Raw genomic sequence first — 72,089 nt, 5'->3', positions numbered from 1 at the left:
ATTTCTGTGAGTAAAAATGTGAAGTTTGTCTTTGAGGTGTCACCAGAAACACGGTCATGCGATCATTAGAATGCAAAGGATTTATCCTCTGGGGAGTCTGAATGTACATTTCATGCCAATGTAGGCATAACTAACAATAAGGACGGTTCTGTTATATTTAGGTGCCCCTGTAAGTCATGCCAGTTAGTTTACATCCAAAACATCTGGGACACAACTAAATCGAATGCAGCCATTATTATTGTTATTGGTCAAACCTGAGCTTTGTCCGGAAACATTTATTCAGGATGCAAGTTGTAAAACTTAGGACACTTTCCCATCTCTACCATTCACTCTATTTTATAGTGGTTCCCAACCTGGTGTCCAAGCTGCCACGAGGGCTCCAGGAAAAAACACATTTCTGCAAAATAACATATATATATTGTTCTGACTTTTTTCTAATCTTTTTTTCCTTGTATATCTTGTGATGTACTCAAAAGTTTTGCCTCTAAAAATTATTCAAGTGAAGCAGTCTGAGCAGGATAATCTCTCTCTCTCTCTCGTTGACATGCACCAAAGACAAAGCTTCACATTAGAGGGTCACAAGCACAAAAGATTTAGAACCGCTGCCTTATGACTTGAACGAGGGACGAGCCCCAGAACTATGTGAATCACGTACAAATTTTGCCCAGCAGGCCAGTAGTAAAGTAAAGGTCAGAGAGTCACAAAAATATTAACATCCTCTGGGAACCGTGGATATTCATACCAAGTTTTACAGCAATCTGGCCAGTACTTGTTGAGATGTCTCGCTTGGGATCAAAGTGATGGACGAACGACATCACCATCCTCAGGAGCGCCTCCAGCAAGGCAAAAAAGGTCCTGCATATCTCTGCACAGCTAAGACTCTGGCTCTCAGACTAAAGGGATCCCAGTATGAAGTACAGATTTATATCGCTTCCTCTGACAGGGGCCACTAGTCTTAAAACTGACGGACCTTAGATGACCCATTCTCTGCTTGCCCAGCATGCAACACCTCTCCCCTCCCTCCTTTTTTCCCATCTCCCTCTCTCTCCCTCTCTCTCTCTCTCTGGTCGTGGTGCATTCCCAGGAGACAGTTTTCCGGACGGTTTTCCGTGCGCAGGATGGGATGAACTCCACATCTCTCACCCGTAAAGAGACGGAGCGAAAAGCAGCTGCCTCAGCACCTGCCGGCCCCCAGTGAAAATCAAAATATCAATAAGCTCTTATAGCATTAAGGAAAATGCCTAAATCTGACACTTTCTCTCCCTCCATCCCCTCCTCTCTCCCTTTGCCAATATCACTCAACCACTTACACTTGGCATGGGCCCACTGGAGAGTTTTACATGTACATTAAGAGAAGCTTTCTGCCTCTATTTGTCCTCCTCTGCCTCTTCTTCCTCTCCACTATATCTATTAAAGTAAATATACACTGGCTGGGCGGTGACACATAGTCCATCCTCATTCATTTTTGAGCAGGTGATTGACAGGGCTTGAGTTATCGCTGCAGTTAAAGAAGACCGCAGACTAGAATTTCCCTGCCAGTCTAATAATAACGTTAATGTTTTATTACATGAGGGAAATCGTGGAAAAACAACACGACTGGTTGTTCCGTTAGAATAAGGTGGGAACCTGTCATGTTTAGATAATCCATAGCTGTAAAAGCACCGGCCGACCTCATGAAAAAGTGCCTTGCCAAGGGAAAAAGGATGAAGATATGATACACATAAAAGGGCTGGAAAAGTGGGCCGAATAAGCAAAAAGAGATATCACAGAGCGAGAGGAGTTTAAGTAGGGAATAAGGTGTGGAAGGGAAGAATGGCCTAGGGCAGGAAGTGGATAAAGAGAGGGATGAGGGACAGAGAGACAGAGAGAGAGGTGGTAAAGCTGAATGATTGCTCTGTGAGAATTATTATTGATGATTCAGGCAGTGTGAATTATTAATGGGGAACGAAAAGCATCTTTGAACGTGTCTCTGACATTCAATACTGACAGAGATCAATGAGCTGGCGTGGACACGAAGAGGAGAGACGAAGGGAGGAAGGAGGAGGGGAGTTAGGAAGAGAGGAAAAATAAAAAAAGGAGAGGAGAGGAGAAGGGGAGGAGTGGTGTGTTTGGACAAGAGGAGTCTTTCAGATGGGGGCTTGTCAGAAAGGCTTAGGAAGGAGGAAGGATGACAGGACGGCCAACTGCAAGGAGTCATGTGACAGTGTTGAAGGTGATTGGCTGTGACATTGTCTTGGGTCTAATGCTCCTCCTCAGACGCAGGAAATAGCAGAGCAGCTCCTCCCTCCCCCCCACATCTTGGAAACTGTCTCGTCTTCCTGTCTGCCACGCTGTTACAGTCATTCCTTGGCCGGTGTCATAGAGCGAGGTTTCTATCACATCCCACGCAGGGTAACAAATTAGCTCAGTGATTGGTCCTCTCCTTTTTATCCTCTACACTCTCCACCTCTGTAATGTCATCCGTCATAATTGCCTCCACTTCTACGCCGATGATGTCCAGCTCTACATATCAACTAAGTCACTGCAACGTGCTCCACCCTGACCAGCTGCATTACCAAAATTAAATCATGGATACAAGAAGCAAACATTGTCAAACTGAACTGTCAAAGTCCATCTACAGGTTTTGGGTAGTGCTACTGTACATGTGAAAAATGTTGTATAAAGTCTTTTGTGGCTCCAGAAGGAGCTGCACAAAGTCTGATAAATTGCCTCAAGTGACGTCACTTGAGTCAGCGTTGGTTGGGGCTGAAGACTACAAGTTTGAAAATGAAAAGAATCTGAGGATGTGGACGAAGAAGTGAGCTTACCAGAACGCTGTAGCCTGCTGCTCATCTCTCCTAGCAGCTGAAGGCTACATTAGCCGCTACTAGCATAACACATCCGAATCTCCAAACAAAATGTCGGCGGTTGAGTTGCATTGTGGATAATGTGGGCAACAGGTTTTGGCAAGGAAGAAGAATCTGTGGAATACAAAAGACGGCATCACTGGTACTGCTGCATCAATTCTTCAGGTTTTTGAGTGTCTTCTACTCCAGTCCTGTTGGTACGGCAGCTCAAGCTGTTTGATAACTGCCAAAACACCACAAGAAGAAAAACGAATGCACTTCAGTAGTTTAGTCACACCAATAAGAGTTTGGCTAGCTAACCCAAACCATAACCTTAGTGGCATCAGATCAGAAAACACCCTCTCCCTCTGATACAGGCCTCCATTACATCCAGCCTCAACTAGTGCAATAGCAGTCTTCATCATAGACCCTTCAGTATAACCAGTGTATCCAGAGCTCTGCAACCCGCCTGCTCACTTACTCCTCCACTGTGTGTGTGTGTGTGTGTGTAGGGGTCAGCAGGTCATACAGGAAAGACTGATCCTAAGGGACAGACTGCCAGGGCCACTCAGCTGCTACCCCAAAAACACAAACACACCCACACACACACACACACACACACACACTCATGCCGTTCATTTGGACTGACATGACATGGACGTCGCCAGCGCTGACACTAAAAGGGGACAGAGCTCAGCTCCTATCGTCACGGTAACAGGCTGATGGGGAGACAGACAAGCTCCAGCCGCCACACCTGATCATGTAGCGGGACCGGAGTTTCTCTGAAACGATCAGAGCCGCGCACCAAGCATTCACTTTCTCTCACTGTCATACACACATACTCAAATGCATACAGTGTGATGGGCCATGTTTGTGTGTGTGTTTCCAGGGACGTCGGACGGCCTCTGCAGCCTTTTCTGAGGTCGGATCAAATGTTGTAAGTAGTCAGGAAGTCAAACAAAAAAATCACACAAATACATAAATGCAGGTAATAAAGGGGATGAAGAACTCTCAACTAAATCAAAACTTCCCTAAAACCTGTTTTTAGGTCCCAAATGTTAATGATCTACAAATCAGGGAGCTAAAAACACCAAACTCATGCAACTAATTTGAATGAAGACACCTATACCTGACAGAGATTCAGTTGCAAGAGAGCCAGGAAACAACCACACAGCTCAAACAGGGATTTTTAGCGTCATGGCAGTGTAGGTTGGTCTGTCCACCCATTTGGTCCAGACTAAAGTTCAAAGAATCATCAAGTACATCAGCTTCATCAGATATGCTGAACTGCTTCAAGTGCTACATTTAGAAACAGCAAGAGATTAGTTTTGTTTTATGGGTTTAGAATTAAATACCTGCAAAACTAATGATATTCCCATCACCCTCAGCTGTACTTGTGTTTAGTGCTAATTAGCATTTTAAAGTTAGCATTTAGCTCAAAGAACGGCTGTGTTGAGGTGCAGCCTCACAGAGCCGCTAGCTTGGCTGTAGACTGTTGAAAATAAGGTTCCTTCACACTATTATATATATATATACTGTATATATATATATATAGACTGAAGAGAGGTTGATTGGTCTCTACTGTGGTCCAAGCAGGAGTCATAATACCTGAACAGACACGTTTACCTTGTGATGCACCATGTTGCAAGGTAAAGTCCAATTTCAGTGCAATTTTGAAGATAAAAAGATTGAAATTATACATAGATTTTATACATTCATTTGAGTTTAGGACATGGTCACTCTAGGACTTTAGGTTAGTAACAGTTTGTTTGTAAATGCCTAAAATGATGATGATGATGTGCATGTTTGTATAATGCTCCTGTGCATTACCAATAATGTTGTTTCTGCAGTGGTTTTTCCTGCTCTCCCTGTCGGTCTGGAGTGCGTCCAAGTTGTGCACAGTTCCCATCACAAGGTAAACCTGAACGCTGACATATCTGTTTTTTATGATCTCAGAGCAATGTGAGCAAAATCCAATGTTTTTGCATCCAGATACAGTATGTCATTTAATGCATCCTCATATGATAAAAACTGCATTGAGACGGCAACTATAACCGTAAGTGTAGACTTCACAGACATATCTATTTGTAGTTGTTGAGTCTGAAAATAGATAGATAAATATATATATATATATATATTTGTAGTTGCATGCAGTTGATAACGGAGGTGGGTGTTTTTGTTTTTTGTCAGGTCTCACTCTCATTGTTAGGATGTTGATCCACGTAAGTGTTTTTTGTACAATCAGTGATTATAATGACGTAGTATAATGTAACAGCTTTCTGTTGCACTGCACTGTTTTTAATTCAGGGAGGACTGAAGAGGGTTACAATTTCCTTTTATCAAAATGTTTGAACATCAAGAATGTTACTTATTGTGTGTTTTCTGGATTAGATTTACCCACAACAGAATTCATGAAAGCAACAACGTCCTGCAGCCAACTTTGATACCTTATATATATATATTTTGGAGCCTCTGAATGCACCACAAGTCTGCAGAGGAGTTTGCATCTGAGTCCAAAGTTTCAGCTACATTATCTTTGAAATGATATGGTGACTTTGACTAAGCTAAAAACAGATGTATTCACTTTAATGGATTACCCAACTCAAGCATGCTTCTCTGCAAAATGAATTTTATGCTACAATATAAAATAGGAAGTAGACATCCAGAAATCTGTCTGTATATACACTATATATCTTATTTTTCTGGATATCTCTAAGTATTTCCTGAGCTGTGTTAGTTGCGAGAGGGGACCTTGTTCACCTTGACCTTGTTAAAACTGTGGTCATTAGTGTTGCCATGGAGACAAAATTTGTGTTGAATGTTGAAAAGAATCTGGATATTTCTGTATGAATACTGGAAAAATGTATTTCTGAAGACGAATGAGTTTTACATAACACACATACTTACATAAACTCACAGAAGTAAATATCCCTCTGTAGTCTGGCTATACTTACGTAAGTGACTCTGGTCATCTAGTCACCTCAGCTGATGTTAAAGCAGCAGTAGTATTTGTTCTACCTATGACTGAAAACTAGAATACCCCCTGCCCTGTCTCCCCCTCACCTCCCCTCACCTCCCCCTCGCCCTTCTTCTCCTGCTGTCTGTCACCTCTGAGCTTTAATACAAAGGGACATGTACGATTGACCCGGCACTAAAGCACTAACAGACTGTCTGGGCCCTTTACGGCCAGTAAGGAGAGACGGACTATTAACCTCCATCACCCCCTCCTCCCTCACCCTCACGCCCCTGTCACTCTCCCCTCTGTCACCCCTTCCGCTCCACCATCACTACCTGGAATTAGCTGGGGGTGGGAGGGGGGCAAGAAGGTCGGCTGGGGCGAAAGAGAGGGGTTAAGAGCGGGGTCGGTGGCTTTATGTGACATGTCACCCTTGTGGGTTTATAGGCATGTACAGCAGTGATGATCGCTCTGCCTCAAAGTACTCAGTTATTGGATTGATGCAGCCGCTGATACAGGAGTGCAATCATGTTGTAGCTGGAGTTGTGTGAAATGGTGATGATGGGGAAAAGGGCAGAGGGTGGTTGGGGGGGAGACATGGTCATCATTGAATGATACTTTTGAGGAAAAACACAAAATACCAAATGTAGACTGTGATAGGGTTTTTTTTTTTTGCTGTATCTAAAATCCTTCCTAGTTGCTATTTTCTTGTGTAAAATAATTAGTTTACATCATTTTGTTTGACTGTCTCAATTCTAAGCATAAAACTTATAAAACCTATGCATGTAACAATACATGCAAAATTTAGGAATTATTTATTTTATCATAACGCTTCTCCATGTGCACGCAAACTAACGTACACAGGTGTCAGTCAGAGATGTCCACATTCAAGGCCTCTCGCGGCCGTAGTAGTGTTTATTATTGTAACCACGATGATGAGGGTCCCCTAACCTTAACTAAGCAGTGATTTTTACCCAAACCCACACGCTTTCCCTAAACCTAACATGTCCTTTTTGTCGTTATGACACACAAATGATAAAAACAAACATAAATATATACATTGCTTAAGCCGATAGCTTTCTTGGCAGGTCACAACCAGGAGATGGATTTAATAGTAGTTAAGCTTTTGAATTCATGCTAATCTACCATCACAAATGCTGAGGTCTGCTCTGCTTTCCCACCACAACCCCCTTTTCAATCAGACTGAGACCCTCCTTTTCAGGAGGTGTCAGTCTGATTGTCAAAGCGCGTTAACACGTTGGTCCAAAATTCAGTTTTTCCCTTTTACTGTTTCTATGTACAGGACGGTGAATGAACGAACAAGGGAGTCATTTTGGACACAGCCTTATCAGATGAATGGTGACACGACTGAAGTCGTATGTTTATAATATCTATCACATTTGACATCGTCATCTCATGTCAAACATATATTTGAGACTTGTCGCCATGGCTACTGCCCTCTGTGTTTGACTAACTGCCTCCAGTTTGAGGAGAGACAAATCGCTCCTCATTTGGAAGCAATTCTCAGACTCAACATGCATCATTTGCCCTGTTCATGGGGCATTCGCTAAGAGGAACCCTTCACACACACACACACACACACACACACACACACACACACAGAACAATCAAGAGAAAAGAGTCAGAGAGGCAAACAGGGACCTCAGACAGCGAGTGGCAGAGGAGTCCCCATAAAGCCAAGGTTAATTCCTCTGCCTCTCCATCCATCACTGAGCAGCTGAGAGAGGGGGGTGGGGGGTGATGGACCACTTTCAGCCAAATATATATATGTGAGGAAAGAGAGGGGGGGGGCGTGAAGAGAAATACAGTTGAGAGAGAGACGGGGGGAGGAGGGTTTGTATCGCCCCATTGTCTCCCCAAGCACCCATAAAGGGCGTAGGAGGCGAGGGATCATAAGCCTCATTTGCCAGGAGTTATGGCTGCCAACAGAAGGCGAGTCGGAGGCAGCAGGCTGGCAGGCCGGACCAATGACTGCTCGGGTGTAGTTGTCACGGTAACCTGCAGGTACTGATGCCGACGGGGTCAGGAGAGATCCTGGGTGCACGGCAGCCAGGACAAGTAGACAGTAGAGACGTCACTGTCATCATGGTCAGCAGAGAGGGGGAGGGAGGGGGGCAGCAGTCGTTAGACACCCACCCAGAGAAACAGGAGGAGTGACAGGTAGATGTTGTTGTTTTTTTTTTACTGAGGAAGTGCAGATGACGAGCACAAAAAGCAGGTAGATGGGCCCCCTCATTCATCTCAATAAGCCCACTGTGGGGAATCGGCAATGTGGAGAATCGTCCGTCAAAAAGGTTGAACCTGAATCAATGAGCCACGCTGCTGCACTGGGAGACATGTTCCTTCATTACCACTCACACTCACACTGTAGTTTATTCTGACTCAATCCCACATACACCGTCCTGCTGCCCTAAATGCTCACTAGAGCACCAAATGTGGATTAATCCGCCACTGAAAATAGTCCCAAACTAACACACTATTTCCCGTTTAAGAAGCATTTACTAGAAACTACAGTGCAGCAGCTGTTTAGGAAAATGAAACTTTATATTTCTTTAAAGGTTTACATCTGGAACCAATGAGTTGAGCTGAGACAGGAAGTCAGACAGTATTGAGAGACGCACTAACACATTGTTGGTTTTTGGTTTACGTAAATGTTTGTGTTGTTTTTGTATAAGACCGTGAACCGTGTATCTAGATATGTATGGCATCGTCGTCAGAGGGACAAATACACGCCTCTGTTGGTTATCCATCTCATTTTTTCTTGTGTCAGGCAGGTGGATGTTATTAAAACCATGCTGTCCTCATTCTCTCTCTCTCTCTCTCTCTCCCCCGTTTCCTTTCTTTCTGTCTCTCCCTCGCTCTCTCTTGCTCTGTATGTCTCATAGGGTCATTTGCCTGTTCAGATGAGATTGTAAGCTATAATGGAGGAGGTGTGGAGTGCTGAGACAAGGAGAAATGGCCCGCCGTGCAGATAGGAGATTTGATGGTTAGTCGATAGCTCTTCTCCATCGTCAGAGAGAGAAGGAGAGCATGGAGATGGGCATGCATGGACCTTGATATTATATAGGAAATGCATTATTTTTGAAGATTACCTGAAACGGTTTCAGAAAATCATTTTAGCATGAACTAACCTTGAACATTCCCATACTTATGTAAATGATCGCCATCAGTGGTAATCAATGGATGGAATAGCCTTGAGGGTCTTAAATGTTACTGGGAACGTTTTCGATTTAAACGACATTTCGTCGTCAGGTCGGTTATAACGGCCTTGTAAGACAAGACGAGGGGTCACATTGCCACCGAACCTTTTTTTTTTTTCCTTTCATAATGTCATTCAAAAAGGGTTTGTTCAATTGAATATGTCTCCTTTATGTAATATTGGAGCATTTAGCTTATTCATGTGGGTCTGCTCGTAGAAGCTGATGTGAAAGCTGTTATCTAGCTCTGGTGTGGACTAAACAATCAGATACTGCGGTCAACTTGCAGCCATGGATCCATCGTGAACCTTGGCACAGACCTTCTGACAGTCTGGATTTACTGGGTTTACAATAGTAAAGTTGCCCGAAATACAACAGTTCTGGAGCCCTTGTACGATTATCTGGTTTGCAGCTCTTGGCAACTTTGCACAATCAGTAGATACTTTGCACAAAACATTTTGAAGCTGCAGCTGGAGGAGGAGAGGTGAAAGATGCTCGTCCACATCTGGATCGTACTGTCACGTTGTGAGGTTTACCTTATGCCTGTCCTGATAAGTCTGCTGTCTGAGTGGAAGAAGGACATCGTGACATGAAACACCTGAGGGACGAGCTCGTCATCAACACTGACAGGAAGCATGAATGACACCTGACACACGGCTGAATTCAGAGTGCTGTCTGCTGCTAACAGCTGCCTGAAAGGACTCTGATTGACCAGACCTGACACACACACACACACACACACACACACACACAGGCATGACAATACAGCCAAGGGCAAAGGCTAGATGTGGCTCAATAACACGATTTCCTTTCTGATATAATATCGATACCACTACACCTGCAAATAACACATTTTCATTATTGATTCATCATTATAGTTTTAGTCAATCAGCCTATTGTATAGTCATAAAATGTGAGATATTAGCTTAATACCTCTCACTCATTCCCAGAGCCCACAGTGACATCTCCAAATGTCTTGTTTTATTTTTTTTAAAAAGTCCAAAACCAAATAATTGACTTGACTTGACTGATAATAAAATTCTAAAGTGAAGTGAAGTACAGACCTGTACATCGTCGTATACTGGATCATCCTCCATGAGCGCAGCTGTAATGATACTTCACGACAGAGCACACTTTTATGTCCCGTGTGTTCGCAGCAAATAATAACATGATTAAAAACCAGGTGCTGTCTCAGCGGCAGCGGCTGGTTATTTATCTGGGTGGGGCCACAGGCGCTGAAGTCACAGTCAAAGTTACATTACTGAACAATTGAAACTGAAAAACAAACACACATCCAACAATAATGTCTATGTTCAGGTCAAACATCCTGAGGACAGTGTATTGTCGTCTATCACTGTGTCTTTTTTGATACTACCACTGGGGTGGGGGGGGGGCATCAAAGATGTACATTTTCAAATTAGTGTCTTTAAGTTAGCGTGATAATCAGAACTGAATCAGAATTTCATTTAATTTAGTCTCTTTATTTTTGCCATCCTGAGTTTGCGAGGTGTTATTGTGTCTTGTTTTGCGCCGACCAATCAGCAGTCGGCGAGCTGCGAAGCATGTCGATTTAACAGTTAAAACTTTTGTAAGCCAACTTAAAACCTGCACAGCTGCCTTGATCTCTTTTGCCGCTACATAGCTGGCTTGCTAGCTCGGTTGATGGCGTCTCCGACAACTGAACACAGCCGTCAATGAGCAGCTCCAGACACGTTTGTGCCGCTGGATAAATTAGAGATGTGGGAGGTGATTCAGAGGTCTGGAAGCCGGCAGTAACACTTAAATTAATGAATTTTAATAAACTAAACATTGCAATATTTCTTTTTTTTACTTCAGTAAAAGAGCTGAATTCTTCCACCACTAATGTTGATGACACACTTACTGCTCACACATGAACTAAACTTCTCAGCCGAGATCTAATTCGCCCCTCGACCGGCCCCTCCTCTGAAGGCCGAAGAGCCCACCGTGTTGTGCGTGCGGAGTTGTTAGTAAAGTCCTATGTGAGAATGTGACTAAAATGCATGTGAATGTGTGCAGTGAGCTGAGTGAATATGCTTCGCCGCACCCACTTTAATGCATGAAGCCTATCTGCTGCTCATTCATATTTATCTGCAGCACATATATGCATCCGGACACACAGCTGTTCTACTGCGTGTAATCACACACTCGCGGTTTTCTAATGCGAAACAACCCACCGGTGCAGCGGCGTGTTTTGTTTACTTGGGTTGTTTCAAGTGTTTGCAAACAGTTTGACTTATTGTTGATGTTGTGTATGAAGCAGCTGTCGTTTAAGTGTGATTCAAGTGAAACCCCAAGAGACAGAAGCAATAAGAAACTGTCAAAGCTTTCAGTGTCAGGCTAATGTGCAGGGGATGCAAACACACACACACACACACACACACACACACACACACACACACACACACACACACACACACTCAGCTCCTGTCATTGAGGATATTGACTTGGTGATCAAGTGGAATCAAGGATTATCTTAACCTTCGCCCTGCTGCTCCTCAGACTCCACAAACATGCAGGAAGCTCCATGGAGGTTCCTGCATGGAAGATTAAACCTGACTTATTAGTGACTATGAAAGTTAATGAATAAATTAATACAATGCTCAAAGAAATCAGATCGTTTCAATTTGAATTTACAAATGTATAATATTAAAAGTCCACGTCCAATTTTGTTATTTTTAGCTGCCCAGATTCAGAATGACATCCTTAGTGGACGAGAGCGACTTCCCGTCACCGACTTGCTATTATCAGCCGTAGCCACCATCTTTCCCTGAGCTTAGCCATACTGTCGTTGCCATTAACGGATGTTGTACAAAGTGCAAATCTAAAAACTTTGTGGAAGGTTTTGCAGGATTATCAAATGCTGATACTCAAAATATAATTCAAAAGCTAAATACTTTTGGATGCAAAAAAAATATCCACACTTTCTTCTTCACTGCACTTTATTGTGTATTGTGCTTTTGGACATTTTGTTTTCCAATATATGTTGTTTTTTGCACCTCAGGGCCACCGTACTCTCGCACATTCATAACTACGTATTAAAAACATTTGTTTGTCCACTCTGTATCCGTCCATCAGTGTTGTCCTCTGCCTCTTTCAAGTTCTTTCTCTTTCTTGTCTCTCTCTATTACCCTGTTTATTACGCCTCCCTCGCTCCAAATACCCTTACATTGTGTCTCCCACCCTCTCGTCCTCTCCGACCATATCTCCCCCTCCCCATCTCTCCCTCTCTGTCTCACTCCGCCTCTGACACCCTGATCAATTCCCCATCAAATCCTAATGCTGCGGTTTAACTCAAGTGTGGCATCTTAATTAGAACGATAACTGCACACTGTCAGGGTCATCGACTGCGCCGGCCGCCAACCAATGCTTCTCATCGACAGGCTGCCAGCGCTCAGAGAGGCTCTGAAAGCAGGGGACAGATACACAGAGGGGGGGACAGAGAGGGATGGATGGACGGGGACACAGGCAGAGAGAAGGGAAGAGGAAGAGGAAACAGACAGACGGAGAGCAGGGGTGAGTAAAAAGAAGGGGGTGAGGTTTACTTTGGGGGGAGAGGACAGACTGAAGGTGAGTAAAAGAGAAGAGAGAGTCTGGAGGGAATAAAACAACCTGAAGACGTCTCATTGTTCTGTCAACCTCGTGTCCTCAGCAGCACATGACTGTCCCTGTCAACCTCTACTGCTCTGGGACTGAATGACGCTCCGTAGAGCTTCCTATAACGTCGAAAGAAGTGAGGGGCAGGAGGAAGGAGTGGGACACCGTCAAGGAAGGACGGGAGAAAATGTGGCAGTGGAGTCTGTAGCAGCGAGGAAGGGATTAGTGTTATTTGACTTGGTTTAAAAAGATCTAAAAAGACAAAAGAACAAAAGGAAGAAAAGCGAAAAGCACAGGACAGGAAAGAATGAAAGAATAAAAAAAGAAAGAAAGAGCAGGAGGGAAGGAAAGGAAGCAAGGAAGAACATGAAAAGACACAAGGAAGGAGGGAATGAAAACATAGTAAAGAATGAAAGAAGAAAGGAAGGAAAGGAAATGAAATGAGAGAAGGTAAGAAGGAAAGGAAAGAAACTGAGGGAAGGAATCAAGCAATGCAAGAAAGGAAACAAGGAAGACAATTAAGGGACACAAGAAAGAAGGCAAATGAAAGGAAAGGAGGAAGAAACAGGAAAAGAAAGAATGAAGGGAAGCAATGGAGGAAATGATAGGAACAGCAGGAAAGGAAACAAGAGGGAGGGAAATGAAAAGGAAAGAGGAAAGAAAGGAAAAAAGGGAGAAAAGAAAGGGAAGAAAAGACAGGAAAAAGGGAGGGAAGAAAATGGGACGAACTGGGGAAGGAGGGAAAGGAAGGAAACAACAGAGCAAAATGAAAGGAAAGAATGAAAACAATGAAGGAAAGGAAACAAGGAGGAAGGAGAAGGAAAAAAGGAAAAGAAACAGGGAACTGTATTTTAACCCAAATTTATTTCTTTGCTCTGACAACTAATGACAAGTTATAGTGTTATTAATAAGAAAGAAAGAAAGAAAATGAAATGACAAAGACAGTTAAACACACACACACACACACACACACACACACACACACACACACCCACACACACACACACACACACACACACACACACACACACACACTCACACACACTCACTCACACACACACTCACACACACACACACACACACACACTCACACACACACTCACACACACACACACAGGGAATTCCCTCTTGTTCAACCTGTCATGTGGCGATTTGTCCTCCCTCTCTTTTTCAGAGCAGAGATGACGGGAGGAAGAAGACGGGTGAGAAAGAGCGAAAAGAGAGAGACACGAGGAGCGAGTTTCCCTTTTTATGTGACAAATAAAGAAATCAATAAATCATTGTGGGCCTTTGACAGGTTGTGGTGAGGAGGGGCAGCCCGCTCCTCATGGACTATTTATGAAGCTGTCGCCGCCGCCGTCTCCCTCCCTCTCAGTGTGTGTGTGTGTGTGTGTGTGTGTGTGTGTGTGTGTGTGTGTGTGTGTGTGTGTGTGTGTGTGTGTGTTGGCTGGTTGGTGAGCAAGAGTACTGTCTGAAATATTTAAATGTTTGCGTGCATTTCACACCGGACCTGTGGCCTCACAGAGGGGACGGCGGCTGCATGAGGGGGAGGAGGAGGAGGAGGAGGAGGAGGAGGAAGAGGAGGATTGTTTGGTATTGTGAGAGTGAGATTCACAGTCCTGACCAGCAGCACTCGTCCTGATACAAACAGTCTACTGTAGTAGACTATGTGATGCTCATGCAGCTGAAACACCTTCAGAAGCATCGACAAACTGCTCGCAACATGAAATCCAATATTTAGTTTACTCTAATAGAATCAGTTTAGCTCATTTAACACTCCTGGTTTGTATCTTTGTTATATGTTATGTTATATGTATATCTCTGCAAATATGTAACGCAACAAAAGAAGCTAATTTAGGATATAATACTGCGCAAGAGTCAGAATAACTTGATTATAATAATGATAATAATAATAACAATAATGATAATAGGGCTTTCTTATTGGGCACTTTTAGAGAGGATCTTCACTAAAGTCAAAGGATGACGGCCCAGTTACACAAGCGGCACGGCGAGGCCTGGTGAACACAGGGACTACTCGCGGAGGTAGTTGGTGAACTCCTGTGGCTGGAAAGCTAACGGCTAACATTGCTAGCGCTCATCAGTCACAAAAGCGCTCCGAGTTTCTTTCTGTTCCCTCTGAACTGTAATGTTTCAGACTTTCTGTCAGTCAGTTAGCATGTTCACTATCTTGCTCACTAATGGGTCAATAACTTAAATTCAAGTTTATTCAAAAGGCATATTTATACCTACGACTCGTGTCCCATTACTGTCTGTTAACCATGCTGGTTTGACCCGGACCTGAACCTGAACCTGAACCTGCCTGTCTACCTGTACCTGTCTGCTTACTAGTAATCTCAGCTTCAGTAGCGTTTGCTAAAAACTGCGATGGCCAGCTGTTTCAGGAAACGACGGACGCTTTTCAGTAAAAAAAAAATGAAACTATATATTTTTAAACATTTTTAAAAGATTAACATCTTCAGTAAGAACCAATGAGCTTCGGGCTGAGGGGCACAGAGCGGGTAGGCAAGTCATAAAGTATCGAGAGACGGACAAACACACTGCTGATTAGGGTCTTTTCATGGGATTTGTTCACAATAAGACAAGAATAGAATAACACCAGCGTTACCCCTTAAAATAGACAATGCTGGTCTGTGTAATAACAGACCCAGCAGTGGGTTGAAGCCCCCTCTCTCAGAGCTCTGCTGAGTCCCTCTGCGTCTCTCAGCGGGCCTTGAATGGGCATTAGTTGATTAATGAATTAGAGTTTAGATCCAGAGGAGGGCTCTGCCAAAGAGTACAGTCTCCCTAACCTGCTGTAATCCAGCTATTACAGGCAGATTATCCTGATTAATACATCAGTACGGCCGGCGTGCGCTCACTAGGCCCAGAGCTCAAATTACTAAGAAGGGTTGGTTGAAAAAAGTTGTCAGTTTTTACTTTGGGATAATCCCTTAATGAGAGTCATTACCCTGTAAAACCTCCACTGCATGTGTTACCTGTCTGGTCACCCACACCTGGGCTGCAGTGCCGCACTTTTTTATTCATTTGAATTTAGTGGTGAGACGAGTAGTTGAACATGAGAGGATTTGCTGCTTTTCTCTGTTTTGTCTCATTGTGCATTGGACATCATTAGCTTTTGGATTGTTAGTTGGACAAAAACTAGCAACTTCAAAGGGTCACATTAGACTCTGGCATGAATGTGGGCAAAGATCCAGGACCGCTTCAGAATGAGCACTATGAACAGTCTGGGAGACGCCAACACCAGGCAACCTTCTCTGCAGAAGGTCCTGCCTTTCCATACTGAAGAGAGTGACTTAATATCTGTGGCCACTTGAGTCAGTTATTCTTTTTACCTTTTCTGACGGTAACCTAACTCTGATATGTTTTGGCCTTTAAGTCAATATAGAGTTTGGAAGAAGCGAAATGATGCTTGTGGTTGGCTTCTATACAGGAACATTATATATTTTTATTTTACAGATTAAAAGATGAATCAAGTTTGATGTGGAAGAACTTGACTGGTCTGCACAGAGCCCTGACCTCAACCCCATCCAAGACCTTTGGGATGAACTGGAACACCGAGCCAGACTATAACACCCGTCCAAAACCTGAGACCAGAAGTCACAGCAGCACATTGATGCCCGTGATTTCAGAACTCCAAAGCCATGAAAACCTTCTGTAAAATATCATGTTTTTCTTTCTTGATTTTGTGTTTTCTATTGTACCTCTCACTTATAGAGTGTGTGTGTGTTTGTGTACCTGTGAAGCCATTTGTGTGCAGTGTACAGTATGAGTGTGTGTGTGTGTGTGTGTGTGTGTGTGTGTGTGTGTGTGTGTGTTAGCGAGAGTGCAAACAGTAGATGAAGCAGTGTGAGAGCTTGCGGCGATGCTGAGATTTAAACTCATTCTGTCTGCGGCTCCATCAGATAACGAGCTGAATCAGCATGCACCGTGGATATGCACAGAGTGGGACGCTCACACACACACACACACACGAACACACACACACACACACACACAGTTAAAGTGAGCATGCATCTGACATTCATAGAGATACAGGAGGAAAGACAAAGACTGACACCAGCCGTTATAATGAGCAGGAGTCCTCATCCCTCCGTCGTTTCTTGCTACACTTTTTCCTCCTCTGTTTTCCCTCTATGTCTCTCTCTCATCCTCTCTCTAATGCAGTGGTTCACACTGGGGGGGGGGGGGGGGGGACACCACAAGGGGTCACAAGATGATTAAAGTCTAAAACCTTTACCAGCTGCAAGTGATGAACGCATTAATGCATTAGTGATTATAGTAATATAATATACATTATTCTGCATAATGAGTACTTTTATGTTTTGTACTTTAAGTATATTTTCATGCTAATACTTTTGTACTTAAGTAAAATTGTGAGTGCAGGACTTTTACTTGTAACAGAGTATTTCTACACTGTGCTACTTTTACTTCAGTAACAGATCTGAGTGCTTCCTCTCACCAGTCATTGAGGCAGGATGTATCCATTACTTTAAAAGCATTATTTGGTGTTCTTGAAAATTATTTTTCAGAAAGTGAAATCAATTTTTTGTTTTTTCTTTGTGAAATAATGAAGAATTTTGACCTCTTAAGAATCTAAAAACAAATACAAGTCAGCTCACAAGCCAAAAACTCCATATAAACTCTCCTCTTCCATCACTACTGCTCTCTGCGTCCTCCTTCTTGTTTTCTGCCTCTCTGTTAGCGTCGCTGCTGCTGCTGGATCACTTTCAGAGCCCTGCTGTCAGTGCTAACCACACTGTGACCCCGCTGACCCCTCTTATATCCGCTGCCTTATCTCTCCCAACCCACCACAGCACCCTGCACCTCAGCCCTCACCACGTACTCTGCTGCTACCTCTCCCCGAGGAGGAAGAGGAGGAGGAGGAGGAGGAGGTGGTCAGTGACGCGCTGAGCTTCAGGCCTGTCCCTGCTCATTTCAGGTTAGCCCGTCTGCATTAGCACCAGCCAAAGTGACAGCTGTCAGCGCCACTGAGCGCGCTCCAGATGCTCCCCCTCCATCCGTCCTTGGAGCGTCGCCAGGACGAAGGAGAGGAGAGGAAGGAGGAGAAGAGAGGAAGGAGAGGAGGAAACACTAAGAGATGGGGGGAAGCCAGATGTAATGAAATAAGAAAAAATAGGAAAGAATAGGAGAAAGAGGAGGAGATGAGAAATTAGGAAAGGAGAGGAGGAAGACAAGGAGTGAGAGAGAGGAAGAGGTGAGGAGGAGGAGGATAGAAGAGAAAATAAGACATAAACTAAGTGCTGAGACAAGAATTAAAACTGAAATAAAAACTGGTAGCAAAGTGACTGTAAGCCTTTTTATTAACACAATAAGAAGATTAATGAATAATAATAATTAAATGAGATGTAAAACTCTCCAGCTCTGAGTTTGTTTCTGTGTTTGTTTTTCAGGACAGTTCTGGCCTCTCCGTAGTGAGGGTCTGTTGTTGCGTGGACCTGCTGGTCTGCTTTGGCCCCTCCGTGGCCTCAGAGCCCCGCCGGGTTTGTGTGCGAGCAGCGCCGCCTGCTGGTCGAAAGAGGAGCCACAGCCCGGCGGCGGCGGCGGCAGCAGCAGCAGCCTGCCGCAGTGCTCTCTGCTCGGTGCTGATCTCAACATCACACCGGTCCGTGGACACCGACCGTGGAGGTCCGCGAGGAGAAAACCAAATGTGTAGGTGAGACAAACAAAGCGGGACTGTTTGTGGACTCTGAGTTTCTGTTTCTGGACTCTGACTTTCTGTTTCTGGACTCTGACTTTCTGTTTGTGGACTCTGAGTTTCTGTTTCTGGACTCTGAGTTTCTGTTTGTGGACTCTGAGTTTCTGTTTCTGGACTCTGAGTTTCTGTTTCTGGACTCTGAGTTTCTGCCTCTGCTTGAAATCTTTTCATTTGTCTATTTTGTTTTCATGAAAAAGATGCGACGAGAGTTTGAAAGACGACTCACAGTCAACATAACTGAAACTGTCTAATATCAACACAAGCGAATAAGTGCTGTTTATGGAGTTGATGTGCACAAATTCTAATATTTTCACGTGTGACAACAGAAAGAAGATTTATTGTTGTCTGATCCTGACTTCTTGTACAGTCTTGTACATTTGGTAAAATTACTTCTTTTATCTTTTAATAATATAAAATGGATTTTCAATTATGAATTTTTTTATTTTTGTTTATTTTTATTTTTATTTTTTACAATTTTTAGGTTGATTTAATAATAATAGATAAGCTACATGTTTCTTAAGATCTCATTTAATTTTCAAAACTTTAAGTGAACGATCTTACTTAAATCTTATTACTTACTTACTTAAGGTTCTGAAATCAAACAGAACCTCTTCTTAATTTACAACCTCAGTTTCATCATTTTGATGTTTCAGAATTTTTAGGGGGGCTAATGAGACTTTTAAAGCAAAGTAGGTGGATAGGTGGTCTATGTTCAACCGGTACAGAACACGTTCAGGACAAGAGTTACACATGAACCCGACAAAGACCTTCAAGGTTGAAATATTGCATAATTTAAACAAATCTTGCTTCTCTTTTTCCTTCATCTCACTTTTTTTCCCGTTGCATCCTCCAACATCTTCACTCATGTCTCTGCTTCTGTGTGAGCTGCTGGTTCAGTGTCAGATCTTGATGTCTTTTAATGTGAATGCAAAATGTTGAATTTCAGCTCCTGTAGCCCGACCAGAGAAGATCGATCAGAGGGTGCGTATATCCAGGGAGTGTCATTTCTTGTTTTTGTAGTTGAATATGATTTGAAGACGTAAAGATTGTTTGTTTGCAGGATGGTCACTGTGTAATCCAGGATCAGAGGTCGAGTTAATGATCCCTTGAAGACCCGAAAACCAAAACCTGGAAACAAAAGCTGCAAAACCTTCAGATTTCATTCAACCTTCTACAGCTCCTCAGTGAGTCCAGCATGAAGTGAGTGATGCCCGCCACAGGACGCCCTAATAACTCTGTGCATGAATAAATAACTCACACACACACACACACACACACATATACAGAGCTATCGGCTGAGCAGCAGAGCGGGTGTCTTGATTCCTAGACAGACACACTCATGCACTTTTAATGGGATCCCTCTCTAAAACGATGGGATTCCTCTGCCAAGCCCGACCCTTTTTCACTGAGTGTGTATTTGAGAAGTGAGTGCTTAACCGCGTGTGTGTGTGCAGGGGGTGTGGATAAGGGTCATCCACCGGCCCAGGGGTGCGATTTCAGCTTGCCAGAGGGAGGGTAAGTGAGTGGTCCCAAGACCCCAAAAACCCCAAGGCTTGAAATCAAACCTCATGGCACGCGTTACACACTCAGCCCGACGCCAACATGGGACTGAGACTGCACATGAAAATGTCTCTGAACACCTTTTAATATTTGGAGAAAAGGTCAGACATGTTGAGCTGTTTCACATGTGTCTGGCCTCCTTATGGTTCCTCAAATGAAAGGGAACCTCTGGTTTTCTACTCTGTAAAACAGCATCACAGATTCTGTATATTCTGGGTCTCCTTGTTCCGACACTGGCCGGTGATTATACAACCATGTTTTCATGGCTGCATCACTCCATCAGATAGATGTGCTGTGGATTATTTCCTAGGTTTAACCCCACTGATCTTCCGTCAGTCGTTATGCAGGTTGCAGCCAAACCCACAGAACTGAATTTTACATCAGAAAAGATCCCAAAGTTTCTAAAAAAATATCACATGTGTCAGGCTGAAAACATGTAGAATATTTCCTTCTGATGGTGCAGCTATAAAAAAAAACATGAATTCTTAGTTAAAACAATCTCACGACAACGTAACAGCTGTCTGACTGATGAGTTGTCGTGGAACTGTAGATGTTTAAATTGAATGCTTCACTCAGTATAAACAGGATTCAAATTCATGGAAGAGTTGGAACAAGCTTATACAGAAAATATTATATGATGCTTTCAGACTGATGTTTCCAACCTTAAAGATACTTAATGGGACATATGAAGGGATCAGAGGAGTTTTAGAGGATACGTTTAGGCAGATGTTAATATCTGGATTCTGGGCCGACTGTTCTGCAGAATACAGGTATTTAATTCTGTTTTCTACACTGATTTATTCTGAGCAAAATAGTAATTCTGCACACATATACCGTTTGCAGGTGCCCAGAGCCCAAGGTTACGTTCAAGATATTTGGTTTAGAGAGTTATGAAACAGAGAAAATCAGCAAATTCGAGATTTTTTTGATAAATGATTTATATTACGACGAATCAATCATCAAATACATTTTCTATCATTTGACCAATCATTTCAGCTGTACCTGGCTGCACAACAGGAGTTTGTGATGATGTCCCCAGATTTTAAAAGACTAAATATGTTAATTTCTGCTTTGTATTTGGTCAACATCTTCATTTTGTTTTTGTACCAAATATTTCAGCTTTGAAAAACTGTGGTTTTTACACATCTATTGTTCTGAAGCTAAAAAAAGGTTTGGCATTATATGTGTGTGTGATTTTGTGAAATACTTTGGGAGAAGCCGATTGAATAAAAAATGAAATGATAAAGCAGCTGTTCCATATTTATTACATGGAAGGCACTTAAAGGCTGAAGACGGAGGAAATCTGTGCGTGTGTGTCGGCTGTTACGTTACATGTCTGAGCACGCAGGAGCGGTGTACCAAATGTTTGTGGTTTTTGCTTTTGCTTTATTTATTTATTCATTTATTTATTTGTTCTCTGGTGAGCGGGATTACCTCTGAATTATGGAACAGTCCCCTTTCTCTCCTTAAGTAAAAAATAACATCTGTCCGGCAAATGGAGAGCTTAGTGTTTCTCTATAATTGATGGTAAAAGCCTCCAGAGCCGCACATAAAATATACATCCTCCATGCAGGACCCCCATAACAAAGAGAGCGAGAGAATGCAGAGAGAGAGAGGAGGAGGAGGAGGAGGAGGAGGAGGAGGAGGGCAGCAGGTCAGTGAGAGGAGAGGAAGAAAAAACAGAAGCAGAGAGTCGATTAAAGAAAGCGGTCAGACAGCACAGAGGAGAAAATCTGCAGTTGATTATTTGATTTTGTTGTTGATTCTATTTATTTTTGCTGTTTCTAGTTATTGCACTAATATTTACGGCCATTCATTTGTAGATTCTCCTTTGTTTTTTGGGGGGATTTCATGACAGATCTGATCTTACAAAAACATTCTTAAATAGATTCTTAAATAGTTTACTGAAAATAAAGAAATTTCACATTTTTTTCTTCTTATTTCACCCGATTTCATCGTGTTACTGGTAAAGTTACCAACATTAAAGCTGACTCTGAGATTCTCAGCCACTGTTTAAGAAGTTTAGTGAAGTTTAGTTCGAGACACAAGAACATTTTCTCGCTCTGATTAACAGTTAACATAAAGGGTCAATAAGCCTGTAACATTAACACATCCACTCACCTACAAATGATGAATTATATATTTACATTTTCAGATACACACTGTGCTTTAACATGTACACATCATCCATCACTGTCACGTATAAATCCTGCAGGCTGTGTATAGACATGTATACATGCCGTACATCTACATATACATATACATACACTGTGTATAACCACCCACTACATGTAAAGACAGTGATCTATTTCATTAATTATTTGTTTGCACCATTTGTATTTGTTTGTTTACAATCTACAGAAACATCTTGCATATATTCATATATACACCTATTTTTTCACCTACTTGTATGTCTGTAATACTTCTATTTGTATATTTTATTTATATGTTTTTATATTTATTTTTTACACGTCTTTGTTCAGCTTTGTCCTCCTTGTTTTTAGCTGTATGTCTGTTTCTGTCTTCCTGTAAATTGTTCTTGTAACTGTGCGTAACATAGTACACATATAAATATAGTAAACAAACAGTGAGAGCAAATAGTAATAATAATGTGTAATAATAATAGTATAATATAATAATAACAATAGAGCAAAAAATCATGGCAACCAAAAGAAAACAGAATTTGTGGTCAGTGTTGGACAAGTGAGGCTGAGACAGAGATGCACTTCCTCCTACAATGTAAAACATTCAATAAAATAATAATACAATGATTATGTACTATTATGAAAGTTATTTTGTGCTCATCTGTATTTCTAACAGCAAAATCACAATGCTTCTGTTTTTGTACATGTTTTTATTTCACACTTGCTTTGGTAACGTAAACATCTGTTTCCCGTGCCAGTAAAGCCCCTTTGAGATGAACTGAACTGAATTGTATGTGAACACGTACTCGACCAATGAAGCAGATTCTGATTCTGACTCTAAACTAAAATGATGAGTCCAGCGGCAGGTCAACATTTCTAATAAACCGCTGTGTGCTGCAACATCAACACTTCCTGTGAAGACTGAAAAGACAGCCATCATTGAACCTTCCCTTACTGTAAGTCCACACACACACACAAACATCATAGGTAGTCTGTGGGAAACAGCACCTCCATGTTGTTATGTGCTGCAAAGACCAACAGCAATAAGCTACTGTGCTGCTGCAGCACCAACAGTCCCTCTTAAACTGACTGACAGGTCGTTTACTATGGACTCACCAAACAACAACGGAATTTGGATTATTAATGTTTTCTGATGTTTGTAAAAAAAACGCTGTAAATTGCTTAATTTTATATTTTCCAAATATTGTAAAATATTATATTTATATTTGAAAAAGTTCAAAAATACTGTGAGGTCGCATCAGATCCTTGAGATGGAGACACACACCTCAAGCAGGCAGGAAACAACTAAAAACTTAAATGGGGAAAAATGAAATACTGTGTGTGTATATGTAACATGCAGTTACGTCGTTGTAATTATAAACTTGAATTGAGCCAAAAAAAACATCATCGAAGAAAAGGACATTAATATATTGTGTATTTCTGTGTAACACATTCAGTGATTGTAGCTATGATGAAGTGCAGAACAGCGGCCATGTATGCACACACAAACACACTCACATTAGCCACCATCATCATCATCACCGTCTGCTGGGACCCAGATGTACAGTGAACAGCTCCCAGCTGCTTTGTGTATTGATTAGTGATTGAAAAATGATTGGCCGTGGGAAGTAAACACAGAAGCACTCAGACGGTCATCAGGGAAACACACATTAAATTTACTGCCAGCATGGTGTCTGTTAGTGCACACACACACACACACACACACACACACACACACACTGAACACTTGCGTGGGTTTATACACACAGAGAAAAAGATGAGAACATCAGTGAGTGACTCAGGAGAATTGGAGCAGATTGTTTACTATATTTATAGGCTCATTTATTTGTTTGTCAATCAGAGCTGTGTTTGTGGAGGTAGATCGCTGCAATGATCCGGTGTTCACATACGAGTGAGGACTCAAACATGCATGTAGAGACATTCAGGCAGTTCTCAATGAAGACATATAGTGACCTCCAGTGGTCTCAACGTGTCAGGACATTCAAACAGCTGTGGCAGATTTGAAGTTGTTCATTTTATATTTTATGTATATATTGAAGAATGCTCTGAAAATCCCCCAAAAGTGTCATTAGAGATGGCAGATTATTTTGTTTTGAGTCTGTATTTCCTGGTTTGGGCTCTTTTGTTGCATTGACGGGAAGTCTTGATGCTACACCATACAATGAACCTTTTTGTTGGTCTATTTCCTGTTTCAACATGACATTTTGCCCGGGCACAAAGCCAGCTCCATAGATAAATAGGTTTCCTAGTTTGGTGTGGAAGAACTTGACTGGCCTGCACAGATCCCTGACCTCAGCCTGACAGTGATCCAGACCTCATCACCCAACATCGTTGTGCTGGACCTCACTAATGCTGAAATCTGGGAGCAAATCTCTGCAGCAGGTTCAACATCTGATGGAAAGTCTGAAACCAGAATGGTGGAGGCTGTCAGAGCAGCACATTAATGAACATGGTTTTGGAGTGAGATGTGATGGGTTTTTTTCTCATCACAAGACAGTTACTTATGATCAAAACAGAGAATAACAACTTAATTATCGTGAGTGATGATGATACTTAGTGATCTCAGTGTAACAGTGTGATCCCACATCATAAAACACTTTCATTGAACTCATCACAGGTCATTTCTTTTGTTCTGGCAGCGTCGGGCTTATTTACAAAACAGCACAAATGAAATGAAAATGAAATGAAATATAATTTATTTGAAGAAACTTTACATTCTTTTGTTATATTGCATATTACAGTATGTACTTTTATATAATGTTATTTTGTTTATCTTGTTTTTCATGCCATTATACTATGTTTTCATGACAAAACAGACCATTAAAAGATGGCGTCAGGTTTTACGGTGGCTTAACAAAAAAGTATAATAATAATAATAATAATAATAATTACAAGCATTTCTCATTTTAGTCGGAACCAATGTATGAAAACCGTTCCCCGCCGGAACATTATAGATGTTGGACGGGAGCGATGGAAAGATGGCGGCGGCCGTGGTACAAATGTCATGTTTGTACCGGGGGATGTTAGCGGTCAGGGCCACCGGCATCAGGACGCTCATCCCCGGGCTGGTCCCTTCGCATTTCCGAGCCTTCTCGGTGCGGAAGGAGCCGGAGCTGGAGGAGAACCCGTACTTCAGCAAGTACCAGGACAAGATCCAGAAGCTGCGCAGGTCAGCGGGCTAACTTAGCTAGCAGCGACACAACGCGATAACCGAATCTCCGTTTGAAAATTCTGTTATTTGTTTTTCGACACGCGTAAATACTATTTAGACTATCGCAAAAGATGTATTCGAAAATCTGATGAGCCAATGACATATTCGGTTTACATCTAAATGACCAAGAAGAGTAACTGTTGCTGTTAATGTTGGCGAGATGAGATGAGATGTAGTGCATGCCGAATTTAGTACTAGACTCTTGTTTCCTGTGGGAGGATGGAGGGATTCATCTGAGGTGTCATTTAATGCTACTCCCACCCCCTTGACACCCCCAATGTTTTTTTTTTTGTTTTTTTTCCAGTTTTGGAGAGAAAAAAGTGAGAGATGTACATTTGAGAAGATAGGAATGTATGGATCTTTGCTTGGTAAAGACTTTGATTGTCAGAAGCGTTTAGAAACAGGAGCTTTGTGAGAACTGTCCTGGTTGTTTGTAAAACACAGAGATTTAAGAGTCAGAGGCAGAACAGCTACAACAAACATCACATGACCTGGACACGTCAGGCCCTTTTTGTTGGATGAACCTCAAACTACCAACAGACACAATCAAGGAAAGTGACAAAGAAAACATTGAATAATATAACAAGTTGATTTTCATAGTGTACTGAAGTTATTGTAAATAAATAGTTGGCTGGAACTGATTATTTTTCTCTCTAAAAATGGTAAGCAGGCCCGTCTTGAGGCCTCTTCTCTGAGTTAGTCACAAGGTGTGGAAGTCACTCACTGAAGTAGGAGTGAAGGCAGGTTGAGGTCGCTGCACTGAAAAGGGATTCAGCCTTTTTGTAAGTTGCTCTCTTTGCTTGGTGTTTCACCGATTTGTCCGATTTGTTTTCAGCGGCAAACCACAGGAGTACAAGGCCCGACTGGAGAAACGGCACGAAGCAAAGAATGAAGTGCTCGGACACTCGAAGCAGGCGGAGTTCGTCAGGTTCATGGAGGAGGAGGTGGAGTATCAGCCGGGCAGAACACCATGAAAATGTTCACCAGAGTCCTGAAATAAACAAATGAAAGTCAGAAATTTAAACACATTTTTGAGCACTTACGTTTGTTTTTTTGGGCATCGTCTCATAAACTGTGAGATCTCTGTGAACCATTGAAACTCTTTCATCAACAATGTGTGTTGACGGCTCTCGAGCACCGCGGCGTGAATGTGATGTCACTTTTGTTGTGGGAATTTTTGCAGTTGGAGAAAAGAGACAAGATGGCCGCTGGCGATCAGGCATCAGAAGGTTTCACAAAGAACAAGGTGAGATGGGTGGATGTGTAATATTGCTTTTACTTTACTTTAAATGTTTTCTGTTTTCTGTTTTGTTTGTTTTTTTTCTACAATGAACAATACTCAATAAATCTCAAAGTAATTAAAAATGCCTCAACACAGCTGAAGTCTTGCTCATTTCTTCTGACTAATGGTCAAGAACACTAAGGTATTGACATAATAAGCACCAAATGTTCACATTTGAAAAACTCAAACCACCAGACTTTTACTCAAATGATTAATCAAATATCTGCATTGTCATTTCACTAATCAATTCAGTGTTTTGGTTTGATGTTTGTAGCTTATTAGTATTATTATTTCATCCTGTTTGTGCCTTTTTGATCACCTCAGCGTTTTGTCTGTTGTCCTTGGGGAAAGTGTGTACCAGTAACAGACTGTAACGTGTTGTTCTTCAGACGCTGGGCTCCATCCTCAACATGGAGATGATCAGGGACAAGACAGGGGAGGAAATAGCAGAGGTGAGTCTGTGGGGGGGGGCGACTTCAGCTTTACTCTTTTAACCACAGATGGCATCTTCGTTTCCTGTTGCATTTGAAAAGGTTCTTTGTTTTGACCTGTTTGTGTTCTTCTCTCAGCTTTGGATGAAATATTATTCGAACAAAGACACAATCAGCGCCGTCATCCCGGTGAGTTCAACAACATTTAATATTTACTTACGTCGTTTACATCTTTTAACTATTATTTTTCATGCTTGGATTGAATTAATGAAATTAGGTTCTTGACTTGAACAATAACTCCACATTTCATTTAGTTTCATTTTTGTGACTTTTACCTGTTGTTGCAGAAGAGCAGTTATATTTTGTTTATGTCTGTTTGTCTTTTTAGTTTATGTGATATCTTAAATGCACCATGAGTGTATAATATAATTATCTTTTCATTTTTTGCCTGAAAATCCTGAACCATGAGGTGTTGAAGCAAATTATCCTTCCTGGATTCCCAAGTTCAAAATTATTATTCCCCTCTTTTTTCCACATTGCATTAATGTTTTTTTTTGTTTTTTTTACCATCGAACATATATTAAGAAAGGTTATTTGGCTTTTGATATTCTGTGCTATGAAGCTTGTAAATAGAAAACGTTTTGATAAACAGACAGTTTTATAGATCCAACAATAATGAACGATGTTCACATCGGCACGTCCAGTAATGACTTATGTTATGTTGCAGACGCAGATCTACGAGGTGATTTTCAGCAGATCAAAGTCCTGCCAGATGGTGAGAAACTGAAACGTGTCGATAAAAAGCTGCAGAAACTAAACTGGAGTATTATTAGGATTATCAGCCTCATTGTAACCAAAAAGCAGCAGTTATTCAGATATTCTGCTGCACAAGACAAAAGTGTTCATAATCAGGGTTTTTGTCTGCAAAGTACCAGATCAGCAACACTTGATATCATCAGAGGAAGTTATTAATCATTTGATTAAATTGATTCTATGATGTGCATCATATTTTTCCTCTTTCTTTCATCCTTCTCATCACCATGGTGACCTCTCTCTGTGGTTTCCTTCTTCCTCAGTTCCTCTACGCTTTGCCTCAGAAGGAGGGTTACGAGTTCTTCGTGGGTCAGTGGTCCGGCCACGAGCTCCACTTCACCTCCCTCATCAACGTCCAGGTAAACCACCTTCACATGCCGCTGGGGAGGACTGACACTGTCGGGGCTTCTAGCAGCACTGCTGTCATGTGCAGGTCACCCTGAAACTATCAAACAGTTCTCAATGACAAAGTGACTTCATTTATTCTCTGAAGTCTGAAATTTTATGGAAAAGCAAAAGGATCATTTCCAGGTCTTGAGTTTGGAAACGACATGAAACCTGGACAAATAAAGGGAACGTATGGTGTCTAGATGTACAGGCAATCAAAACGACGTATTCTGAGGTAGAAATGAAGAGCTACTTCATGGTTTACCGTTCCAAACCTACAGTTACTGAGGTTTGAGGTGTGCTCAGTGGCCTGAAATGCTTGCGTTTGAAAGCTCATAAAAACTGCTGATATTTCGGGGTTCGAGGGAACTTCAGGGAACTCGTCATTAAATATGAAGCCTTTTGGCTCACGTTACCTGGAGGGGTTCATTACAGTTTCCATTACTCTTCCTGTTGGTGTCCAGATGCTAGGCGAGAACGCCCCCAGTCAGCTGATCCTCTACCACTACCCAGACCTGAAGGAGGAGAAGGGCGTGGTCCTCATGACGGCAGAGATGGACCCCAAGTTCATAGTAAGTCCTCTACCTGCTGTGTTTACCTGTATGGACTCACCTGGCTGCAGGCTGATGTCACCTCTTTTCCTATTATTTACAGATAACATGGCCAAAAGTATGTGGACACCTCTGGCCCTCTGCTGTAAATTCTTTGTGAAGGCAGCAGATTAATGTTTGTGGTTTTGGAATAACTTGTTTAAACCACATACAGGTGTAATGTTCAGGTGTCCACATACTGTTGACCACATAGTGTATCAGACCTGGACTGGTACGTTCAAAGACTCAAATATTGGCAGTATATTAAACCGTCCATCCCTCCTCTCCCCAGACCGTCCACCAGGCTCAGTGCTTGGCCAATCAGGTTCAGCTGTTCTACGGCACGCAGAGGGAGGAGACGTACCGATTGGTCGAGGCATTTAACCACCACCCCGCAGACTTCAAGCACATGTCGGTGATAGCGGAGTTGGAACAGAGCGGCTTGGGGTCGGCGTCCGCCCCCGTTGGATCGTAGGAAGACCAGATATGGACAGAAGTCGGATTCCCAGGAACTGTTGGTCCTCATTTAAAGTCACAGAGAGATATGTGCTTGTTTGCTCAGCACTTTCCACTGGGATACACCTGTTCTTCACACTGTATATAACCTTTACAGCAGTGGCTGTGATTTAGGCAAAAGAATTGAGAGGAGCATCAGCAGCTTCTCATGAACTCTTGATCTGATTGATCGTCTGACGTCTGCTACATCTTTTCATTGTGTACAAATTTGTGACCACGGGAGAATAATGTGGTGTTGATCAGCTCTATGATAAATGAATTCCACTGTATCCTACCCTGCATATTAGACTGGACCAGAAGGACTTTGTTAGCCCAGTACCTGTCCCTGAAAACACCATGACGTTTAATAAATCATCTTCAAAACCCCCCATTGTTAAATCTCATCGCTTTCATGCTGAAATATCTTATTCTTGTGCTTGAAAAAGCCTTTTGGTGTGACGTTTATCAAAAAGTCTCAGGCCAACAGGTGATAGTACAGTTTGGGTAAAAAGTTTTGGCAAATTTTACCTCCAAATAATTGTAATAATAATAATAACTGCTCGGCTCGATAGCAGAGGCAGAGTGTGGATGAGACCGTAAGGGTAAGAATGCATTATCAGAAAGTGCATTAGAGTAAATTCGACTGGATGAGCAGTTTCATGGAACAGCTCAGGGGATGTATGGGGGGCTGTGTATCTGTCAGCTTTTGTCGATGTTTTATTGCCCCCTTGTGGGCTAAGCTCTAAGTTACACTGCACTTATTTCCACTTCGGTGCAAAATCTTTGGCAGTTCTCTGATTAGCTTTGGTAAATGCAGTTTGGCAGCACTTCTGTCGTGCAGACTGTATGAACGGTGGTAAAAAGCTGAGTTTACTATGATGAAAACTATGACTTTCCACAAATTGAATTAAAGCGTCAGGTAACAGCTACTAACCAAAAACTAAAAAGCACTATGGTGAAATAACTGCATCTGAATAAATAGTGATTTAATGTGTTGTTTTAGTAGAATTTAAAAAAGAAAAGTGTGTAATTGACACTTCAGAGCTGTAAACTATGAAAGAATCGTATCGTCTGCTGTTGCATTTACTGTTTATACTATCGTGTGCTATAATTGCGAGAGCAGAGTGACCTCTACTTTTCACAACATGTCAAGAACATTAGCTGATAGTGGTTCATCAGTCACTTTTATTGTATTTATACATGAAAAAATACTGTGCAAATCCCCAAATGCAGTCATTAAGGGATGTCAGATAATCAGAGAGCGAAAAATGATTCCTCTTCACAACAAACGATTACTCACTCACACACACAGAGCACACAAGTACAGCGCTGACGAGATTTCACCAGCTTTTCTGCTACAACAAGAAAGTTGCTTCCTTAAAATCGGACAATAATTTCATGATTGAGGATAAAAAAAGATGCAAACGTGGTATAAATTGTCAACACTGCTTTTTGTTATCACTTAACTTTTTTAACCAAAAACACAAATATCACAGAGCAATTATGTAAAAACAAAACATGACAAATCATTGTTTGTCCCCTCTGGCTTTCCGTACTCATGACTCTGGACCACCATGGCACAAACACCGTACAGACAAAGCCGTTGTATCAAAATCTTACAAAAAGTTCAAACGATGTTAATTCAAACAAACGTTTTTCTCCACTAACATCCTCGTCTATTGTTCCTAATATTGGCGGACTGTAACATACAGTACAGTGGCTGGACTTCAACAACCGTTCACGTTCAACCATTAAGAGCACAACAGATATAAGACGAAACAAAACCACAGGATCTCTCAATATCACATTTCATTTCAAATACACACAACCTCTCAAGTGTCTCATGTTCATTATCCAAACATCAAGTCAGAACTACATCATTAACAAGAGAGCTGTCCTTTTCAATATTCACAGTGCATCAAAAATACTAAAACTACAAAACATTGGATCAAAACCTCGGAAGTGCTTTCAATCTTCTAAAAATGACAAAACTAAACACAAAAATATTTCTCACAGAACGCTGAATCCAACATTATACTTACTGGTAAAGTATCAGTGGATGAACTCATCCAAATCCATCAAACAGCTTCAGATGGTTTGAGAGCACTTCACTGGTTAAACAGGTGACTATTACACTATTCTGTAGCCTCAGAGACCTCTTAAGGAAAATATAAGACACAAGAAATATGGTGCTTGCTTGTTAAGTCTGCTTTGTTACAAAAATGTTACAATACACATTTTGTGTAAAGGAGCTTTCAGGAATGTTCTCCTTAATTTTCGCCGCAAAACCTGTCAGCCGCGTTGCTTAACGCTTAATTGTGTTGAGACGGGTCATTTAGTTTAGTAGTTTGATGTTAGAATGAAACTTGTTCGATGATACGTGTTCATCGAAACACACAAGGGGCTGCGTTGGTGTGGGCATGTTGCTACACATCATCAGTAAGAAGAACCAGGAAGTCCGGTGCTGGAACTCAGTGAAGTCGACTAAACTGCTTTTGAATTAGCTGCTGGTACAATAACATACCAAAGGGCAAATTTGCATCTATTTACGCCCACACGCGTCTTTCCATTGATTTTATATACCTGCATCTAAAACTTCCTGGCGTCATGTCTCAACACACCTTTAGACTCCAATGCAGTGCAGCAGACTCCTCTGGGGCAGGATTGTTTAACTCATCATGGCAGCAACAGTAAGCTCCTCCCTCTTCACTTTTGATGGTAAACAATTAGTAAAAAGCTACAAGGTGTTCTACCTATTTGATTGGCCAACAAAGTTTCCACATACATTGGACTGTGCTGTAGAAAAAAAAAGCCAGGAACACATTGTTTTACTGGACTTGTGCTTTTCTGTCAGAGCTCTCTGCAGCAGCACCCCCTGCTGGTGTTTCTTGGTGCAGCACTCGCTCCACTGCTGTGATTCCCTGAGTGGTTCCTCTGCAGTCCTGCCTCAGTACATGGCCTCCGTGTCTCGGATGCTTCCAAACGACAAACTGAAAGTGCTTCCTAGTCTCTTAGTGACCCCGTTGCCTTCTCTCTTCTTCTTCCTGTTCCAGTTCAACAGGGAGGCGGAGCTCTGGCCCTTAGCTCCACCCAGCAGACGCTGCCCAGTGTTTTCTTTATCGCTGCTGTGGGACAGCGTGATGGTCCTCCTCTCCGCCTGCTAACACACACAGGTAATGTACACAGGTGAGCACACATACATTGAAACAACAGCCATTGGCATCCCAAACACACACACACACACACACACACACACGCTGACCTGTGTGTCGTGTGAGTGTAATGTGACCACACTGAGCTCCACTCCTCTGTCGCTACAGCTCTTTAGCATGTGGACCACCTCGCCATGTTTGGCCCATTTACAGTCCAGTCCGTCCACTGCTACTATGTAGTCTCCTTCCCTTAGTCCGGCCTCCTGCGCAACACACAAGTATTAGGAAAGGAGTGAAAATACACATCATTTGTTAATCACAAAAAAGTGAGTGAAAGAGTGTAAACGTGGTATTTGTTGCGGTTTATACAGAGTTGAGAACTGAGCAATACATGTTCAATTACAAATTCTGCAACCAATCATCATTTACACATGCAGGCCAGCTACTATATGTTAGTTTGCAAGTTTGTATTGTTCACGTCCAGCCTGAAACTCCAGAAAGACTGTTTCCATCTTCACTCAGGGTCCTTTATTTTACCACCTCTAGTGGTCAGAAATGATCAAGCTGATTATAAGGTAGATTCAACATGAGGCTCATTGTTTCCAGATTTTACAGAGAAAAAAACATACTGTATATAGCATATTTATATTGATTGATTATATTTGATTTATTCCAGCAATAGAAAGAGAAGAAAAATAAAATTAAAACAAGCTGCGAATGATGTGTAGTCCCTCTAAAAACAAAAAGAAATAAATGATTGAAAAACAGCAGTAAAGAAATAAATAAATGAACAATAAACTGTGAATCAGGATCTAACCATCTCCTAGTTTTACAGACTGTCCTGCTGTACTAAAGGTCAGTTAGAGAGACTTACCGCTGCACAGCCCCCAGGCACCACTCCGGCCACCAGGACGGGGGAATCTCCTCTGAGCGTGAGTCCCAGTCCACCCTCTCTCCTCTGCAGGCAGATCACACGTACCGGACCCCAGCGAGCCCGTGCACAAAACACCGACAGAGGCCCCTGCAGCACAGAGAAGAGGCAGTTTTTTAGTGGGTATCTTAATCGGGTCTATGTTTTCAGTAAATGTGTGTATTTCCCTAAATGTCAGACTGTGCTCATGATGAATACGTCTTACCAGTCTTTGGAAGATATCAGTAACTTGGACAGTAGAGAAGTTGGGTGGAGTGACGTCTGGCTTCTGATGTGTTTGAGCTGACAACAGGAGAAACCTCAATCACTTACTGTCACTTAACCACACAGTCATATTAGTGATATGACTTGAAACAGATACTTACACTGTATCTCTGGAGCCTCTGCGGTCTCGTCAAAGTCGTCCTCTCTGTCCAGCTCGGAGTATTTGTCCAAAGAGCGTTTGTGTGTGAGGGACAGCACGTCCTGAAGGATGTCCATCTTCCTCAGGATCTTACACAGACTGTGGACACGCATGGCCTCCTCATGTCTGATGACTGCACGCCGCAGGTGAGCTTTACCTGCAGACATTATTTTAGTAAATGTGTGAATACAACTTTTTACCCAGAATAGAATACCTGCAGATGAAATTAACCCCCAAAAAACTGCAGCCACCTGGTGTCTGCTGTGTATTTGGACTAAATATATACATCATCCTTGCATACAAGAACTCACCAAGCTTTCTTCTTTTTTCAGGGTCTCTTAAAACCTGGCTGAGTGGTGGCCCTGCAGGAACGTTGACGTAGAACTGGAGGTAAGCCTTCTCTGCTTCCTCATCAGCCTCCTCCTCCTCAGCAGACACTACAGAACAAGACACTCCCAGTAAATGTGTGTAGATACAGTACACAAAGTTGTTTTAGGTAAGAATAATCGAAGGGTAAGCGCTGAATTCAATGAATATTAAGTGTGTACAGACAGAAATTAAAGTTTTCTCTTTCTTATTGCTGATATTTTTCATTATCTTTTAGTCAGTGAAGTTCATTCAAAACCTACCCTAAACTTTCTCAGGGTACTTTATCTTATTTCTAAGAGACTGCTGTCCCACCACAACAGGTTGTCATTTAATGATTTTAAAGGACCTGCGACCACCCTGCATGAAGCACATTAGTCTTTGCAAAATACTATACTACTACGAGTCTGCACTACAAAACCTGATCCATGTTATCCGGTCAAAGTGTTTCCTCCCTCATTATTTATAAGGACTGTACTTAGTTTATCTTGCTTTTAGTTTTTAGGATGGCTGTCAGTTTGCCACCTCTTCTGCTTTTACAGTATGTTTGCAGGTGTAAGCGTGTGTTTTTATATGTAAGTGAATGTCTTGAATGTATTTATCTCTGACTTTACTGCATCTTTTTAATGTGCAAACCAAGGTATTAGTTCCACTGCAATACAATAGTGTGAACACCCCCAAAATATATGAAATATTCTGAGTGGTTTGGTGTGACTTACACGTGTGGTCGCAGAGTGCAACAGCAGCGTAGTAGTGTGAGAGGGCGCGGAAGTGTTCAGATTTGACCTGAACCATGGACGCCCAAGAAAATGGCACGTAGTCCTTCATCAGAGGCTGCGTCATGGTCTGCTGCACTAACAAGTAGACGTCTGACACCTACAGGACACACGCGCACCAACAGTGTGAGAATCACGGGATATTAACAGTAATAACACAGCACAACCCGAGGTGTGTTAACTCACCCGTGCAGCCTCTTGTGCCAGGAGGAGATGGGAAGTGAAATGTGTGTCCTGTGTGGTGAGTGTGACACGCTCAAACACACACTCCTGCACCTGCGCAACCATCAGCCGGACCAGCATGCAGAGCGACGGACTACTCATGTCCAGACTAGGAGCGTTGGAGAAATTCTCCTTCAGGTAATTAAATGCACCTAAAGACAAGGAAATTGACATAAATAACATAATAAAAGCACAAATAAAAACAACAAACATTTTGTTCAACAAGTTAATTAATCAATTGGTCCAAGCTTCAGATATTTGAGGATTTGCTGCTTTTCTCTGTGTTCTTTCTTTGAATGTCTTAAGGTTTTGGACTGTTGGTCAGACAAAACACTGAAAAGAATTAATAATAAATAAGAAAATAATGGATAGATTAAACAATGATGAAAACAATAAATGTTAGTAATTGTCCTAGTAAATGCCCCAAGTAGAAAAATGATATATGAGTAAAATGTGGGTACAAATTGAACCATATTTTAGCAGATAAGGTGAACAGACTCAGCTGTTTTTGTGCAAAACAATGCTTCTAGTGGAACGTTCAGGTGAGTATGTGCTGTTTCAGTACCTGCAGCTCTCTGAAAGGCATCTATAGCTTTGTCTATGCCAGCTGTGGCAGAGCGGTCCTGCCGTGCTCCAATCTGAGTGTACAGAGCACCAATGTTGAACAGCACACTTCCTTTCTCAAAGGCCAACGTACGCTGACAGGACGGGACGCCTGTCAGAGAGTCGTACCTGTGGGACAAACAAGAAGGAAGAAAATGACTTGGTGCATCCTGTTCGTGTGTCATTAACTGTCTTAATTAATATTTTTAAATGTTTACTATGCAGTCCATATATACATTATTTGGACAGTTTTTAATTGTCTTTGGACTCGATCACATCAAATTTGAAAACGCATCCAGTTCAATCAGAGTTCTTCACAAAATACAGACGAGTAACTAATTAAACTAAGAAATAAAGTTTCACTTGTCATCTTTTCTCTACACAACCAGGATTTCAATAACCTCCAGGCTTTTATTTTTAAGAGTGCTACCAGTGGAAGTGCACGCCCAGGTTCCTGTGCAGAGGGAAGAAGCGCTGGTCCAGGTAGTACAGCTGGTTGTAGTACTCCATCAGTAGCTCCAGGCCGGCCTGGTTACGACTGGGTGTCCGCATGGCCTTTTCCAAACAACAACAACACACATAAAAATGCATCAGACAAGACCCCCTTAATAAAACACAGATTTAATGCTAAACTAGATCAAGGTTTGTTTTGTATGAGTGCATTTATTAACCTGTCTGAGCTCCATAAGCTCTTTGATCTCCTTGTCGTAGAGAGAGCTGTCCTCCCCGTAGTGCTCACAGATGAAGTCCTGTGAGGGGAGACAGATGGTCACATAATGACAAATCTGTTTCACAGCTGAGCTGAGTTTTAGTGCCCCCTAGTAGCCTTGCAACAAATACATAAGAAAGAAAAACTGTCAAATTAGGGAAAACGCATGTTTGCAAGTTTGTAAGTTGGAAATTCAAGCTCTGACACATATTTAAGTAATGTTTAAAGGCCAGCTTCTTCTCATGAGGAAAGAAATGCATAAACATCTTTGGATGTGAGGTTAGGTGAGGAGGTGAGGTCAGGCAGACCTGTACGTTTTTCTCTCAAAGAAAAAGGAAATTTGATAAATGGTATAAATCAAGGGGGTAAAATGTGAGTAGATGGATTTCATCTTTACCTGGATACAAACTGTGAAGTCCACCTCTTTGGTCTCTTTTAATCCGAGTGGGATCATGGGAACGTTGACAGCCTCACTGTGAAAAGAAATAAATACAGTGTGTGTGTGTGTGTGTGTGTAATCTTTCACAGGTTACAAACAGCAGTGCAGGTTATAGCCACAGTAAAGTCAGCACTGCCATCTGCTTGTCTTCAGACCCAGCAGACTAACTGCTCGGTGATTCATCCTGCTAATAAGCAAAGCTAAAGCCAAGTATTAACCCTTACCGCCCGACACCCCCCACAGTCACCCCCTCCATTCACGATGAACATAAACACGCACACACACCACGGGGTCATTAATGACACTCTAATCAGGGGATTTATCCTTCCCATGACCCGGGCAGCAGAGGGGAAAATCTCCTGGCTGTGAAGGACCGCACACACACACACACACACACACACACACACACACACACACACACACACACACTTCTATACTTGTGAGGACCCTCAGTGACATAATTATCTAGTCCCTTACCATAACCTTGACTGAAACCTAATTCTAACCCTATACTACGTCTTAACCCCCAAACAGCCCTTTGAGAATTGAGAATAAGACAAAATGTCCTCTCTTTACAAAAATGTCCTCATTCTCAAGGTCTAAAACATGAATTGGTCCCCACAAAGATAGAAGTGCAAGAGCACATTCACTCACACTGTGTGTACACAAAAATGCAATGGATGCTTGTTGTCAACAATTATAATTCTCAGACTAATGAGAGTGACCTGGAATTCACAGAACAAATAATAAATGGGCTCTGTGTGTGTGTGTGTGTGTGTGTGTGTGTGTGTGTGTGTTTACCTGTCTGTCTGGTAGACCTCCATGTTGCTGTTCAGCTCCTCCAGCTCCTCTTTGAGAAGCTGCAGGTTGGAGTTGACGAAGCTGAGCTCCAGAGCCACCGTCTCCTTCACCTTGTTGTTCGTTGTTGCCCTGCAGAAACACACACACACACACACACACACACACACACACACACACACACACACACACACACATCAGATCTCATCCTTCATTAGATTATAACAGATTTCCATTGTGACAGCAGAAAAGGAGTCTTATTTTGAATTTACTCCGAGTCAACATGTCAGTAACTGACTGAATGCCACTGAGCAGGAGAAGGTTCAGTCGCCAACATCACAAACACTCGCACCTCCTAAACTCTAAACTCCATAATTTAAAATGTCCTTAAATTAGACCAGACATCTATCATAACTGAGCTCTTTGCAGAACCTGAAGATTTGCTGCTTCCTTGGAATTCTATGGAATATCTTTGGGTTTTGGACTGTTGATCTGACGAAACAAGATATTGGAGGATGCCAACAATTGATAATAAAATAACCAGCAGCTGCAAGTTTTACATGATACATATTTTTCTAGAATTGGTGACATGATTCCAGTAACTGATAACTAACTTTATAAAGTATACTGTAACTGAATAATCACTTATGCATCTCCCTCCTTCGTGTGTTTGACACCTGCTGCTCATGTTACTGATCCCTGTCATTTGAGAATGAAAAACACGTACATCTGAATTTGACATTTCTATAGTCGGGCTGGTGCCTTAACTTACTCAAATTAGTCACCAATGTTAGCACTGGGATGTATAAAACAGTCTTACATGTCAGGGGATGTTGTGTTCCTGTGTGTCCTTGGCTGCTTCATCACAAATAACACAATCCACCTTGAAAACTGACCAGCAGGTGTAAATATGCACAAATATGACAAAAAGCCTGTCTTTAATTTATGCAACTATCTCTCCATCATCCTCTGTTCATTCACTTCAAGACTCTCCACACATCCTCCAAGCACTGAGTAAAGCCGGCTCACACTGCTGCGGGGGTCTGAGGTCAACGAGACACAACCTTCCAGGAAATCTGAGGCATCACTAGGTTGCCGTGGTAACTGCTGATATACACTTGTGCAGGCCAGGAAATCCCCCTACTTATGCAAACACTGAATTTCACTGGCTCAATGATAAAACATGTACAAGGACAAGATGACTACATTTTGTGACTAACAGACAGGTTGAGCACTGGCAAGAAGAGGGCTGCAAAACAGCACCGAATTCACAGGAAAATTTCACTTTCTGACAGACTTTTCAATAAATCTACACTTCAAAAGGGGAAATAAATAGGAAATACAGATAAAGAACAATGTTTTTGTCCGGAAGCCTTAATAAATTCTACATGTGAAAAACACTGACACTCAGCTTTATCAGCTAAAAAGATTAAAAAGATTAAAGTTCTTGGTGCTGGATGAGTCATTAGATGCATCATCAGGTGGAAGATTTGGGGACGAAAGACACATAAAATAAGCTGCCAAGGGGAAACTATGACAAATTCATAGAATCGGCCAGGTGTGCTTCTATTTTGGGTCACTGATAAACAATACACTAAAACTAAATATTAACACTCACAGTGCAAACAGGCTGAAGAGTAGGCTTTTTTCTCTTTTTTGATTGTAAATGTAACTCAAACCTGCTCTTTTTAATGTATCCAGTGTATATATATATATATCACTGATGTTAAATCACTAACAACATCAGTAACTGCTTATTCTCAGGTGCTGTAACTCCACTGCTTACACTTTTTTTAAAACTATTTCATTTAAATTCGCTCCTTGCCGACAGTTTTTCTGTTCGTCAGGGTTTTGAAGTATGCTGATCAACGCAGACGCTCATATGAATTCACAGAAAACTGGCAGTCAAAGCAAGACTTGCCCTAAGGGAACAAAATGGTGGGCTGATGCATTTTAAACATGATCGGTTTCTTGTAGGAAAAAGACTTAAACTGAATCGGGCCCTTCTAAAACAGATTTTAAAAAGGCTACTGCATGTATGTACAGTAAATATAACTGATTTAATATAACTGACACGATATATATAGATATATATATATATATATATATATGAAGCAGATGTCCTAAACACAGTGTTTTAGATTTGTTTTAATTAAATGTGACCGGTGGAGAAACTGAAAGTTGTGATTCTTTAACACATGACCAAACTCACCTTTGAGCTCCTGTAAATAATGTTAATCTGTCCAGTTAGACCACTTTACCTTCTCTTGTCTCCTCATCTGTCACTCCCTCCCTCAGTCACTCACACACACACACACAAACGTATATGTAGGATCAAGCCAAGGGCAATCTGATTAGTCAGCTTTAAATGGGCTGCCAAATATCCCCTTCACACACACTCACTTGCACGCACAACATAGTGCAGCTTTTGAGAGAAAAAAATAACTCTTTCTTACACCGATGGGAGGCACTGACTTAAACACATGAAGTATCGGAGACGCTGAAAACAAGTTTTATCAGAAACTTTTTGTAATAACTGAACTAACTGACATGAAGACGAGGATTTAACTAGTCGCTGAATTCCCACAGAGAAACACAGCCTGCAGCACACAACATGACGTCTTCATCAGCCAGTCACAAACCCTGATGAGTTACAACCTCTTTCATCTGTAATTAGCATCTTAACCACCCCCCACCCCCCCAACCAGCACTCATACCACGACCCAGTTCTTCAACAGTTTCAGTGAAAACGAAAGTGAGACGTTTTGTGTGTGTGCGGACTATTCCAGTTGACCGGAAAGGGGGAGGACAGACAAAAAAAAGTCTGGCTGTGCCAGACAAATAAGTGGGGGATGAGCTTGCCGGGGCTCTGTTGGGAATCTCTGCATGGGAACAGGACAGGAGGCGGACACAAAGCCAGCTGATTACAGGCCGGCAGGCTGTGTGGGGGTCCTCTTTGTCTCTGTGACCCATCGTCCCAATAGAAAGGGCAGGAGCGCTTGTTTTAGTTCCCCTAAACTGAGTCATCACCTTTTAGGATAACAGCCTGAATCAAGTCCAAAATGGTGTTGGGGAGAAAATCTGCCTATTAATGCTGATACAATTAGTTGATTAATCAATCAACAGAAAATTAAGTGACAACTTGGATAATGGAATAATCATTTAACTCATTTATCATGCAAAAACTGACAATGTTCCAGCTTCTCAAACATAAGGATTTGCTGCAACTAACAATTATTTTCATTCGATTATATTGATTGATTAGTTGTTTGGTCTGTAAAATGTCAGAAAGTAAAAAAAATTTCACAGTTTCCTGAAACCCAAGATAATGTCTTCAAATTGCTTGTTTTGTCTAACCAACAGTCCAAAGACAAAGAAAAGCAATAAATCATCATTTAAAAGACTAGAACAAGGTCATATTTGGGTGTTTTGCTTGAAAAATGACGATAAAATTGATTATCAGAAATGTTGTAAATTGTTGATTGACTGATGAATGAATCGACTCATCGTTTCAGCTCTAGTTTTATATGCTTGTTAACTGAATATCTTTTTTTGGTTCGCTAGTGTGGAAAAAGACATCCCTTTGGAATATATGGGGGCAGTAGATAAATAACAGTGCGACTACACAATAATGAATATAATTACAAGTAGTAGGCCTGCTCCCAATGATCCATCGATCCATGAAAAAGATCTTTGAGAAATTTAATTAGCTGTAGCCAAACAAGACCTGGGATAATAGTGAGGGGTGCCCTTGGTTGTCTTTTAATTAAAGACACTGTTGTTTTCTGCGTTGATCTAATTAGATTCTGACACGGCACCACTAAGGAGGAAGAAAGTAGCTCCTTGCTTTAATGAAGTGCCTCCTTCTCCTCCTCCTTCCACTCCCAAGTTGAATCTTTATGAGTAAAGGAGCGACAGTGATAGTTTTGCACAGTGGGCCTATTCATGTTATAAATGTTCCCAAAACTACCACAACAAAATTGTAGACCAAATGTATGCACATATATTAAATGTATATTTTCAGCCTCTGTAGTAATCTACCCGAGTGGATAATAAACACGCAGAGCCTGAGAAATAGTTGGAAAGAAAGAGGGAGAAAGCAAAGGCACAGAGAGATGAAGAGAAGCTGGAAGGGATAAAGATGACGCTAATGTTCTCAGAGAGAATACTTTGATGTCCTGCCACCATTTCTTTTTTTATTTCCTTCATTTCTTCACCAATAAAACTCTTGTGTGCTGTGTGAATGACAGCTAGCTGCTTCAAAAAACACAAAGCCAGCACAGTTCAGTCGGGTGACGAGCCTCGCTTGTGTTTATACTGAAGAGTCTGAAATGTTCAATTATACTTTTGTATGAGTACAAAAAAGTAATAATAGGAAAAAAGGAAGAGGAGACACAAACATACAAAACATGGAGAAGACACACAAGCAGACAGACACATAAATATGCGTGTTCACACACAGTGAACACAAACAGGATCATAAAACTGGGTGGTGCTGGTGTGTGTGTGTGTGTGTGTGTGTGTGTTTTGGAGGGGAGTGATCTCTGACCTTTTCCCATCACAGGACACCACCAATGTGACAGAGCCCACAAGCTGACAAAGAGCAACCAACACAGCGGAGACCAGAATAGCATTTATCATTACATCTTCGAGAGGAAAACCTGATCGACGAGAAGGTTTGCCCTTTCAAATCAAAATGGGCAACAATGGGAGCACCACCTTACTACATTAGACACTTTGAAACCACTGATAAAGCAGGCAAACACTTCACAAACACAAGCTTAACTGTTCTTTACCCTTGTGCTGTGTCTTGTAAACACAACTGCATAATTTCACTTTTTTCCAACAAAATTTAACTTATCTTAATTAATCAGGTGACATTGTCTTGACACTGTCCCCTGCAGGAAAAGTCCCTCAACAGATGAAACTGGGGAAATGTCAACATTTTCATGTCCCATTTCATCAGGGGAAAAACAATATACATCATCAGAGCAGCGAAGAGAAAAAGCAGCCATCTGACCCCTCCCAGCACCTCACCTGAACAGGTTCTCTGCTCCGGCTCTCATGCGCATCTCCTTGTTGATCTGCTGGTTGATGCGAGCTCGCCGGTGCTGCAGTTTACTGCGCTGAGTCTGGGCGAAAGGATCACATCCCTGCAGAGAAAAGAAAGAAAGAGAGAAGGCAAAAGAGTTGATGAACGGTGAATTACAGCAGCAAATCTGATCATTTTAAGTGCTGAGGAAGTGAAGTCTGTTTCTACATCAACAGTGGTGTGACAGCTGTCCCAACAGATACAAGACAACCCTGACTGCAAGACAACCAGTGACATCTTGTAAGTGTGTTGTTACATATAAAGTAGAGTTAATCAATACAAATAATCCCATTTTTAAATGTAGTTATTTAGATAAAATACAGAACATGTGTATTAATTAGCCAACCAGCATCAACCATGTTGGAAGAAGCTGCTGGAGTTACAGCCAGATAAGTTATAAACAAATTAATTCTCCTCTACACAAACAAAAGATGAAGAGAGGCCGTCCGAGAGAGAGCAACAATTAGGATGACGTCAATTATCTGAGAGACAGCAGCAATTAAAGAGAGAAAATGCGACAGTTTGGTAAATTACTTGGTCTAGTCTGGGTATCAAATGTAAAACAATCCCCATTTTTCAACGTAATTTCCAGAAAAAAAGACAACATTGTCTTATATTCATGCAAATAGCAATCATAGTAGTAATAATAGTAGTATAGTAGTTCATGGAAATATTTGTCTTTGAGGACATCCAAAAAGACAAGTCTCACAGATGACTTTGGCTTGGACAGCATGCCAGAGATGATGGGTGTGTCAAAGAGCGCATCAGGGATGTAGTGAAACTGAGAGCTGAGGAGGGGTAATAACCTGGCATGGCAACAAGGATAATATGTTTCATAGAAAAGGGATCTGGTAATATGTAAGAGCTGTGTATATGTCTGAAGATCTAAAGGCCTCTTAAATCTAGCTTCAAACTGCAATTTGCCAACAACACCAGAGCAGCTTCCCCACAGCTGAATGACTAAAATCAGCAATCTATCATACAATGCAGCACCGTTTCACACTTAAAAGGTAAACAGATGTACAGTAACGTGCCAGATGCATTAGCAGTACTGTAAACATGCTGCATACTCCCGTTCCTCATCCTTGTGGCTCCTTCCATCACCTTCTCTATCCCTCCCTCCTGCAGACAACTTGTACAGTTTCTCATTTTCTCACTCTTTCTGCCTCTATCTTTCTCGTTCCCTCTCACCCAGTTAAGGTGTTTGTTTAGCATGCGCACGTCAAGTAAGCCTCAGAGTGCCTGTGTGGATTAGACTTCTGGCCGAGCTCCCACCTCTGCTCTACCATCAGGGGGGCAGGAGGATGGAGGCTGCTCGACTTCTGTGAAGATAAAGTCTAAAAGCCTGTGTCAAAAAACCTGCGATGTCCAGGTGACTTTCTCTGAGCACATGTCTTACAGATAGTTTAAGTTTTCTCTGCTAAAGTTGTGAGATCTCCTCCTCTGCAATTTCCGCTGCCACCCTAAACATTGTCAAAGGACGTTAAATACTTCAGCAGTAATGTGTCTTTCCAAAAACTATTTCTCTGTTACTCATATAATCTACAGAACTATTTTCTACTGATGAAACAATCTCTATGAAAACAGTTAACAGCGAGGTCAGTGGATCATCCAGAGGCACCAGGCAAAATCAAGCGAATACTTTCAGCAAAAATCATACGGCAGTCTATCAAAGCTCATATTTGCCAATACAGACATCATCTCTTGGTTTACAGAGCTGAAGCCACATAGCTCTTGTTAAAGTGGCCTTATGTGGAAAGTTTTCTAGCTAACCCTTAATTTAATCCAGTGAGCTGTCTTCAGAGATAACAGAAAACGAGGACCTCCAGTATGGTGACAGGAGTTACTCTTGTACATGTGTGCTTTGGGATAGTCCACAGTCTGCAGCTACCTTACTATTGATTTTATGGGGCCATCCAGGACCGTTTTCAGACCCTTTCCTCAAGTTTACCACATAGCCTAATGTGTGTGTGTGTGTATGTTTGTCTGTCCAGGTGTCTCACCTTTCGGATGCTCCCACTGTGGCTGCCCTCTGAGGGTAACGTTAAGGGCATGTCGTCGTCCGAGGCACCGTCTGACAGGGACATCTCCAACTCTCTGCGGACAGTTACGTTAATGTCAATGGGGTTTTTTTTCTCGCCATACATCCCCCTGTATTTTAAACACAACTCCCAGCTTCGAAACATATTTGAATAAACATATTTAACGCCAGAAATACTGAACTACAAACGCTACGTTAAGTTAGCTAACTAACGTTGACGAGTCGCGGTTCTACCACTTGCCTTGTCGCAGGTTCATCCATCGTGAAGCAACGACAAACGCAGCCAAAACGTCCCTACATTTCTCCCAACTCTGTGTAATTCCAAGTGAACACAAAGGTCCAAGGGTCAGCCAACAGTAAATCAGAACTAGGAACTTTTTACTCCTCAAAACAACCCAGTTTCTACTCATCGCACGGTGAGGACACCTCCTCCGCTCGCTTTTTTTTTTTCTGACTTGCGTGCAGCTGCAAGAGCTTATTCACTGAGGCGGGAGGCGAGCGTAGAAACTAGCCAATCACATCGCAGTCTGTAAGAGCGACAGTACATGTAACAAATCAGAGGGAGGATTAGGGCCGAACGACAGCCTGATCTGACCAATTACAAGTCGCTCGTGGCGTCCCCCTACTCCGAGGGCCGTTGCTACGGCAACGTCAGGGCTGTGGCTTGTGTGTGGGCTCCGGAGAGATTGTAGAAGCTCCGCCTCCCCGTGGGACTGAAAACATGAAAATAAACCATCAGAACTTGTTTTATTCTATTTTTCTACGGAGCCTCTGAAGGGTCACGGTGGGAAGTTTCTATTCTCGACTACTTTTGCGAAATTTGCGTTTCCACGCGGTATTAAATGCATTCAATTTGTGGAACAATTTGTGTTGGTCCATTCCAGTTATGATATACTGCCAGTTTAGGAAAGGGGAGATGGTGTGACACTTTGCATTATGCATTTATTGCTTATTGCTCCATGTAAAAGTCCAATAGAGTTTTTCTAGTGGTTTTTCTATAGAGCTACATGGTTTGGGAATTCAATTATAAAAACAAAATCCCGAGATAAGGTTGCAGTGTGATCTGTTTCTTAAATTGAAAACTGATTGGACCCTGTGAGCGTACTTGTTAGGACTGCACATATGCAATATCCTACAGCACGTCTGTCCCACTGCATAGTAGGCCTATGAACCAGGAACATCCAGTCCAAGCAAGTATGGCCAGTGCAAGATGGATCCAGGAGCCAAGAACCATCCTGTTAGGCCCGGCTTAAGTCGTTTCACTTTCTCAGTTGTCTACAGATACGACTCCCATTTAATTATTGACATATTTTTGTACTAAAAGTTCTTATCTGCTTACAGATGTCTATACACAGAACACACTCTCAGATAATTGGCTGCAGGTTCTTCTACACAGCATAATTCATCCTGATCCAACGTATTTTAGTTTGGACAAAACTACATTGTTTCAGAGTGTTGTGGACATAATGAAATGACCTGACCTCATTTAGTCTTTCTATACATTGCTGCTGTCTGACAGAGGTTGGTGCTCATCCTCATTGCTTCTTAATTTGTCTGGCCACATCTCCATATGGTAGGTCCTCCTGTCCTGGTCCCCGGCCAACCAGTTAATTACAGCTCTTTCCCAGAAATGCATGATTTTGTCCACGCAGGCAGCTGGTCAGCTCTGAGGTGAAGCCTTCCTCCATTGAACTCTCGGTCCGCAACCTTGAACTAAGACCACTCGCCTACAGGGATTTTGTTGGGACAGAGGTCCCGTATTGCAGGAGATTAATTAGCAGTGGGTTGGAGACGAGTCGGTACACCAAAGTAGAGTTTTAGTGCATTGGTTCACATAAAATACATGGAAGATGAAAGTAAGATTATATATGTTCATTTTAGTTTTATCAACCTACCTTATGTCTGATGATTTGACAGCATATAGATTGCACTCTTAACAATTTGCCATTTCCAAAAAAACCAAAATGTCTGTTTTGTATACAGAATTGAATATTTATCATCAAATCTACTATCAGGAGAATATCAATCTTGTATTTTGCCAAATCAATTTTACTCACCCTCATGTCTCTCACCCTCTATATATTTGTTCTTTTATTTAACTAAAGGTAGTAATAATGCAATGTAAGAGCGTAATTAATGAATGAACACTGCTTTTGAGTTTATTACACATTTTGTTATTGAGCACCAAGTTGCTCTCTGCAGGTATTCTGTTGTTTGGCCACTTGAGGGCACTTTTATCCTTTTTATAACCCAGTAAACATCACATTATGTTCCTGTAATATGTTTAAACACATGTTTAATGTTTCAACATATTTTAATTATTACAATTACTCTGAAAGATGGGAAAAGTTATTTGGTTTAAGACACTTGAGAAATGCTTGGTTTCTAAGTCTAAACTGCAGCATAAGTAAAGATATCTGAACTCAACAAATTGCTCTCAGCAGACCGAAACTTTTATACTCATGAAGATGTTTGCTCTGGAGGTCACAGACTACAGCTACAGCAGAGTCAAAGCAAGATTTAATGGATGTGAATCAAAATGCTTCATGTTCACACCGGCGGCTGTGATGAAGCTCACTCATGTAAACCTGTAACCTGAAATGAAAATCAATATCAAACAAAGTCACGACATTTACTTCATTTGAATTTAGAGAGTTCATTTAGTGTGCTTTGCTCTCTTTCAGCACAAACAATGAGGAGGACCTGTTGTCACAGTGAAACATGTCTCTGTTTAGTTAAAACTCTTGCTCTCCACTAATATAATTAATTGTAATTGACATTATATGCATTTCTTATATTGCAGCCCCAAAATATGGAGTCATTTCTACCACCAGGATGTCAATAATCCATCAACACCAATAAGAAAATCCTATCAAGCTAATTTTATTTATGAGCAGCTTTCAGCCAGTGGCCCGAACCTTCATTTCTGTTTGTGTCCAGATTAAAGAAACAGGATACAACATGTTAATAAGTGAGCTTTGGAGGTGTTGGTAGGTGTATTTTTCAACTTTGGACAGAGCCAGACATGCTGTTTCCCTCTGCTTCCAGTTTTTGTGTTAAGCTAACCACCTCCTGGTTCCAGCTATGTTTTTAACACACAAATCTCATTTAACTGATTTCTCAAAAAAGCAAATATGTGTACTTCCCAGCAATGTTGAACTGATTGTCTTGTGAGATTTACTTTTTCAGGTACTTTATATTAGGTGAAAACAACTACTGACAAACACAGGGACAACCAATCAGTTGGAGGAAAGTTGACACAATGCATTAGGACGTATTTTCTAGACGATAAGCTTATAGTTGAAAGTTGGAAGGACAAAGCAAATAGGACTTTCTACACAACACTGTGGTGACTTTGGTGCCCATAACAATATGTGATATACTGTATGGAAGACCAAACTTGGTTTTCCTTAAGAAGTGCAACATTATATGAATGCTGAGTATAATGAACTGAATAGATGATAATATACATGCCCACAGTGAGGATGTACAGAGTGAGGCTGTTGGATGCTTGCTGAGGTTCTGTCTGGTGACTGTGGAGGCTGGAGGAACTCAGTGAGTAGCAGGACTAGTCAAGCAAGGTGACAGCTCTTGGGGCAAAGCTGCTGAGGTGACAGTAGGTCTCACTGAGCGAGTGGGGGGAAGGCTTTTGGAACAGATGGTTACCTGGGTGGGCAGGGTCACTGGCAATCCTTGCTGCTCCTTCATTAGCTCCTGTGTCATGCACTTCTTTAACGGAAGGGGAAGCTGACAGGTAACAACCACGCTCAGAAGTGTGGGTAACACGCTGGAGTTTGTCCTCAGAATATAGGGAGGCAGAAATACTTCAGACTCAGAGGGTGCTTTAAGGTGATGAACAATTCAGACTAGGGTTGGTTGTGATGTGTGTGCTGTCAAATTAAATACATCTTAACTAGGCATTCTCCGCTTTGCAGGGGGCGTCTTTTATTCATTTTGCTCATTTTGGTAATGTAGAGGTGAATGAACCTGTTGAAATCTGAGACGCTGATTTTCCCGAAGGGCTCTGTCAGAATCTGATCCTCATTGTTCCAGTTTTAGGTGTTAAAAACTGGAGCTATGTAGACAAGTGATAAACCATGTCTTTCAGATGACAATGCAATTACCAGAACTGTTTGTCTTATGCTGTCCTCTTTGTTTCTTAAAAACTAAAATGACTAAGAGTCTCTAGCCATCCTAGCGACTCTGTGAAGTTGTACTTAAGTACAGCTGCGCTTTGAGCTAAATGTTAAGGTCAGCATGCTAACATGCTGATGTTTAGCAGGTTTAATGTTAACTATGTTTACTATCTTAGTTTAGTGTAGTTTACTGTCTTAGTGTTAGCATGCTAACCTTTGTGGATTATCACTATAACAAAGTACAGCTGATGGGAACATCATTAGTTTTGCTGGTTTAACCAAAGAACCAAAGAAATGGGCAAATTGAAATTTTGACCTGATGATGGAAACGATAAAACATCTGAGGATCACCAAAGTGATGATAGTTAATCCTGAATTGGACGTGAATGTCTGTACGTCAATCCAAAGATATTTCATTATAAAACATGAATGGTGGCGCTAGAGGAAAACTCCCCGTGTTTAGTCAATTTTCAGGGAATAACTCTGCAAACTTGGGGATAACCCTGCTCCAGAGCCAGCAAGCCCTAGGCTAAAGTAGGGGTTAGCCCACTGTGGATTCATCCTCTGGGCACCATGGATACCTGAACTAATTCTCACAGCAATCCATCACGCAGTGATTAGTGGACTCCCACCAGCGTTGGCTCAAGATGTTCCAGATCCCTAAGCAGAATTTCATGACACAGATGTCCCTCTTCCCATTGATATAGTATTACACGTGTGAGCCGTGCGCTGTGCTCATTAGTATTTCCATTGCATCCTCACAGCAGTTGGTCACTGCGCTGAAGAACCTCTGAGACTGGAAGTTGTTGAGGGAGGGGTGGATATAGGAAAATCATACTGCAGCATGCATCCTCAAGGTCATGTTCCATCTATGGATTTTGTGGTCTTATAATAAAACTTCCAAGCTGTGCATCAGTGATTCTCCTCGGTTCTGTGGAATAAGGAAATGCTATTTAAATGCTTTACCGCTTCAGGAGGACACCACTGAAATAACATGTTGGTTCTGTTGACCCTTTGACCTTACAGAGACATTTTAGACTGCCCTTCACTGTTACTGTGAATTTTAATTTAAGAGATGAAAACTCTGACTATAAAGTCATGTCTAAATAGAAGTTTAAATAAACCACATTTATTATATCAACACCATTTTGTTTGTACATACAAGGTACATGAGCACTGGGGATGAAGCAGTTCAGCTTCAATGGATAAGGACGGCCAGATTCTACATTTTTCTTTCTTGTCAACAAATTCTATGAAAATATAAAATGAACTAATAACTGTAGTCTGTGTCAATCACAGCCCGATATATCTTCTTCCTGTGTGCCGTAGAGCTCCATTGTTGTCCAAAAACTATTAAACACCTCAATGAGCCACACTGTTGCACTGGTGACATGTTCCTTCATCACCATGAACACACACACACTGTAGTTTGTTTTGACTCAATCCCACACACACCGTCCTGCTGCCACAAATACTCACTAGAGCAAAAATGTGGATTCATCCGCCGCTGAAAATAGTCCCCAACAAATCCATTATGTCCTCCTGTTATAACAATAACAATGTATCTGCAACCGATGGGCTTGGAGCTGAGACGGTAGGGAAGTTAGAAGGTACTGAGAGACGGACTAAGACATTGTTGGATTTGGTCTTGAGATTTGTAGACGAAAAGAAAGACACAGAATATCACCAGCCTTGTCCTTTGTTTCTCTAACGATGACTGATGCTAAAAATGTTGATTTGGGGTTATATATAATGAAATATTGAGGCATGGCCTGGAGTTAATGTCCCTAATTTGTGTTTGGCCACCAACCTTTGTCATTAATTTATTCAATACTGACTTGTCGGCTCTATAGATTTCAATTAAAAATGTAAATTTACCGTAGTTGACAGTGTAGTTGTCTCCATGCCAACAGAAGATATGTGCACATACCCTGAGGTCAAAGTCGGTAATGGATTTGAAAATAATAAGTAATTGACACTTTTACCCATGAGTATTTATTAGATGACTTGAAGGAATACAGTGATTGACAACTGATCTTTTTTGCAGGTTCAGATATTGAGCCTTTACACATAACGTCTGGGAAATGATCTCTGCTGCAGAGTTAAACAGCATTTTATTATATTACCTTTAAAAAAGGTACCACCACCTTTCAAGTACCGCTTTACGTTATTTCACCCAATACGTGTGTAAAAATGTAGTTCATACATAAGTAACTTCAGGTAGAACAGATATCTTCCCAAATACACAGTTTACAGTAGCTGTGTGTGCGGACTACAATGATCACAACATGCACAGAAAAATAAGCCCCATTAGTTGTAGCTTTGAGTGGTGTCACAGACTCATCAGCAGCAGCACGTAGCCCTTAACAGTGAGGTAATAAAGGTAAACAAAGGCTTCGGCAAAAGCCATTTCACATGAAATATTAAACATTAGAAAGATGAACACACAATCAACACTTTTTGCCTCATAGCTTTAAAGGTGATGCCATGTTTAGACATTTAACCAGAAAGGTGAATACCAAGAAATCAGAAACCTTCGACAACTTAAATGACTCAGTTTGATTTTTTTTTTTTTTTTTTTACACATCAATGGCTTTGAATCTTTTATATTTCATATTAGATTTTTTGCAATCAGGTGTAACCAGAGCTCTTAAAGGTGATTTAGCACTTGTTCACATCAAGCTAATAACATGAAACTACAAAATACTTTTGTTGTTTATTTTGTCACTGTGTAGTGAACTTTTTTGCCCCCAGTAATTACAGCAATTTCACACAAAAAGGTGTTAACATTTGTAGCCTTCCTGTGTCACTTGAGCTGCTTGATACAAATTTTATGATAATTACAAAAAACTTAAGTGTCACACAGCATCAAAGAAAACAAAAAAATGTTTTTATGAAGGTGACGCGTTTAGCTTTGCTAGCAGCAATATTACCATAAGCACTGACCAGCGTGTATTGTATATTTAGAGTGATTACATACTGTTTGTGGTTACAGTGACAGCGTGTGTCACAATAACAGAGTGATATTTTCACACGGGGGTCACTTGAATAAAGGGTCAGTACAATGAGGACAAAAGGTAACAAAAAACTACTTTTTTTCTCAGACTGCTTGTCCACAAAAAGCTGCAGCCGTCCTCTCTCGCCATCTCCGCAGAAAGGAGTCCAATGTGATGCAAACATCAGCATCTGATGCCTCCAATGTTCCAGCACAGGTTGACAATTCAAAGTCCCCTCTGGCCCAACATTACACAGGTATTACAGCCCACCTGCAGGTGATAAAGCAGTGGATAGAGCTTCAATTCATGACAGACTTGCAAATCCACTTGAACAAGAAACGCAAACAAATACGCTGCTTTATTTCTCTCAGAGAAGATCAGAAGGACACAGTTAAGTCCCAGAGTGAGTGTCCGGAGGTTGCTGCTGTAACGTCTCATCTATGGTGACCACTGTCTCCTCCGCTCTGTTGGAGCTCAGGCAGTTGGTGTGGTTCAGGGATATGTAGCTCATTTCCACCAGCCGGGGCATCTCGCCCAACTCACTCATCTCGTTCATGTTGTTGGAGATGCAGTTTATCTCAATCTTGTTGCGGTTGGTAACTCGACGAGAGCCAAACACCCAGTCTGAAGAGAGACAAAATAATCAGTGGATTTTCTCTATGGATATGGATATATGTACTTCCTGATAGATCATTTTGTATTTGCATGTTTACAGCGTGCTTTACTGTCTTGTCTTTGATGGCTATTCAATTCTATAGCGTCTTTTTAGGAGTATATTAACTATAAAATAATAATAAAATATATATAGTTGGCCATTCAGCCCTGAGTAGTGTCTGAAGGTCTTCCTCTCAGGCTGCATAGAGCCCCAACAACCTTTATCATTACCTGACAACTGCGCCAGCTTTTTAGCCTCTTTCAGCAGATTGTTTTGGTTTTATAGCATATAGCATGCGTGGTTCAGTTTAGGGCCATAGACAGGATTTTAGATTGAAGAGATTGAATTGATGAATCTTGAATGACGCTTTTTTGGATTATTTCTCCTGATTTGGCTAGAAAAATGACCAGTGGGCTTTCGGTTTTAGTATTTGATCATTTCCAGATGCATTTCTTTATTACTGTTTCACTGTAATATAAATATCACACAAGATGTGTGCATACAAGCAAGGAATATTTTTTGTTTCATTTTTACTTTTAGGTAAAAACCTGAATGCAGGGACTTTTACAGGCTGGACTGTGGTATAACTGTTTCCACCACCACCATAGTTTATGACAAGCCTTCACAGATGCAGCCTTGGGGGCGTGGAGGTATAAAGCGTCACCACATACATGCTGGAACATTTGTGCACGGGGCAAAAACATTTAAGTATTTAATACGTGCACAGAACAAGACTGCAAACTTCATCTGACAGAAAGTTATGGTGGGTTCAGCCTCTGTAATTCCATTAGAGGCAAAGCACCATAAAATTGTTTCTGGGGGAGATGTCTGCCGCACAGCAGCCCCATCATGTGTGGTGGAGCCTTTTTGAATTGGGACACATCAATCATTGTTCTGTCAGATGAGGAGCTGAGATTAAGGCTGACAGTCACGAGTGTGAAGAACAGACAGAAGGCAGAACAGGATTCCTCAGACCCACAGAACTGATACATGACCACAAAGGCGTAATTTCCACTGGGGATGGAAAAGACTTTATAACCTAAAACTTTGTACTGAAGTGTCTCTGAAGTAATATTCATTCTAATCTATATTTCAATTTACAGTTAATATTGTCCTGAAACTACCCCAGAACTGAACATCAGTCAAAAATAAGTTGCACCATGTCACAAGAGTGAGACCAGTTACATGACGGTGTCTTTCCAACCTTCCTCTGGTGAGAAGGAAAACACACATCCTCCACATTTACACCTCAGCAAAATACCCAGGAGCCCAAACACTGCGTCACCTGTGTGTTAGTGTAAACGTGTATGTGTGAGTTTTCACATGAAGGTGGGAAGGTCAGGTGAGGTGAAGGTAGACAGACAGATCAGCTCTTACAGCTGACCAGTTGAAGGGGGGGTCAGCACGTCTCAGTGGCAAAGCTAAGTGCTGCAGACTGTGAGCCACGTGAGCTTTGTGTTTTTACCTGGTTCACTGGTTTCACCGCCGTCACCTTCAGCAACGATTGACCTGCCTCCACCTACATGCAGCGAGCAAGGAAACAGGCATGTTAGTGAGTCTGCACACACACTCCCTCTGTGTCTTATGAAATGATGAAGACAAAGCAAAAAGCGTGAGTGCTCAGTGATGTAGATGCCCCACTGCAGGTCTGGTTCAAGCCTTTCTCAGGCCCTATGCAAGATTTGGTACCTCTCGTGTATTTGCACAACAATTAACTACAATTCAAGTGACTTGAAAACCTGTCTTTGTAAAAGTTTAAACCCTGGCTAGAGTTAGGTGCAGCAGTTATGGCTAACTGGTAAGCCAATGCACTGTTGGTTTAACTGTTGACCAGAGTTTGAGGTGACCTCTTATACAGTTTTAAAACCTACCAGCCCATTAGAAGGTATTTTTCATGGCAATGGTGTAATTTTACTTATAGAAAACCCCATAAATTGGTAGCCATAATCTCAAAATGTGTTCTATCACCTCAAATCTGTCAATAACATCCCCAAAATGTGTTATTTCTCAATAAACCCAACATTTGTTGTGGTGCCTTCAATCCCAAAATTTGGTAGAATCCCCCAAATTGTTGTCATAACTAATAAAAATCCCCACATTTTGGTATAATATTGGGGATCACAAGTCTATTTACATCGCCATCAGCCTTAATGGTTCCCAAAAGTGCTTTTACACTTAAGGTGCTGGCCTCCATCGGGAGCAACTTAAGGGAGAGGGGGGAGCTGGGATCGAACCCCCCAACCCGTTCTACCCTGCTCTAACTCCCCTTGGAGGAATATGCCAACATTTGCTTAAGTTGTTGTATTTAACTGCAACCAAGCCCAAAAACATGTTAGAATCCTTCCACCCCCAATTGTGTTGCTCAAATCCCAAAATGTGAAATTTGTAGTTGCAATCCCGACATCTAAAGATTTGTTGTCACAATCCCATAATTTGTTGTGTTGCACCAAAGTCCAAATCTTTGTGTAATACTTCCATTAGCACTATTCAAAAACGTGTTGAAAAATTTTATTTGGTGCAACATCCCCAACATTTTTGGTCATGACCCCAAAATTAGTTGTAGTGCACAAAATTCCAAAATCTGGTATAATGACCCCCCAAACAATTGTTGTCATAATCACAAATGTTAATGTTGCCGCCCAAAGTTTAAAATTTTGGCTCAATGCCTCACAATTTGTCGTAGCGCCCCCAAATGTGTTCCACTTCTCCTAAATCCCCAAATTAGCATTTTATTTTCGGTCACACGCTGTGATTTGGGGTCTGATAACAAATTCAAGGAGTGCATCTCCATAGAGCTCCCTTTCTTTGGGGGCCCCCGGTGGTCGAGGGTCCCCCTGCAGCAGCTTGGACAGCCCCTGTCCTGATCTGCTCCCAGTGGGGTGAAATCACCTGATGTAATGAACTAACTACCAGGTCAAGTCAGCACTATGAGAGGACACGTGTCCTAAAAATAGGCTCATTGTTTCATTCATTCATTCATTATGTATCGCTCAGGACGCTCTTCAAAAATAGAAAAACAGCAGACCTGCTCTCCGTTTCTCACACAGACTCTTGCTGATAGTTTGTCAGGACGTCACAAGGTCACCGGCAGATATGAGAGTAGAGCTTCTGTACCTGGGGTTCTTTTGAGAGGGATGCCACTTTACTGGATGCAGTTTATCCAAACATTGTAAATATTCAATTAATAAAGAACCCGTGTGTTTCTATTTCAAGGAGCCCCCAAATCACTTCATTCATCTATTAATTAAGATGTTGGTGTTGTCAGTTTCAGTGGGCTCCAGGAGGGGGCCTTGAATGGGTTCCAGGGATCCAAATGAAAAATTATTTTACTAGAAGTTACTTCAATGTAAAAGTGTATATGTGTTGTATATGAATTAACTGTTCTAATAAAACATTTGCTACTACTGCTTTTCTACTTTTCCCATGTTCATTTTAGTAATCCCATTGGGAATGTATGCACACACACACACACACACACACACACACACAGAATAGGGTCACATACCGACAAACTCATTAACTACATCTTTGACAAGGTGTCCGACTATAGCATACGCCACCGCCACCACCACCAGCGCTGCCATGACCAGGTAGAGGACCGCTTTGGGCAGCGGGATGGAGTCTCGTGCAGGTGTCCGGTAGTCCGTGTACAGGAGGTCACTCTCCGAATAAGAGTACTGAAGGACGTGCTCCATGCCCGAGGTATGGTTGGAGTTGAGAGGCGGGTTACTTGCGCTCATTGCGCTGTCCGGCTGCAGAGCCGTCACCATGGTGGTCGTCACATCCTCCGCTTTGTCCATGTTTACCAAGCCTGTCGTTTTATTCATAAGAGGCAAAATGTGAGACAGAAAATAGCTCCAGTCCTTTATGGCACTCGTGTTGCATAAAAACATTGTTTCTACCATGTAATCACCACAGGAAAGACTGAATCTGCAGGATTACAAAGGCGCAAAAAATCCTCTGAAGACGCACCAGAATGAGAAACACCAGACTCTCCAAACTTGTCGTCCTTGGAAGTAACAAATTGTGTTTTTTATAATCCAACAGGTTCCCTCAGATGTCAAAGTCTCCTTCTGACAGGAGCTCATCAGTGCCTCTGAAAACTTACCCGGCTTTCATTGACGAAACGCACAAAGCTTCATTCATTGGCGGGCGGCGCGACTTTTACGCACGAATAAAGACGGAATTTTGTGCGTTGCAGTCTTTGGTTTATTTCCCAAACTGTGGCAAAGTACAACATCCTACTTCTTTTTTTCTAAAGAAAGAAACGTCCCATAAAACGTATCAGCATTTTCCTCAAGACCTTAAAGGCGCGTAAATGATGGATGACGGAGCCAAGAACCTGGGAGTGTGGACCCGGCGTCCCCGCGGCTCTCACACGCAGCAGTCACGGCGCCTCCTCCGCTGCTCTCAGAGGCGTCCGGAGCTGAAATGTGCGGCTGGGAGAGCAGAGACGCTGGGGGCCACTTGTTCGCCCTTCCTGTCGACTTCACGTGGGGCGATGTTCTTCAGACTCTGCAGCCTGAGGTGAGTTCATGTCTTTTCCACCACAGGCTGGTGTTTCAGACCGCACTGGCTTGTTTCTGTGCTCAGGAATGAACACGTCCAACGAGGACTGGTGATGTGATTTAAAACGAGCGGAGGAAGATGAGAGAGATGGCGCTCTGTGACCGGACAGGATCTTTTCTTTCAGTATAGCTCAATTTCAATGAGACACGGTCTCATTAGGAACTTACACAAAGGTTCAAGCCAGACTTAGTAAAAATTGAAATTAGCAGAAAAGAAACGGAAGGGTGTGGAAAAGATGCTGTAAAAAGTGTTACTCTCCAAATGAAGCCAAATCAGTAATAATAACAATAATAATAATAATAATAATGAAACACAAATAAGATCACATTTGAATTCAGCTTTGGTGAAAAAGTAATTTAGCCAAATCAATAAAGCAGAGGGGGAAAATCCATAGAAACAGCGATCAGGTTGCAGCTTAGGAGTAACTCTTCCACATGACCACTAGATAATGTAAAATATATATATGATATTGTCGTGTTCTGCTGAATGAAGAAATACTCCATCTGGCTCACTAAATTAGGTATTTAACCATTTCCTAAGGTGGGTCTCCAATCCTTGACCCAAGCAAAGATGGCAAGCGGAAACACTTAATTGTCTGCCATCTTTGTTTGGGTCAAGTTGAGATGAACTTGTTGAAAGTCAATTAACTGTGGGCTACAAATTATATACATTTATAGTTACATGAGCGGCACAAAGCAAAGCAAACTTTATGTCCACCTTAAGCTTTCTTTTTACATTGTGGGCATCCAACGCAGTGAAAGTGTGCAGCCATGCTAGCAGCTCTGTGAGGCTAAGCTAAGCTGTGCTTTAAGCTAAATGGAAACGATAACATGATGTTTACCATGTTCACCATTTTAGTTAGTTCGTTAGCATTAAACATGAAGTACAGCAGAGGCTGATGAGTGTTATGGTAATGAATGAAAGTATTTCACAAATTGAATTATTGATGACGGCAGTATGAAAAGTTAAAGGATCACTAAAGTTATTACAATTCATCCTGAGGTGAAAATAAATGTCGGAACCAAATTTCATGACAATCCAGTCCTTGCTGAGAGATTTCAGTCTGAACCAAAGTGGTGGTCGATTCATATAATGCGTAATAATCTGTAACAGACAGAGTTGATTACTTGCTTACAATGTTAAGAGGCGATATGTTGTGTATCAGACCAGCGGATCGACAGTGACCGCACGTGTCAAACAGGTTTGATGCTTCTCGTCATCTCACAACAAAGGAACATGTTGTTTGCCAACCAAAACGGAAAAAGAAAAATATGCATATTTTCTTTCATTTGGTGCGTCGACAGTGAGCCGGAGTTTTGATCTGTGGGATATTCCCTGTACCTCTGTGGATCTGCACACTGTCCTTCTCCCTTCCTTCCCTGTTCCTGGGAAGATGAACTAGACTCAATTAAGATCACATCAGCCGTTCAAAGATCGGCTCAGAGGAAATGTATTGGACTCACTGACCCTTAAATCAATCGTGGCATCCAGTGAGTCACTGCCGACGCCCCCGTGGCCTTCAGAGGTTCAGCTGTCAGAACTGAAGACGATTTTCAGCTTCGTCCATCAACAGTCTCAAAATGGATGTCATCTTCTTGTAGCTTTTCACTGGTTCGGTGATAAAATGTGATAAAGGTACAATAGAGAATCAACCGAGTCGAGCACAGACATAAACTGGCCCAGACATTTTAGGAAATTAAAACAATATTAAAACAATATTATGTTCATATTCACCCTTTTGTTGTGTACGTCTGGCTGCTGTGTGCTCAGGAAAGATAAACACTCTTCTGTTATTATATCTATAGAAGAGAGGAGCCTGAGACTAACTTTTTATTCGTGTAAGAGTCGATGTAACATATTTAGGTATGTACAAAGGTGCATATGTTATATTAAAGGAATAATCCAAGACAAGGTCAAGGAGAAGGTAGCTGATTATCACTCACTCAAATCAGCGGCAACACAAGCACAAGATGGAATTAAGACACTTGTTACCAGCGAACTATGAAAGTTTATCTTTCCACACATTTGTGCATAAAACTACATAAAGTACTTTGTAATTTCATACAAAGACACAATGTGGGAAAAAAAAGGAAGCGTTTATGAGGTTCTTTCCTCATAAAACATTTGCAACTTACGTTGTTTACATTCATGTTTTTTAGTTTGCAGTCTGCTTTGTCATTGCCTGTGTCGGCACATCGCATGTTTTGTCAATCAGTGGATTAGTGTGAAACCATCAGCTGGACCACGTCCATGTACTTCTACACGTTTATATACACAAAGTACAAACAAAAGGGGGACCCAATCAGAAAACGACACTGGACCTGCCTTATTTAAATCACGAAAAAGGTCTGGAAGGAATGGTAGCAAACAAACGATTAATTTGGGATAGAGAATTGAGTAATTCAAGGTTACAGATGACGGATGGAGAGAAGAAAATAGTTACATTGAGCACACAAATCAATTTAAGGGAATTATTCTTAGTTTGAGGAAAATGTCTCCCCTGACACCGACCAAGCTCTGTATGATACAGAGAGACACCAGGGAGACTGAAAGGGAAAAAAAGAGAAAGGGGGGGGGTATAGAAAGAGAAATTGGAGCAGAGCATCCTCTCTATTCCCGTGTTAATCAGCAGGGATTGTGACGGCGGCGGAGGACACGCGCCTGTGATCGAGTCCTGCTGAATAACAAAGAATCTCTGTCTGTGCTGCTCTGGCTTATCTGGCAGCCTGATGAAAATTACCCCTCATAGTGGACTCATATACTTTAATCAGATATGACCCAAGCCAGACAAATGCTCAATCCCACCTCTTCTCTCATCCTTTCCCTGTATCCTCCGTCCCCTCCCTCCACCCTGTAGGCTGAATTAAGCTCTCTTGTGTCACTCGCCGCCTCTCACACTCGCAGCCAGCGTGGATGAAAAGTCATTTTCTCTCCCTAAAACCGTCAAGGTCACACTCGCCCTCTCATGTCGGATCCTGATGCTCAGCAACCCTTCGGTGAGTCTCAGGAAGTGGATTCACTTTCAGTACACACTCTCCATGATCCTTATCCTCAACCCTTTGCCCTTCTTCGTGACATTTTCCATGAAATGAACATCTCAGAGCTCAGTGGATCTGCTGTTTTATACAGCTTTAATTTAGTATTTCAACACATGTGGCACTGGCTTCATGGAGAACAGGTTAAACACGTAATCTTAATCTTTAATCTACTGGACAGGGTTTGAATAACATTTTAAATTGCAGACTGCAAGGAATACAGAATGAAACACTTTATGACAAATATAATGCAGCAAGCATACAATTTCACAAAACTACGTGTATCCAGTTAAAGATAGAAAGTAAATGTCGCTGCTTGTTGCTGTTTAGTGACAGACAGAAAGTCAATCTGACTACATACAGACACAAACACACAGAGCTCCAGCAGTCTGTCTGGATGGAGGAGCAGCTTCAGTATCAAACAACAAATCCCATAATAACACAACACAGACACAGGACAGTATATATAAGAATATTGTCCAAATTAAATACAGTTGTTCAAGCTCACCGGACTTCTTGTAAATAACTCTCAATTTTAAACCATTTAAACTTTACAACTATTCCTGTGTTTTGTCAGAGGGCTTGTTGTAAAAAGCATCTGGAGCATATCTGTGTGATCATGTCAGGAGCAGGTCGGCCTCCCTGGAGATTCTGCAGGTGAATAAGACACTTGAATATATTGATTTTCCACCAGTGAAATGAAATTGGCTTGATATATTTTGAGGCCCTCCTTCAAAATCCATGGCATCGTCTTAAAAGTGTAGGTCAAAGGGACATTTGTCTCCTAGCTCATGTTTACATTGAAGCCTGCTCTGTAATTTGACCAGTAAAATGCACGAGCACACTGAAATAACAGTGAGAGGAAGCAGAACACCCTGGATGACATTTTTATGAATTTTTATGCGTTGGGTTTCATGTAAGTTTTGGGGTTTTTTTTGTAGTAGTTCAGCATCACAGTTCTGTCAAAGGATTTGTCAGAGTCCATGTCCCCAGTGGCTGTCTGTCTGCACGTAGAAACAAAGCCCCCCCCCCCGTCTTCAGTCATCCTGGTTTAAGTTTATCTGCTTAATTATCTACAACTCCACATATAAACTCTGCAGATGTCTGTTCGTTTTGTCAACCAATTAGAAACCAGAATTTTACATAGTCTCCTGACCAGCATGTTTGTATGATACTGAACTGTCTGGACAGAAGGAGGCAGGTGACTTGAGAATATTGGGATTAGCGAGGCGGTGATGTTCCTGTCTTCCCTTCCATCTCTCTGCAGCTTCATTCTCCTCAAATGTAAATGACTGAATGAATTAAACTAGAAATATAAATCAATTTATATCTAGACCTACATTCTGAATTACATTCTGTCTATTTGTGTCTTTGTGACAGCATGTGTCGGGTCTGAACAGCTACAGATGACACAAAATCTGGATTTAACTCCCATGATCATTATCCTCTGATATGACGAGCAGCAACTGTTTCCATTGCATTAATCACATCGTAGAGATCCCCTTTCAATAGGAGATTAATTTCTAAAATGGACATCACTGTTTGTATTATGATCTTAATATTTCAAATGGAAAAAGAAAGGTGAGCATGAATTTAGGAAGTGAATGAAAACTCTGTTTAGTGGATTGTTTTTCTGTGTCAGACTCAGGTCACGCTGCCTTTTGTTGTCATTCAGTTTGAAGTCCGACAGCAGTATTTTCAGGTATTTCAGCGTTCAGTACCATCTTGGCCTTCTGTCCTGCTTTTATTTGCGCCGGGTGGTCTTTTTATGTGGAGAAGCAGCTGACATTTGGCAGAGACTAACTCCCTATTCACCTTTGAACTTTTGTATCGCTGTGAACACCTTCGACCTCATGCCAGCTGCAGCGGCTGCACACTGAGGGATCGCATGAAAAGCACCAACACAATGATGAAAAACGGAGCCTGAGACCATCTTTTATTTCAGTTATTACACGTTTATTATCTGTGATTACACACATCTTAATAATCGAGTGTATTCACTTTGCATGATTAAATATTCTGAGCCAGGATCAAGAATATTTTATGTTTATTTCAAATTTGATGATTTTAAGAAAACAACAACATAAAATCTGGGTTGAAATGTGGATGATTTGTAGGACAAGAACAATTTTGCCACTAAGCATACACAGCTGCTTTTTTGCATGTTCTTAACCTGCTGCAACATGAAGCATCTTCTGAGCTGTCCTCACTGCGGCAGGATGTTTATTAGCAGTGGTTAACTCCTTTTTGAAACAGGAAACATCAGCTTTTGGATGCACTTGGATAAAAACTCTGATGTATTTTTCAGTGGAAATCTGTAACAACCCAAAAATAAACAGCTTAAAGACTAAATGGCTGACTAAAAAGTTTATTCGTGTGTCTTCGCAAAATTGGTTCTGGTGACATAGTGGCTACTCGCATGGCTAGTCAGTCACTAACACCAGCGCAGTCACTATGATACTGTAAGTAAACACAGTTATTTGTACCATCAACTCCAGCCTCCTGCAGCGAGCGGTTATGTAAAATGTGTGGTGCAACAAAGCTAACAAACAGGTCTTTTGAAAGGCAATGACAAATGTTCTGTAGTTTAGGTTGGAGGACTTGTTGTCCAAGAGGTGGCATGAAATTGATGGGGAAGTGTGTATTTGTCTGTTTTTAGCGCAGCCTGTAGCTGCAATGTTTTATTGCATCAACTGTGGGGCTCTGGAAGTTAAAGCTGGAGCAAATGACAACTTTGATTATGAAAAAGATTATATGAAATCTACCTGATGAAGGTCTGAGGGCCGAACTTGAACCGACACAGCTGTAAAGACAGACATAAGACTCGTGTGTGTGCAAGAACACTTTTATATGTATTCAATTCCAGAGGGGGGACCATTGGTGCTGCCGTCACCTCAGTCATGACACCAGGCAGAGACTAGTTTCCACCTGAACATTAATGGGGATTCACCCTTTTTTCCTAAGTAAGTTCCCAGAGGGTTTCCCAGGACGGCAGAGCTAATTACTTTCAGTGATGAGCAATAAAGAGACGCTGTCAGTGTGTGAGTTACTGTTCGGATGTGTCTGTCCCACAGCTGAACCAGAGGCACAGCACATCTGGCACAGGGAGTCCCCCTCAGCACGCCTAATGATCCAAACTATTTCTGTTTCATAACTAATCTGAAAAACCAACAGTTTGCTTTTTCCTCCAGTGGATGAGTGATTATAGTTTCATAATGCTCACAGGAGCAAACACGACGCGTCTAATGTCTTTCCAGCTCGACAGGAGGAATCAAAATGAGCACGAGGCTCTATGGACTCCATTAAAAACAACGTGACATCAAAAACACAAGGTCAAGATGCAATCACAAGGTCTTTCAGACAAGACAAAGCCAACAGCATGAGAGGAGCATTCTGTCTATATCCAACCCAAGAACATTCGTATTGGACGATTCTGTAAAACCCCATATTACACTGTGTAATATGACCATCTGTGCACCAAACCAGAGTTGCACTTTGTGCATCGGATTGAACGCATGATAGTTGCAGCTTCTCATGCTGATTCTAGTACCTCCCCAACAGCTACCATCTTTTTTTGTTGTTGTCATAAATGCTTCAAGAACAGACAACCGTTACCGTACAGACCTGCCTTGTTTTCACCTACATTAAATTTGGTTTTGATGCTGTAACTGTGTTAAACCTGCAACCGTTTCCGAGTCAAATGTTACAATAGTAAGTAAGGGAGTGATGATTGAAACTAAACTAAAATAAGATGCGAGCCGTAAGAAAACCTTTCCTGAAGAAATTGTTCGTCCTGTAAAGAAAGCAGACATCCGGTTTGATCACAGGAATAATTTTCATTCTGCTGATCATTTAAACGGCTCACGGATGCGGATACATGTGGATGTTTTTCTCTCAGAGGTGGACACACAAGGTAAAGTCAGAGTGAGTGACTGCGACCTTTCTGTGCGTCTCAGCTGATAGTAATGTCACTGTGATCAATACCGCATTAATGCATTCCCCTCATGCTCTCTCCTTCCAGTGGACTCCAAGGGTACCTGTCGCAGCCTGTTCAGCAAAGTCACTCTGGGTCTTTAGTCGCCTCCGTCATGAATCATTAAACAGTCGATCTCTCTTCAGCTGCTGCATCCGAAACATGTCGGGGGGGTTTCCCTGACATCATCAGTGGTCGGGTCGATTCAGTTTAAAACTGATTAGGCGTTAGTGAAAATGTTTTAATCAGTTTGACAGGATAACCTCAGTGCTCCTGGTGTTAATGGAGACTTTGCAATTTTCTACTTCATGTCAACAAGTATGAAATCAAATTTTACAACCTGAAAATGAAAATAAATGCAATGCAATGCTTGGAAATGTCAACTGAAGAAACATACATATATAATAAAAGAAAAATAAGGATATAAACTCTAATTAGAATCTGTAAATTATATGAAACGTAACATTAGCGGCCAAGAAAAAAGGCTGTCCTTTTAAAAGTCAACATGTTTTGCAGAATGTCTTTATTGCTTCATGCAGTTTTGCTTTAGAAGAGATTTATTTTGTGATCTAACCCCCCTCCCAGTGTCCTCCATCTCAGATGTGATAATGGAAACCTCTGGCAAATGGAATTGTTTTGAATAGCCTTTCCAGGCTGTCTTTTCCCTGATGAAACACATTTGTTTCTGCTGCTTTCCCTCCTCAGACGTCCTCGCAGGGAAAATGGTCTTTTCACAGCTTCCCCTCGACGTGTCAGAAAGACAAAATCTGCTCTCTGAAAATTTAATTATCACAAATGGTGAGCTGGAGGAGCCGGGGCTTGCACAGACAGGGCCGCCCTGTTCGGTTAGAGAGGGAGATTCCCCCGATCTCAACACACGGACATCATACTGAACCACCTCAGTGCATTTAGGCTGAGGGTTTCTACCAGCAGAGTGTTTCAGAGAGACTAACAGGTCTACAGTAGATGCAACCGTAGGCTTGGTCACTTCCCCAACGTTGTGAATAACCGCATGCTTAGATTGGTGCAATGAATTAAATCTTGTGTGAGTCGATGGAATAGCATTACATTTGGTACAGACATTCAAGGTTCCCAGATGATGTATTCAAGTGACTTTGTTGATCCCTTAACTTTTCCTCTAACGCCACCATGAGGTCTTTGTTTTATGACTAAAGACCTGCAAAACGAATGACATTCCCATCAGCCTCATGTGTTTAATGCCAATCAGTAAATGTTTGCATGCTAACATGCTGAACTAAGATGGTGTTCATGGTAAACATTATACCTGTGTAACATTTAGCTCAAAATATTGCTTTGTCTACAGTCTCACTGAGCTGTTAGCAGCCACTATGCTTCCTCTGCACTGGTCCTCCTCATCACCTTCTGTACATGCATGCATCATGTTTTCTGATTCCACCGAACTTAAGCAGACCTTAAACATAGTTCATTATGAAAGGCACTAAGTGACAACTTATTCTGTTGTTTAGGTCTGAGGACCCCCCTCCTCCCCCTGTAAAGTAGGCTTTCAGAGATGGGACAGTAACTTTGCTAGATCATCTTGAGGAGAGAGGCGAGCGGAAGGAGGGAGCAGACAATACATTTTCAATTAATCATAAGATAAGGAATGTTTCATTCTCCATAATGATGCCATTCATCAGCGTCTGCAGGATGAGGACTGTTGTTGTTGTTGTTTGCGAAGCAGTTACATAACCGCGGTGATTGTGGCAGTTTAATCTCACAGGAGTTGAGATTTACGTGGATGAACATCGAACCTTCCCGTGGTCGTCATCGTGTGTCACTCAGGCCGGGTTCTCCTCTGAGGCCACGATTCGTCTCCCGAAGCAGCGAGCGCCCGCAGAACATGATGTCAGGACGGTAAAAAATTATGTTCAGTAATGTGGATTTACTCATGGCAATCACATTGGGTTAATGTCATTACAGTGACACTGATGGAAATAGCTGGCAGCCTGCATGAAAATGTCACTGACCTCACAACCAGGAATATAACTAAAATTGGATCTCTCCCGCTGTGTTGGAGCCTGAGCCTTAAATGGCAACGATCTACCCAACAACAATTACTACCTTAATTTGATGTATTTGGTGTTGAGTCTGTGCAGTGTGTTGTCTTGTAGTGTGTGTGCAGTAATGTAGAGCTACGCACCAAAATGAGCCTTTGACTCTGCTGGAAGGTGTTAATTATCTCTGTTAGCTGAGTGAAATGATGCCATGAGATTTTGATATTTTGTAAGATATAAAAGCTGAGAGCAGCTAATCATTTTTTAGCCCCAGTATTTCGCTTTTTCAGCATTTTCTTGTTACCTTAAGGTAATAAACTGTTTACCGTTACTGTGATCACATTAGTAATTTGATTTTCTCGCGATAATATTTTAATCATTACCTCGAGATGCTAAACTGTTACTGGTGTTTTACCATGGGCTTGGAAAATATTAGTGTCTGATTGGCACATCAATAAATCACACTCTCAAACATAGTGATGGTCATTGAGCTGCAGGTAACTATAGCAACAACACCTGTCACTCACTGTATGTTGTCATGTTTCACTGGAAACATTAGTACAAAGAAGGAGACAAATTCGACAGACAGAAACACAAAACAGTGAGACATAACAGAGGTGGTGATTTGAATTTGGTTTTTCATGTGTGTGTTTCTGTGCATGTGTAGCCCTAACCATAACCCTGTCATCATAATGCTAGTCATATGTGTAGGTCTGCTTTTAGAGATGCTCCTTTCCCTCAAGACCAAAGAACCAAATGTGAAAAATATCTTGAGACAAATAAATGATGAGGCTGTGACCAAGATAGTGATCCTACAATCTATTTATTTACTTATGCAGTGTGTAGAATTTCATGCCGTCTTCTTCCAAGGGAAAGACCAGCCGGTGAACTGTGTCAAGACTGAATTTCAAACCACATTTTTGTGAATCTGAATGAAAGTTCTTTTAGTCTGTTTGTTCGTCATTATGTCAACTGTGTGCCACGTCTACTTGAATCCTTCCTTTGACTCTGTATGAAATGGCACGAGCTAAAACACATTTACTTTGCGTTCAGTTTGAAGCTACCTTGAGAAAGGGAAGGACAGAGTCTGCAGAATCGTCTGCCTCTGACCAGCTATCGGTTCTCCACATCTCCTTTTGTTTTAAAGGGGAGGCTGCTGTGAGTAAGAGGGAGGATATTGAGAGTGATGGAGTCAGTCGTCAGGGTTTGGCAGGGCCGGGGAGCCCTATCTCACTCTGACAAGGCCTTAAATGTCTGCTTGTCCAAAGGTTGTGGTTTCAATTTTCCTCCTCTCCAATCCCACAGGGGACAAAGTACAGACATAACAACCAACACCGCCACAGATTCCAATCTAAACTCTAATGAACTAAGGGACTCTCACCATCGCTGTGTGTGTGTGTGTGTGTGTCCAGTAGGGAAGTGGAAAAGGCTTTCAATTTGTAAAAAGAACAAAAGAACAACACATAAAAAACAGCTGGAAAAAGTTCAGTTCAGTGAAGACAGTCGGGGACATGCTCTGTCTCAGCTTTTGTTTAGAGTTTTTATGTGTTGAAAGACTTTTTCCTTTTTAAACTATTATATGTAGAAATGTTTATTTGCATCTTTCAAATTATTCTCATGGCAAGTGTTTGTCTTTAGAAACATGAGACAATCCCAGTGAAAACTGGTGCAGTGATCTATGGATTTAGATCAGTCAATTACTCCCAAGGTGATGTGTTCAGAACTCTTGATTTGTTCAACTGAAACATTAAGATATTCAATTCGCAATGATATAAAACGGAGAAAAGCAGCAAATGCCAATCATCTACAAGCTGGAAGCAGCACGTGTTTGATGCAAAATACGTAGGACTGAAATTAGGGATGCACGGATCTAACTTTGTCTCCTGGTAGCTCAACTCAGGGTGTCTGTTAATGCAGTTTTGGCACATCGATGACGGATACCTGATCTGCTTAATAAGGTCAGCATCTGCGCTAACGATAATATGGTGCATCCCTAACTCAAATGCACGTCTCAGAGTCCAACAGGTCAGGAAAGGCAAGTTTACTGTGTCGATGATGAAGAGCACGGCTCAGTAACAGGCAGGCAGTCACGAAGAGAACCGAAACCAAAAGGACAGGAAGGGCAGGCAGGAAGTCCAGTCATAAGAAGGCAGAAAGCAGCATGATAGCAAGGGGCAGGTAAATGTACTGAGGGGTTGGTCAGGTGATGATGAGAGGGGGGAAACGCTGAGGACAACAGCAAAGGCAGGATGACAGCAAGGTTAACAAAGGTCAAAGGTGCTGCCTGACTGACATGTTTGCTTTATGATTTTACTTGAATGGTTCATCAATAACCAACATTTTTGACGTATCAATTAAAAGACTACTAATTACATTTACAACCATAATAACTGACAAACTTTACATGGAAGCAAACAATGAAAACAAACGTTAAAAACAAACAAAACAATAAAATAACAAAATAAACTCAACGCATTATTAAGATATTTGCCATTAGCATGCTAACATTTGCTAATTAGCACTAAACACAGAGTGCAGCTGGGGCTGATGTCATTAGTTTTGCAGGTATTTGGTAATAAACCAAGTAAGTAAGTATTGGACAAATTAACATTTTAACCTGGTGATGACGTTAAATGAGAAGTGAGTTACTACAATTCATCCTGAGCGGATTATTAACATACATGCCCTTAAAAATAGAAGGAAATAAAAGAAATCGTCCCGTGCCAAAACCTAAAGCTCATTCCTCTTATATATTTAGAGAAATGTTGAGAGTGGTGCTATCAGAGGGGAAGCACCTGATAAATAAGTGCTCCTGATGGCTATCAGTTCTTCCAAGGAAGGCGAGCAGTCTTGTGACTGACGGTGTTGAAGGAGAAATGGAGGCACTGCTCCTCCTGCCTGGCTGCCAGCCACCAGCTCACAGCTCTGGAGAGCAGTAAAAGAGAGTTATAATGTTATGGAAGACCTCCACTCATGTGCTTCATTGACTCTCACCTCCAACACAGTCGTAAAAGTCACTTCCACTGAGGTAAATCAGTGAAAGTGCTGTGGTGCAGAAGTGAACAAAACGTTGTAAATTAAAGCCTCTTTTACATGATTACACAGCCAGAGAACATCAGTACGTCAACTTCGGGAAATTGGTTCAGAAACAGTCATTAAACAAGACGTGAAAGCACAAACAAGCATCTTCACACAAGTCAGTAAAGAATGACCCATAAACCAACATAAATATCAATAAACAGGAGCAGCCCCCAAAGTCCCAAAAAGATTTTCATCCCGAGAATAAAATGTGAATTTATCTGTTAAAAGTGGGAACACACTGGCAGAACGTACAGATCTTGTTCCAACAAGCTAACTTGTTCGCACGATATACGAGTCTTGTTCCTACAAGAGATGCTCTTCTAACTCGATTAAAAAGTGAGTGCTGTGACTCAGACGGGATGTAAAGAGCAAAGAAGTAAAGAGTTTATTCATTCCACAGCAGAAATCTAAAGGAAGACGCTGTGTGCGTGTCTTTGGTTTCCATCATGTTGTCACATCAAGGCGTCAGTAACCACACGCTGTTCTCTTCGTGCTAAATTATGTGTCCACATAAGTGGATGTGTTCATGCATGTTTGTAGGCGGATGCCCGTGCCATGCGAAAATTACATCATGCGGACCCTCGCAGCCACGTGGATGTAAAAACTGTAAATTGTTCTTTATGCGGACTCTCATCATGTCACAAGAAAGCAAAACAGTAAGATTTGTGGTTAGACGCAGAGTAGATGACGTGAGGGTCCAGGTAATTAATATGGGTCCTCACAAGTACAGCAGCACTACTGCGCGTGTGTCCTGACAACAATGAGAAGTGTAGGGGCCTTACTCTACACACGATGCCCCTCCCCCCATTTTGATAATGTAGCTCCAACCTGAGTTTTATTAATCCATTTTTAAACTCACTGGTCCAATTAATAAATACACGACATCAGATGGCTGAAGTGACGAGCAGACTGACACTCGCTGCTCTGATAACTGACAATAGACAAGAATATATGTGGGATAGACGAGGACGCAGCATCTGGCCCTTTCACACCTCATTGAGTTGATGGAATACTAATAAAAGCAATATGACAACGGCATACTAAGTGTGTAATTAATATTCTAAAATATTCCTGCGCTGCATGTGGCAGAGACCTGTTCGAGGCTCCCTCGCTGGCAAAGTGACGGCGCTGTCTCTCCGGTAAAGAGGAGGTGTCCTTATTAACCTTTTTCCCCGAGCTGTGCCTCCGACAAACCAGCAGGCTCTGCTGGACGCTCAGAGTACACGCGGCCGCCGTTTGTTGTCCTGTCGCCTGACAACCGTCCTGACAGCAGATAAAAAATCTCCTCTGCAGCCTTTTCTCCTCACAGCTGATTGATTGATCTGGTGATGACTCAAAGTCCAGAGTGGTGAAGTGTCGTTCCACAGCTACACAAAAATTATGTTTTTTTACAACCCGGGTCTGAAGGTGAAGATGTGTTCAAGGTCAGATGTTCACCACAATGAATATATATGTATATTATACATATACTTCAAAGACGGAGTGACGAGCTGGACGTGAAGAGTGTCCTCCCCAGAAAAAAAACATGTTTGCATGAAGCTGCAAGAGGTTGTTTTAGAAGAGTTCAAAGTGGAGATCGTGGTTTGTTCATCAGTTGTTTCTTTCATCCATGTCGATCTTTCCTGAACTTTAACCTCATGGTTTTAGTTGCCTAAACTTAACCTGACAATAAAGTCGAGAAGAAAACGGCATTTCAAGAGCATCTATGCTCCGTATTGTGACGCATTTCAGAGCGAAACAGGAAGGCAGGCGGGAGGACGTTGAGAAGTGGCCTTGTTTTAACCGAGGCACCCTGCTGTTGCTAGCTAGCTAACTAGTGAATCTTAGATTTTTGTATATTTGTTTTGGCATATATTGTTAGATAGGTGCACCATATGACCATGAAAAATATTTCATTTCATCTCGACTTATATTAAGCAAGCAAGGCACAAAACGTGACGCTTTGACAACAGTCATAGTGATGTTTGGAAGGCATTAACGTCTCATTTCGTTGTGTTGGTATGACGACTTCGGGGCTCTATAATCCTCCCGAGTACGACGCAAAAAAACATTTTAGAGACAGAAACGACAGAATGATGTTAGGAGGCAATGAGTAATACACAAGCAGAAGACAACAATGCCAGTATCCTAACAGAGGACTGTGGCCATTTTTATCTCTGTATCACGTGTTTTTGAATCTCACTCTATTCTGGTTTTCCTGTCATCATTCCTCTTTTACAACTCTTCTCTGCAACATCGGAGTATGGCTTTGTTGTGCAGTTGCATAGAAATAGTCTCAGGAGACACACACTCAGCACTCACACATTTATTATATGTGTCTGTCCCCTGGGTATCCTCTGGCAGACAGATAAGAGGCAGCGGAAGAAGCCCAGAAAGGCCCTCTGCTGTAGATGATTGTCAGCTCCAGAAATTCAGAGCAGATTTACGTCACTCTGCTGAGAACAGCAGCCTTCCTCTGGGCTCACCCCACTAACATGTTGTGTTAGTTTAATATTTCATCGTGCAAGCTGCGCTGCATCCATCTGAGGAAGGTGACTGTATTAGCGCAGCAAGTGTTGTCGCCTGGTGCGCTCCTGACGCTGTGAAGTCTGGGGTCGTTTTTGCTTTACATTAACATGAGGACAGAACACCAATTGAATGGAATGTGCTATATTCTAAGGAGGTAAAACAATCTAAATGTTGGTTTTGTACCTGTTCCTAAAATAACGATTCTGAGTTTTAACATCTTAATTTACGGTTTACTTAAACTGCCTGTAGCCCAAAAAGTTGAGGCATTAAACTCACAGATTTAAAGCAATAGTTTGACGTTTCT

The 72,089-nt window shown here is 41.7% G+C and overlaps 2 protein-coding genes across 3 annotated transcripts; one reads left to right on the top strand and one right to left on the bottom strand.

Moving 5' to 3' along the window:
* The first annotated feature begins 25,030 nt into the window (after positions 1 to 25,030).
* On the top strand, positions 25,031 to 29,672 carry atpaf1 (ATP synthase mitochondrial F1 complex assembly factor 1). Of its 2 annotated transcripts, XM_070908829.1 has the most exons (9): positions 25,031 to 25,245; positions 26,123 to 26,231; positions 26,471 to 26,533; positions 26,959 to 27,021; positions 27,139 to 27,189; positions 27,728 to 27,775; positions 28,077 to 28,172; positions 28,665 to 28,772; positions 29,083 to 29,672. In XM_070908829.1, the coding sequence occupies exons 1-9, from the start codon at positions 25,031 to 25,033 to the stop codon at positions 29,263 to 29,265; spliced, it is 936 nt and encodes a 311-aa protein (XP_070764930.1). In that variant the 3' UTR covers positions 29,266 to 29,672. The 2 variants fall into 2 exon arrangements, with proteins under 2 accessions (XP_070764930.1, XP_070764931.1); XM_070908830.1 differs by lacking the exon at positions 27,728 to 27,775 and having other exon boundaries at positions 25,046 to 25,245.
* Positions 29,673 to 32,232: 2,560 nt separating this feature from the next.
* rhpn1 (rhophilin, Rho GTPase binding protein 1) lies at positions 32,233 to 45,078 on the bottom strand. The gene is made up of 16 exons (XM_070909306.1): positions 45,055 to 45,078; positions 44,780 to 44,869; positions 42,722 to 42,837; positions 37,688 to 37,816; positions 36,845 to 36,920; positions 36,410 to 36,487; positions 36,169 to 36,293; positions 35,701 to 35,867; positions 35,100 to 35,287; positions 34,857 to 35,013; positions 34,083 to 34,208; positions 33,734 to 33,928; positions 33,574 to 33,650; positions 33,312 to 33,458; positions 32,548 to 32,700; positions 32,233 to 32,442 (listed from the first exon to the last, which is right to left on the bottom strand). Exons 1-16 carry the CDS (start codon positions 45,076 to 45,078, stop codon positions 32,233 to 32,235), a joined length of 2,058 nt encoding a protein of 685 aa, XP_070765407.1.
* Between the last annotated feature and the right edge of the window lie 27,011 nt (positions 45,079 to 72,089).

The sequence above is a fragment of the Enoplosus armatus genome, chromosome 7 (genome assembly GCF_043641665.1).
Source record: "Enoplosus armatus isolate fEnoArm2 chromosome 7, fEnoArm2.hap1, whole genome shotgun sequence".
Taxonomy (NCBI): domain Eukaryota; kingdom Metazoa; phylum Chordata; class Actinopteri; order Centrarchiformes; family Enoplosidae; genus Enoplosus; species Enoplosus armatus.
The sequence above is the reverse complement of the archived record's forward strand: the minus strand, read 5'-3'. Positions and strand labels throughout refer to the sequence as shown.

What these genes read in the sequence shown, in the direction of transcription:
- atpaf1 (XM_070908829.1), top strand. Translation starts at nt 25,031, where the DNA reads ATGTTGGACGGGAGCGATGGAAAGATGGCGGCGGCCGTGGTACAAATG. An exon ending in AAGGTTTCACAAAGAACAAG is followed by an intron (nt 26,534 to 26,958) that starts GTGAGATGGGTG and finishes GTTGTTCTTCAG; the next exon opens with ACGCTGGGCTCCATCCTCAA. An exon ending in CAGGGGAGGAAATAGCAGAG is followed by an intron (nt 27,022 to 27,138) that starts GTGAGTCTGTGG and finishes TTCTTCTCTCAG; the next exon opens with CTTTGGATGAAATATTATTC.
- rhpn1 (XM_070909306.1), bottom strand. Translation starts at nt 45,078, where the DNA reads ATGGATGAACCTGCGACAAGGCAA. An exon ending in ATGAACCTGCGACAAGGCAA is followed by an intron (nt 44,870 to 45,054) that starts GTGGTAGAACCG and finishes GTCCGCAGAGAG; the next exon opens with TTGGAGATGTCCCTGTCAGA. An exon ending in ACAGTGGGAGCATCCGAAAG is followed by an intron (nt 42,838 to 44,779) that starts GTGAGACACCTG and finishes TTTTCTCTGCAG; the next exon opens with GGATGTGATCCTTTCGCCCA.